General features: G+C 44.6%; 4 protein-coding genes across 5 annotated transcripts; 2 read left to right on the forward strand and 2 right to left on the reverse strand.

Annotated features, from left to right (window-relative positions):
- Positions 1-21,709: 21,709 nt before the first annotated feature.
- On the reverse strand, positions 21,710-22,416 carry LOC136481299 (uncharacterized). Its single transcript, XM_066478660.1, has 2 exons — positions 22,269-22,416; positions 21,710-22,045 (listed from the first exon to the last, which is right to left on the reverse strand). Exons 1-2 carry the CDS (start codon positions 22,327-22,329, stop codon positions 21,786-21,788), a joined length of 321 nt encoding a protein of 106 aa, XP_066334757.1. The 5' UTR covers positions 22,330-22,416; the 3' UTR covers positions 21,710-21,785.
- Positions 22,417-30,602: 8,186 nt separating this feature from the next.
- On the forward strand, positions 30,603-37,094 carry LOC136483366 (stress response protein nst1-like). Of its 2 annotated transcripts, none has more exons than XM_066480394.1 (3): positions 30,603-32,292; positions 32,414-33,339; positions 36,283-37,094. In XM_066480394.1, exons 1-3 carry the CDS (start codon positions 30,964-30,966, stop codon positions 36,434-36,436), a joined length of 2,409 nt encoding a protein of 802 aa, XP_066336491.1. In that variant the 5' UTR covers positions 30,603-30,963; the 3' UTR covers positions 36,437-37,094. The 2 variants fall into 2 exon arrangements, with proteins under 2 accessions (XP_066336491.1, XP_066336492.1); XM_066480395.1 differs by lacking the exon at positions 36,283-37,094 and adding an exon at positions 35,457-36,268.
- A 314-nt stretch (positions 37,095-37,408) lies between these two features.
- Positions 37,409-39,398, forward strand: LOC136481300 (uncharacterized). The gene is made up of 2 exons (XM_066478662.1): positions 37,409-37,879; positions 38,926-39,398. Exons 1-2 carry the CDS (start codon positions 37,727-37,729, stop codon positions 39,040-39,042), a joined length of 270 nt encoding a protein of 89 aa, XP_066334759.1. The 5' UTR covers positions 37,409-37,726; the 3' UTR covers positions 39,043-39,398.
- Positions 39,399-52,781: 13,383 nt separating this feature from the next.
- Positions 52,782-55,611, reverse strand: LOC136483367 (CBL-interacting protein kinase 15-like). The gene is made up of 2 exons (XM_066480396.1): positions 55,464-55,611; positions 52,782-54,680 (listed from the first exon to the last, which is right to left on the reverse strand). Exon 2 carries the CDS (start codon positions 54,375-54,377, stop codon positions 53,043-53,045), a length of 1,335 nt encoding a protein of 444 aa, XP_066336493.1. The 5' UTR covers positions 54,378-54,680; positions 55,464-55,611; the 3' UTR covers positions 52,782-53,042.
- Positions 55,612-66,890: the final 11,279 nt, after the last annotated feature.

Consider the following 66,890-nt stretch of genomic DNA (forward strand, 5'->3'; position numbering starts at 1 on the left):
GATGGAAGTGCTTGTCAATGATCTCAAAGCACTTGGTGAGAAGGTGAAGGACAAGAACTTCTCCCATAAGTTCTTGAGATGCTTACCTACAAGATTTAGCATGTTGGTCACCTTGCTAGTGAGGACCAGTTTGGACACAATAACACCAAACCAAATCTTTGGAGATATCATGACTGATGATGCTTATGGAGATGATGATGAGAAGGAAGAAAAGAACAAAGAGTAGAAGGATGAGAAGAAGAAGAGTGTGGCATTCAAAGCCAGTTCATCATCCAAGGACAAGGGCAAGCAATATACATCAAGTGAAGATGATGGTTCATGAGAAGATGATGATGATGATGATGAGAAGATGGCTCTCTTTGTCAAGAGATTTGGCAAGTTCATGGTGAAGAAGGGCTATCGTGCTAGATGAACTTGTGATGATGAATGTGATGAGGAACATGATAACGAAAATAAAAATAAAAGTAATAGTGATGATGATGAACCTACTAAAGATGAACTACTTGATATGTTAGATTATGCTAAGGAACATTTTGACATTAAGAGAAGGGAATGTAAAAGCTTGCGTAAGGAACTAAAATCCCTTAAGCAAGCCTTTGATGAGCTCAATGCATCTCATGAGAGGCTAGAGGAAGCCCATGAGAAGCTTGGCAAGGCTCACAAGAAGCTTGAAAATCTCATTCCTCTCTACTTAATGAGCAAAATAAGAATGAGCATGTTGTAACATGTGACAAAGGCTTAACTTGTGATATAATTGATGAATCATTCTATAACTCTATAAGCCTATCATTGTTGCTCCCACTAACCCTTCTTGTAGCACATCCACTTCTAGCTCATCTAGTAGTGATGGTTTTACTTGTGATGCCTCACTAATGGTTGAGAATGAGATACTCAAGAAGGAGGTAAAAGAGCTCAATCACACATTGGCTAAGGCCTATGGTGGTGAGGACTGCTTGCTTATGTGCTTGGGTAGCCAAAGAGCTTCTCTCTACAAAGTGGGATTGCGCTATACCCCCAAGAAAGGCAAAGCGGCCTTTGCTCCTCACAAGATAAGTTTTGTGAAGAACAATGGTCAGTTTTGCACAAATTGCAAGTAAGTTGGTCATGTAGAGTAAAAGTGCATAAAAAAGAAGTCTCAAGCCAATGTATCCTCAATTAAGCTTGATTCTTTCTATGTGCTTACCAAGGGTACTAATGGTATGAAGGCTAAGTTTATGGGTGCACCATGGATGGGCTCAAAGAAGAAAACTGTTTGGGTGTCAAAGAGCTTAGTAACTAACCTTCAAGGACCTAAGTAAGTTTGGGTACCTAAAAAGAATTGATCTTCTTTTGTAGGTCAATTACAAAGCTAGAGGAAGGCATTAGGTTCTTTATAGTGGGTGCACTCAACACATGACCGGTGATGCAAGAATGTTTAACTCAATCAATACCAATGGCAATGATGGTTATGATAGTATCACATTTGGTGACAATGGCAAAGGCAAGGTCAAAGGGCATGGTAAGATTGCAATATCCAATGACATGAGCATTTCAAATGTGTTGCTAGTTGAGAGCTTGAACTTCAATTTATTATACGTGGCTCAATTCTATGATCTTGAATTCAAATACATATTTAGGGTAGATGATGTAGAGATCATAAGTGTAGATGGCTCTAATTTGATCTTCAAAGGTTTTAGATATGAGAATCTATACTTGGTTGATTTGAATGCCAGTGGATCTTAATTGTCAACATGCTTGTTCACTAAATCTAGTATGGGTTGGTTATGACATAGAAGGCTTGGTCATGTTGGAATGAAACAATTGAATAGATTGGTTAAGCATGACTTGGTTAGAGGTTTGAAAGATGTTGTATTTGAGAAGGATAAGCTTTGTAGCTCTTGTCAAGCCAGAAAACAAGTTGGAAACTTTCATCCTAAGAAAAGCATAATGAGCACTAGCAAGGCATTTGAGTTATTGCACATGGATTTGTTTGGGCCAACACAATACACTAGCATCGGTGGAAACAAATATGGCTTTATGATAGTGGATAACTATACAAGATACATTTGGGTATTCTTTTTAGTGGACAAGAGTGATATTTTTGCAACATTCAAATCATTTGTCAAGGGCATACACAGTGAGCTTGAAACAACCATCAAGAGAGTTAAAAGTGACAATGGTAGTGAGTTTAAGAACACAAGAATTGATGAGTTGTGTGATGATTTTGGAATTAGACGTCAATTCTTGGCCAAGTACACTCCATAATCAAATGGCCTTGTTGAGAGAAAGAATAGAACACTCATTAATATGGCAAGGTCTATGCTTAGTGAGTACAATGTGAGTCAATCCTTTTGGACCGAAGCTATCAACATGGCTTGCTATTGTAGCAATCACTTATATTGTCACCCATTGAAAGAGAAGACACCATATGAGCTCTTAAATGGTAGAAAGCCCCACATTGCATACTTTTGGGTCTTTGGTTGCAAATGCTATATCTTAAAGAAAGGCACTAGATTGAATAAGTTTGACAAGAAATATGATGAAGGATTCCTACTTGGATACTCAACCACTAGCAAAGCATATAGAGTTTGAAATTTGGCAAGTGGTACTCTTGAAGAGGTGCATGATATTGAATTTGATGAAACCAAGGGTTTCCAAAATAGGAATGAGAATCTTGAAGATGTTAGAGGCATTCAACTTTCAAATGCCATCAAGAACATGGATGTTGGCGACTTGAGACCTAGGCAAGTGATTGATGATGAAGATGATCAAGTGCAAGTGCTCTCTAACTCAAATGTGCAAGTTGACACTAATCAAGCAAGTACAAGTGGCTCTCATGACAATGTGTAAGATCAAGTGGCTAGTACATCATCTCAACCCAATGATCAAGCAAGTGCAAGCAATGTTCCAATATTCCAGCCAACTCATATTGCAAGAGATCATCCATTGGACACTATAATTGGTAATATTTTTAGAGGTGTGCAAACTAGATCAAGATTGGCTTTATTTTGTGAGCATTTCTCATTTGTGTCATCCATAGAACCAAAGAAGATAGAAGAAGCATTGAAGGATGTTGATTGGGTGAATGCTATGCATAAAGAATTGAACAACTTCACAAGAAATTAAGTATAGGAGTTAGTGGAAAGACCAAAGAACCATAATGTGATTGAAACCAAATAGGTCTATAGAAACAAGCAAGATCAAGATGGGATAGTAATAAGGAACAAAGCAAGATTGGTAGCACAAGGCTATACACAAGTTGATGGTTGACTTTGGAGAAACATATACCTCGATTGCTAGATTGGAAGCAATTAGAATCTTGCTAGCCTATGCTTGTGCCCACAACATCAAACTCTATCAAATGGATGTCAAGAGTTCATTTCTCAGTGGCTACATCAATGAAAAAGTTTATGTTGAGCAATCTCCCAGTTTTGAAGATGACAAAAAGCCCGACCATATGTATAAGTTGAAGAACACATTGTATGGCTTGAAGCAAGCACCTAGAGCATGGTATGAGAGGTTGAGGAACTTTCTCCTCTCAAAGGAATTCATAATGGGCAAGATTGACACCACTCTTTTCACCAAGAAGATTGGCAAAGACTTGTTCGTGTTGCAAATCTATGTTGATGACATCATATTTGGATCAATCAATCAAGACTTTTGTGAAGAGTTTGAAAAGATGGTGGCTAATGAATTTGAGATGTCCATGATTGGAGAGTTAAGTTACTTCCTTGATCTTCAAATCAAGTAATTAAAGAATGGTACATTTATGAGTCAAGGCAAGTACATCAAAGACATGCTCAAGAAGTTTGGCATGAATGAAGCAAAGGCCATTAGTACACTTGTGGGAACAAATGACAATTGGGATAGTGATGCAAGTGGCTACATGGTGGATCAAAAGTTGTATCAGTCTATGATTGGAAGCCTACTCTATGTGACCGCATCAAGATGTCATGTTTAGTATGTGCATGTGTGCAAGATTTCAAGTCTCACCAAGAGAAAGTCACTTGAAGGCTACAAAGAGAATATTGAGGTACTTGAAGCATACACAAAATATTAGTTTGTGGTATCCCAAAGGAGCAAAGTTTGAGCTAGTTTTTACTCCAACTCGGATTATGCGGGATGCAAGATTGAAAGGAAGAGCACCTCAGGCACTTGTCAACTATTAGGAAGATCACTTGTTTCATGGTCATCAAAGAAGCAAAATAGTGTTGTATTATCAACCGCCGAAGCCAAATACGTATCCACCGGTAGTTGTGCACAAATACTTTGAATGAAGGCCACCTTGAATGACTTTAGAATCAAGTTCAAGATGACAATGAGAGTGCAATCAAGCTCACCAACAATCTGGTTCAACATGCAAGAACAAAGCACATTGATATCTGACATCATTTCATTAGAGATCACCAACAAAAGGGGACATTTGCATTGAGAGTATAGGCACCGAAGATAAACTTACCGATATATTCACCAAGCCATTGGATAAGAAAAGGTTTTGCAAGCTAAGGAATGAGTTGAACATATTGGATTTCTCAAATATGTGTTGATGCTCCCCCCACTTATATAACATGCTTCTTCTTTGAGCAACCAAGGTAAAAGTTGATTGGCATGACATACATCCTTGCTAAGGACATGTTTAGTGCATCTAGTCATTCCTCATGTCTTTTAGGCTCATTCATGAAAATCAAATGAATTTGATGCTTATATGGTACCACTATTGCTTCTATGCTTGACTTGATCTAGTGGTAGCATATAACATATTTGTGGGCTTGTGAACCTAGTGTTTGATCTAGAAAATGAGCTACAAGTGTCTAACTCAACATGGTACAAGATAACCCTTATTTGGAGGTGTGAAGAAGCTTGTCCTTAGATCAAACCGAGTTAAATACCTTTGGCAAGTGTTCTAGATTAGACCAATTAGGGGAAAATGATTCTCACCCCATTGATTGACATTGATAATCTTAACCTATCTAAAATTGAACATTTGTGGTCATTGATGATAAAGAGGGAGAAATTGGCACAAAGATAGGGTTAAATGACAAAGGGGGAGAACTTGGGGAGAACTTTGACATAGGGGGAGAAATTTGACAAAGTAAGGGGTTCAATTAAAATTTTGAGCACACAAGTAGGGAGAGCAAGCTCATAAACTTGATTGATGCATTTGAATGTGCATTTCATATGTTTGCATGCATAACACAAGTTTTTAAATTAATATTCCATGCTTGTGTGGTGGATGCTAGTTGTAGGTTTGATTGATGAAATAGAAAACTAGCATGCATAGGTTGAGTAACTAGACTTGAGTTTATTTTAACTAGACCCTTGCTTCTAATATTGATCTTATGGAGTATTCTAATTTTTATGGATGTCTAGTTACCAATGGTGCTAAGGATGGTATATTTGGTGCAATCCGATTGGTATCACGCTTCAAAGGTCCATCTCTTATACCTTAGCATCATTTGGTAGACATTACTCTCCTACAACTCAAACCCATGCATATGTGTAAGCTTTAATCCAAACTCTTAGCACATATATAGAGGGAGCCAATGCTACCAATTGGGGTTTATGAAACTTGTCCATATCCTTTTATACATGGTAAATATGCTTGGGCAAGCAACATGGATTCAATTGAATTTCAATTCATATCTTTGTGAAAGGGTTGTCATCAATTACTAAAAAGGTGGAGATTGAAAGCTCTAGTTTGGTTTTGGTGAATTGATGAAACCCTAAGTGCTAACCTAGTTTATCAAAGTGATCATGAGATAGGTAGCACATTCTAAGTGGTGAAGCAAATGGTGAAGATCATGATGATGGTGTGGACATGATGATCAAGTGCTTAGACTTGAAAAAGAAGAAAGAGAAAAACAAAAAGCTCAAGGTAGAGGTGAAACTTAATAGGAGCTTTTTGGTTTGGTGATTGGGACACTTAGCGAGTGTGATCACATTTAGGATAGATGGTCATACTATTAAGGTGGGAGCTCTTACCAGACAACTCGATCATCTAGTGCCACTAGGTGTTGGAAAACTTGCATATGCATTTTAGGCCTAGTGCACATTCGGTGAGAAAGTGATCAACCTTTGAAAAATGATTGTGAAAATGCCAACACAATGCACGTGATAGTGAAACACTTGGAGTGTTAGCATCTTTGCAAAGGTGGTGAAAAAGGTGAAGAAAAGGAGGCGTTGCCGGGCTCGGGGTGCTGCCATGGGGGCACCGCCATGCCCACTCCGGTGCACTGACACCCTTGTGGCGGTGACAGGCAGAGGAGGCTGAGAGTGGGGTGCACTGGTAGGGCACTGCCACCCTATCCAGTGGCACAGCCACCCCTAGGGCGGTGCCCACCTGGACCCAGCAGAGAAGAGGAAGAGTGAGGCGGCCACAAGAGCGACCGATGTGCATCGCCATGGGTGTCCAGTGGCACCACCATAAAAATCCAGAGAGCGGGGGAAAATAGGGAGGTCACCACCGCGGGCACCGCCGCCCTGAGGGCGGTGCACCGCCTCTTTTCTCCAGAGACTTGGTCTCTCAGGAAGATTGGCCAGGTGGTCACCACCATACTAGGGACAGTGCCACCACCACCCTGTCTGGTGTCCCAATGGCTAGTTTTTAGCCGTTGAAAACTGACCATTGGGAGGGGCACCACCATGTCTGGTGCTAGGCACCACCGTGTCCAGTGCCCTTGCAGAAAGCTGCTCTAAAGGGGTAACGGCTCTATTTGCTTATGGGCTTATAAATAGAGCTAGTGGCTGGCCTTAGCTACTCTCTTGGCACTTCTAACAGCTACATACACCCTTTGAGAGCTAAGCACACTCCTCCACTCACTTGCACACTTGATTTCATCATCTTGAGTGAGATTAGAGAGCCTCTAGTGCGTTGCTTAGTGTTCTAGCATCTTGTGGCACTAGTTAGGCGATTTGGACTGGTGGAGTTCTTGTTACTCTGGGTGTTTGCTGACACCTAGATGACCTGGTGATTGCTGGATCATTGAGCGGCTATTGGTGATTGTTGCCGGCTCCGATCGTCGACATTGTGAGGGGTTCTTGTGCCTTCCTCATGGGAGATCATGAAAGGCAACTCTAGTGGATTGCGCGTGGCTTGTGTGATCCTCATCTTGTGTTGGTTGTGCGGCTCCCTATTGAGGGTTTGGCGTGTGATGCCAATTAGCGTGTGAACCTCCAAGTGAGTGAATCGCCACAACGAGGACTAGCTTGCCAGCAAGCAAGTGAACCTCGGTAAAAAATCATTGTATCATCATTTGACTCTGAGGTGATTGGTCTTCATTCTCATGATTGATTGGCTCCTTTGGTGATTGTCTCATTCCTCTACATGGTGGTATAACACTCTATCCTTCCCGCGCATTTACATTTCTTAGTGTAGCTAATTTTGAGGGCAAGCAAGAGTCGTGTCTAGTGGTTAGTGAGGCTCTTTAGTTAGTCTTTGAGAGCTCACTAATTTAGTATAGTGACATAGCCTTTGAGTGCTTATAGACAATAGCAACTAGAATTATGATAAGTGGCTTGCATTCTTAGTAGGCTAGCGCAACATTCGCTTCGCCTTCTATTTGTCTAACCACTTTGCGTAGTGTTGTTGTAGAAATTTTTATAGGCTATTCAACCCCTCTAGCCATTAGGACCTTTCATCAAGGAACATACTCTTCGGTTCTCTCAGTACCATCTCCTGTTCTGGAAAACCAACAGTGTTTGCCAACAGGTAACAGATGACATGAGCATAGGGGATTCTCCTCTTACCCTTGAATCCGTCAGTGATCCAGTCTTCCCACTCACAAATCAACAAGTCTACCAAATCGAACAGGGTGTGCCCCAACACCAAAGATAGCAACCACTGTTGCATTATTGTGATTGCCTCACCAAATCTAGCTCTGGAGTATAGCGACTTCTTGAAGGCAAGTAGGAGCACAACTGCTAGTTGAGTGAGTTCTCTCGATGACCTCAGAGAGTTAGGATTGAATGGCTGTCTAAAAAGAATAGATACAATTTTGATGGGTGGTGGCATCCCGCCTGTAAGGGCACGACGAGGAGGTACTGCTCCTGGGTAACATAATTCATGGACATGAGTGGTGGGAACTAGATCAACACCTAGAGCTTCAGCTATTTCTTCCCTGTATAGCCGGTGGCGATCCCCTCTAAACATAAATTCAATGTATTGTTGTCCTTGTGGTATCCATAAAGTTGCAAAGAATATCTTCACCCAATCTGGCACATATTCGTGCGCTCTGGTCAACAGGTCCAGTAGTCCTAGCATGTATGCCAAATGACCCTTCATCACTTCCTCGGTGACTCCGGCTGACTTTGCTAGGCCATCAACTGTAATTCGACGATGTGCACAGAATTTGACGCCTCCTTCTTTGATGGCCATCGTAAAACTTGCTTGCATTAGAGTCTAAAATAGACCTCGTGCAATGGGTCTTGGTTCTAGGAACCAATCCTCTAACGAAACAAACCTCAGCTCCTGAATCTTGTTACCTCTCATGCATAACAACTGGTCAGCATGGGGAATAGGGGGAGTAAGATAAATCATGTGGCCTGCCTCTAGCTTGCCTTGTGTGTCCCTCGGTTCCCTATCGTCCAACCTTATTGTCGAAGCTGAATGAACATGGCAACTTTGAACATGGTGTCAAGAACTATGAAGGTGGGTGGTACGCCCTCCATTCTCAACGTCAGCTGCTCCTAGACGTCCTCGTAATTGAACCCTTTCTGGCCTTCTCAAAGGCTTGGTTATATTTTTTGAATGGATGCAAGGGACTCATAGACTTTCTTTGCCCGTGGCGATGATGTTTGTCAACATGATGTTCATGACTCCCTCTCATTGCCTGATGCACCCACGGGTCCTCCCCTAACCATAGTGATGAATAATCCTGAAGTACCAAAGATACACGGAGTGCACAATTTACAAACTGATTCATTTTTTATTTCAATATATACAGTTGTGGGCAAGGACAAGGATTGGATCTTACCTAGAACACAACCCCATCCGCATAGCTATGCCTTGCTCAGGAGGTCAAGGGGACAACAGAAGGGGGCATGTGTACACACGACGATATATGGAGGTAAGGCAACAACACTCGATGCGCCGATGCGGCAACAACTGTCATGATATAGGGTTTCCCTAGCTATGAACCTAGGGTTCCTGACTCCGATTGCAGATCGGCAGACTCAGAATGTCAGGTCCACCGTCAGTCGGATCAGAATCAGGTCTATTCCCTTGGAGGTCGAGGTCGGCGGCGACGACGGATGGTGAGAAGTAAGTAGACTGTCCTTTTAGGGTTGGTCGGTTGGGTACAAACGGATGGCTGAGATGAATCGAACAACGATGGATGAAACAGATTTGGGCCAGGGTACAATTGTATAGGAACACCGGATCATACACTGGTGTTGCCATAACATGAAGAATATTATATTGTCACCGTAGTACGATGGTACCATTTGTTACATTGGCAGTTATATCCATAGTACAAAACCTCAAGAACAACAAAATTCAGGTACAACAAATGTTTCCAAGGCACGACTATCATAGCCTCATCATGATCCACTCTCACATACGCAGGTTCCACGCCCTCTTCAAACAGAGGTAGGTCAACATTTGCTCCGACTGCAGGCATGTCCTGATATTCATTCCCTTCTTCCTCAGTTGTATTGTCGACACCGACGATCTTCCATTTACCTTGAAGAACTATATGTCTTCCCTCATTATTTCCTAGGTCTGGTGCATAGAATACTTGGACTACATCTTTTGCCCATACAAAAGGTTCTTCTCTGTAACCCATGCTGTTGAGATCCACGGTAGTAACACCATCCTTGTTCACAGATACCGCTCTGGGTCTAACCCACTTGCACCGAAAAAGTGGGACCTTAAATTCTCCATATTCTAGCACCCATATTTCTTCTATGATTCCATAGTAGGTGTCCATTTTCTTATTTTGTTCATAACAAGCATCGATCCAGACACCGCTATTTTGGTTCGCACTCTTTTTGTCTTGTTTTTTAGTGTAAAATGTGTATGCATTTATGTCATAACCTTGGTACATCACCACTGAATCGTTCGGTCCCATGGCCAACGCATCAAGGTCAGGGTCACCGGATGTAACCTCCAGCAGATGTTGCTGTAGCCATTTGGCAAACTTTTCTCTGTGCTGCTTGTTGAACCATGCCTAGGACCTAGAACTGTTAGCTATAGCTAATTCTTCCTTGTACTTTTCGACATAGGGCGAAACTACGTGTGCTTGTTGTAGGACTGTGAAATGAGCTTGCATTACAACACTGTACTCACGAGCACCAACACACTTCTCCCCGATAATCCCCTTTCCTTGTAGCCATCCCTCATGCCGTGACATAGGAACAATGAGCCCAGTGTGACCCGAATACTGAATGCAGAACTCGAGTGCTTCCTCGGTTGACCATCCTTTTGCCATGCACCCTTCAGGCCTATATCTGTTTATAGGGTCGAGATGGCGGACTAGAGGGGGGGGTGAATAGTCCTTTCTAAAATTAATCGTGTCGGCTAACCGTAACAAATGCGGAATTAAAACTATCGGTCTAGCCAAGACTACACCCCTCTAAGTTACAAGCACCTTACAAAGATCCTAATTAGGCAACAAAGGTGCTGAGCTAGCTAGAGCTCACCTAATCAATTCAAGAGCAAGGTCACACAAACCTGTGCACTAGTACTTTGGCAACCGGGAGAGCTCCTACACAAACTAGTAAGCAAAAATACAAAACCACCTAAGCTCACTAGCAAAGCTCAATAACAAGGAAACTAATGCCAAATTAGAGAGCACAAAACACTTAGCTACACCAACTAAACAATGTGACTAACAAGGTTACTAAAACCAAATTAGCCACGCAAGAGAGCTACTTCTATGCTACACAAGCAAGAAGGTAACTAGCAAGCTACACAAGCTAACTAATTATAAGAGCAACTACACAAGCTCAAAGTATATGAAAGTAAATACAAGCTTGTATAATGGGAATGTAAACCAACTGGAAGACAAAGATGACATGGCGATTTTTCTCCCGAGGATCACGTGCTTGCCAACACGCTAGTCTCTGTTGTGTCGACTGCTCACTTGGTGGTTCGGCGGCTAATTGGCATCACCCGCCAAGCCCGCACGTCGGGCACCATAAGAACCTACCCACAAGTGAGGGTAGCTCAATGACACTCTCAACTAGAGTTGCTCTTTGCGATCCCCATAGGGTGAGCACAATCCCCCTCACAAATCTTCATCCAGAGCACCGCACAATCTTCTCACGTGCTTCAATGGAGTCACAAGTCACCAAGCCGTCTAGGAGGTGGCAACTTCCAAGAGTAACAAGCACCAACGGCTTGCAACTCGATCACCTAGTGCCACTCGATGCAACCTTACGATGCAACGCACTAGAATCACACTCACTCGCAATCGGATCGTACTCTTGCAAGCACAAGTGAGTTAGAGGGATCCCAAGCACACCTACACAAGCCACCAAGGCTTAAGGGTGCTCAGTAACCAGCCCAAACCCGAGCTCCACCTCTATTTATAGCCCCCAAGCTAAATAGACCTATTGGAGCAAAGCTGCACTTTCTACGAGGGCATCGGACATGGGCGGTGCCCCCAACAGTCGAATCCATGGTCACCGGATAGGGTGGCGGTGGCACCGTCATGGGGGTGGCGGTGACCATCCGGCCAGCTGCCTAAAAACCCCCTTCTCTAGAAAATATGGCGGTGGCACCGGATAGGGTGGCGGTGCCCACGGCGGTGCACCGTCGTGCCTATGGCAGTGCACACCACCCCTTCCGCTGCCAACCTTAGCTCTAGCTCCTCTCGGCCATGTCTAGGTGGGCACTGCCCCAGGGGTGGCGGTGCCACCAGACAACCAGGGGTGGTGCCCTCGGGGCAACTCGCTGCTCTCGGCCTCCCAGCCGGTCACCAACACAGGGGTGGCGGTGCACTGTCACAAGGGTTTGGGTGTCCATATAGGTTCCTTGTTGGAGACAGTCTAAGGTTATCACTCAATTACCAAAACCAAATAAGGACCTTTCACTGTTTCGAACATACTTCCTAAGAACGCTCATCAACCGCTCAAAAGGAAACATCTGGTGCAAGAAAATGGGGCCAAGCAGTTTTATCTGGCGAACAAGATGAACAATGAGATGCATGGACATATCAAAAAATGTTGGTGGCAAATGCATCTTGAGCTGAGTCAGTGTGTGGATCAGATCGTCCTATAGCTTTTTAAGCTCCATCGGGTCAATGACCTTGTGTGAGACGGCATTGAAGAATGAGCAGAACTTGATGATCGGCTCCCGTACCTTCTCTGGAAGAACACCCTTGATTGCTACAGAAAGGAGTTGCGTCATGATAACATGGCAATCGTGGGCCTTCAAGTAGCTCATGTTGAATTTCAAATCTTTCATGTTCTCTATCCTCCTTATATTTGATGAGTATCATGTAGGCACTTTTAGTTCATGGAAGAACCATAAGAGCTTCTCTTTCTCCTTTGTTTCTAATAACCACGATGCAACTAGTAGTTTCTTTTTGCCATCAGGTAGTGTTAAGGGATGCAGCTCCGCCCTCACACCCATAGCTTCTAAGTCCATACGACATTGAAGTGAATCTTTCCCCTTGCCCTTCGATTGCATTAAGGTACCCAACAAGCTCTCCGTGACATTTTTGGTAATGTGCATCCCATCAAGTTCGTGTCGAACATGCAATGTTCTCCAATAAGGCAATTTCCAAAACACAAATTTTTTCCACATAGATTTCGCCAGAGCAGGTACGCTTCCTACGCCCTTTCCTAGGACGACCTTGAGTTTGTTTACGATTTTGATGATCTGCCTTCTAGTTTTGAACTTAGGTGGTTCTCAATTTTCTACTGTCCCATCAAAGGATTTTTTGTTCTTGCGGTAAGGGTGCGTAGATGGTAGGAACCTATGATGACCCATGTAAACCATCTTCTTGCTATGTTTTAGAAATTTAGCGGAAGTGCCATCCAAGCAAACCACGCATCCTTTGTAACCCTTTGTCACTTGTCCAGATAAAGAACCAAGGCCTGGTAGGTCGGTGATTGTTACGAACAACAACGCTTTTAATTTGAAGTGCTCTTTCTTGTACTCGTCCCACACTCTCTCACCTTCCATCCACAATTGCAGTAGCTCCTCCATCAACGGCTGCAAGAAGACGTCGATGTCGTTTCCAGGTTACCTTGGCCCTTGGATCAGTATCGTCATCATACGGTGCGTCCATTTCATACAAAGCCAAGGCAGAAGGTTGTATATGCAAAGAGTCACTGGCCAAGTGCAATGATTGCTGCAAACCATGTTATATGGGTTCATCCCATCCATGCTCAAACCAAACTTTATGTTCCTTATTTCATTGGAAAACGACCGCTTATAACTATGATTAATAGCTCTCCACTAGGTGCCATCAGCCGGGTGCCGCAACTTTCCATCATTCACTCGATCTTTCGCATGCCACCTCATCAGTTTTGCTATCTTTGCTGTGGCAAACAAACGCTTCAAGCAAGGAATGATAGGGAAATACCACATCACCTTCGCGGCCGATCTTTTCTCATGGCCAGCTTGCATCATGGCATCATTGCCAGTTTTGTATCATGAGGCATGGCACCAAGGACACAAATCCAAGTCTTTGTAATCTCCGTGAAACAATATACAGTCATTAGTACAAGCATGCATTTTCTGTACTTCGAGTTCCAATGGGTCGATCATTTGCTTGGCCTCGTACGTGTTTTGAGGCAACTCATTTGGGCTTGGAACAAACTTCTGCAGCAAGGATAAGACATTGTTGAACCCAGTGTTCGACATTCCATTCCTTGCTTTCATATCTAGAAGCAAAATATCAGCTTCCAACTTTGTCACAGTTGAACCATTGTACATCGGAGTTTTTGCATGCTTCCTCATGTCTTCCAACTTCTTTCGGTTTTTTCATCAAGGAAATCTAGCTTCCCAGCATCAATCATCTGGTCTAGAGCATCTACCACTTCATTATATGCCAAACTCTCATTCCCCGGGACGGCGATGGTTTCTTCGACACCTTCATTCACGGTCTCTAGGACCATCTCATTGTCGTTCACGTGCCGTGTTTCGCCTACATTTGTATCCCTATTGCGATTCCGTATACCCGCTGAAGCTTGTTCGTCAGGTGGGTTCTCGCCTTCTTCCCCATGTTTTGTCCCAACCATATAGTTTGGCATGAAACCCCTCCGAAGCAGATGACCCCGGATCAGCTCCGTGCTATCCCACTGCTTAAGATTTTTGTAATCCCTGCATGGGCAGTTTATGAAACCAAGAGCCTCAACATTATGCTCCATGTAAGCAATCACAGCATTGATAAACAACTCAAGGCCTTGCACGAATGCAACTAAACTGCGCTTCGTATGCATCCATCCACGATCCATCTGTGTACAGCAAAGGTAGATCTTATAGCATGAAGAAATAAAAAATGAACATGGAGGCATCGTTGAGCAACAACATCGATAACACAGTAAAAAGCACAATAGCAAGAATCAAGTAATTGAATCTGTGAAGAAAATTTTGCAGACCTCGGATCAGTTAAGTGATGACCCGGCTTCGATTTGGACACAACCTTCAATAGATATTGGGGGAAGTAGCAATGGTCGAGGAAAGGGGAACAATGGGATTCACTTTGGGTATGGCTATGGCAGCGGATGGCTTTAAGTAAGGCAACCTACGCCATTGACCCGGCGGTGGAAATCAGCCTTTATCGCCGCCTGGATATGCAGTCCGGCGGGAAAATACTCTTTACCACCGGCTTTCGGCATTGGTAAGAACGGACACCACACCAAACGCCGTTATATCAGGCATAGGGACCGTACGGAAGTGTGAGCAGCATGGCCCGTCAAGCACTGGTCCGTTACGACCCTGTTTGGACCAGTTTTGAATTCTTAAAAATTGGCTTGTTTGGATCCCACCCAGTTTACAAAGCCAGATTCTTAAAAACTAACAAAAACTAGAGGGATCCAAACAGGGCCACCAAAAACATTGGTCCAGCGACATGACATAGCACTACGAGCGATGACAGCAAAAGAAAGAAGCATTGGTTGGACTAGAATTTTTGTTTATTACTTTATAAAATATATAGATACATTTCCAACGAGTGGTTGTACTCAGCTCGTCCACAAAGATAATACACCTAAAAATAATCCTCTCAGAGCAAGGATGATGGTCGCCTTGGTCGCTTCGGAGGAGGCCCGTCATCATTCATCGACGCCATCGTCCTCGGGCTCGTTGTTGTCGTCCACCTCCTCCTCCTCGGTGTCAGAGCTCCTGTCAGGAATCAAATTAGGATCCATGTACTCCCTGGAGGCCTCCTCAGACGATGAGCACTGCTAGACCTCATCCTCGACGAAGGACGAGTCGTAGTTAGGAATCTTGAAAAAACTATCTGCCAACATGGTTCTAGCTAGTCTGATGGAAGAATGTGATGAACATGGAAGAGGGATGGTTTCAGAGGGCAGCGGCCTTGAAGAATTGTAGAGCGGGCTAGTGGGGGGTGTTGGTAGTTGGGCATTGGGATACCCTCTCATTTACTCATCTTCAAGTCACAAAAAAATTACTCACCTTCAATATTTACCGCCGGTACACCAGACGGTTGTGTAGGTGCGGCGGCCATAACGTGTATCTCAGTCGGCTCGGCGTTCCAAATGACGGTGGAATTCAACCCCACTACCACCGCCGCATTGATGGTTTTCAATTGTCTGTTTCATTCCTTCCGAGGCCTCCCTATCGGTCCAATCGACGGTGCAAGTATCACACGGACACTTATATCGCTACGACAGTGAAAGTGATGATAGTGAAAGATCAATCTGTAGTAGTGTGTGCTGTGCCTATATTGCCTCACTTTCCTCCTCACTGAGATAGTTGTCATCGGTTATGTTCATTTTTTAGTTGACCCATCAGATGTACTATTTTCTCGAAGTTTGCAGATGATAAAGAGAATTTGCTTGTGCAGTATGAACTGCAGAGTAAGTAGTAGATAGCTAGTTTTCTTCAGTTGTGTTTTAGATCTTGCTGCTCTGACATGCTGCCTTTTAACACGGAAGGAGAAGGCTACTCTATCTGAACTTGAGAAAACATTTTCAGAGAAGATAGGACTCTTATGTGTGCGTAGCAAACTCTGATTATGTGTTATAATTTCTGTTTGCCTTGAATTGTCCTGCATATTTCTTGATTATGTTTTCTAAATTTTGATCCGAGCTGCTGCGAGATGGCAGCTGGTGGTGGAGCTGCTGTGCAGCCACAAGTACAGCAAAACCATAGAAATCCTTTTGCTGATCAGAGCTGTTGCTTTTTGAATAATACTAATTGCATGTGCAAATATTTTCTACAATAGAACTCGTTGATTAAAAAATAATGTCAAAGACATTGGTTTTCTTGTTATTTCTTTGACCTGTGTCTGCTTTAGCAAATTGCATGCTTGTTAGAGGTTTCAGTGAATCTACATATTTGTGTATATATGGCTGAGCTGAGATTTTTTTTAACCTTGCTTTGTTGATTTTCTCCGGGCTTTTGTAATGTTGATGCCTGTGTTTGGATCCCTGTTCTTGGTGACCCAATTGGATCCAGTGAACCTGCATATCTTGATGCCTGTGTTTTGAAAATTGTAATGTTGTTGTTTTATTAGTAATTTGTACCAAAATTAGATGCAGATGTATGGAAGAAACAAATTTCAGATGAAGGTGCTTTTGGGGTGGACAGGTTTGATGGGTTACCTAAGTTGCATGTTGCTCTTTTGCTTCTGATCTGGGTGTTAATTTCAAGTTTGGTCTTGCTGTTGCTTTGGTCCTCATCGGCTTTCTCTGTCTTCTACGCTGCCGCCGCCGCCGCCGCGGCCATCTACGTGCGTTGCAGCAGCGAATGTGTTTTGGGCGCTAGTTTTCTATGTTTCTTGTCCGTCAAGTAGGTGCTATACCTGTGCTGTTTGTCTCCTGGTTATGTGATGTCGTACGGTTGTTTTTCTTTTTCCTGTCAATTATTTTCTAGAAGATAACAGCTCTAAAACTCTTCCAGAGGATAACCATAAATATCTTCCAGAAGCTTAGTCCTGTGACGTAACGAAAGGTCCTAAATAGTTAAATAGTTAGAGGCGATGAATAATTTATAAAAATTTCTACAACAACACCTAAGCCAAGTGGTTAGATAATTAAGTGACGAAACGAGTGTTGCGCTAGCCTACTAAAAATACAAGCCACATATCCATAATTCTAGTTGTTATGATCTCTATATCACACAAAGCTTAAGTCACTGCTCCTTAAGTTAGTGAACTCTTAAAGACTAACTAAAGAACCTCACTAACCAAACTAACAAGACACAAGCTAGCTCTCAAAACTAGTTACACTAAACACCCTGTTAGCTTGATCGCATCAGCCATGCTTATCAGTATGATACGATGTTTTTCTCTCACAATAAAACAACATCAGCCGGCTTATAAGCCACTGAAACGATCAAGCGAACATGGTGAAAGAGCTTAGCTACACTACAAAGTAAATACCAGAGAGTGAGTGAGATAATTATACCGCCGTGGCAAGAGAGATTGAACCACTCACAATATATCAATGAAGTCCAATGAATTTCTCAGAGACAAGATGACACAATATTTTTCTTTCGAGGTTCACTTGCTTACCGGCAAGCTAGTCCCCGTTATAGCAATTCATCCACTTTGAGGTTCACGTGCTAATAGGCATCACATGCTTAACCCGCAATTGGGTGTCGCACAACCAACACACGATGGGGATCCACAAGCTACGCGTAATCTAATAGAGTACCTTTTGGATCTCCGCCGGGGAAAAGGTCAAGAACCCCTCACAAATTCAATCATTGATTGGGGGCGGACACAATCACCAAATTCCCTCACCAAATCCCCTCACCAATCACTAGCTGTCTAGGTGACAGCAATCACCAAGAGTAACAAGAAATCCACAATAGCAATCACCACCTAGTGCCACCAAATATGCAACCTCAAATGCACACACTAGAGTTTCCCCAAAATCCTCTCTTAAATGAGCACCAAGCTTTGGAGGAGAGGAGAGGGAGGGGGTGCTCTTGAAGCTCTCAAGATCAACACTAGAGTTCGATCTCTCACTTGATTGGAGCACAAATCATTGGGAGTGAGAGAGAGGAGAGGAGAGAGCTTTTTCTTCTTAGGGTTCTTGCAAGAATGGGGAATGGTTGGAGGAAGAAGAAAGGGAGGGGGAGGCCCAGCCTTATCCCCTCATCAGCTAGCCTCCCGACCGTTGCATGCAAGAGCCCCTCTCTTGACCTGGAAATTCTAGGCGATGGCTTGGAAATTCCAGGGTGGATGCTCCTCTCGACCGTTGGTGCGGAGGACTCCCGCACTGGAAATTCCAACCGACGCGGCCTAGAAATTCCAGGACGGATGCTCTTCCTGACCGTTGGCCTCCCGCACTGAAAATTCCAGCTCAGGCCAACTAAAATTCCAGTTAAATACGCCAACCAAACAGAGAGCCCCTGCCAGGAATAACAACCGAGTTGAGCTAGAAATTCTTGTCCAGACTTCACAACAAGCCCAAAACAAGTGCTATCTCTTCCCAAAGTCACCAAACTAATTTTAGAACTTGAGATAGTTTTTCACAAAGAATTTTCACGGGCTTTTCTCATGCATCTCACCACGTCACTAAGCGCAATGCATATGCGAATGAGACTCACACTTAGTGGAACTAGATAACCATTATAATTAAAGATTTCCCCTCTTTATAGTACGGTTATCTATCCTAAACCCGATCACACACTCTATTGCGTCTTGACCGGTAAAACAAAATGGCCTTAGATTTTATACCTTTGCCTTGAGCCCATTTTGTTTTTTCTCTTTCTTCTTTTCCAAGTTGGAGCACTTGATCATCTCATTTGGCCATCACCATCACCATGGCAATCATCTAGCTCCATCACTTAGTGTGTACCAATCCTATCTCATATTCACTTAGAGCAATGATTAGTACACATGAGGCTTCATCAATTATCAAAACCAAACTAGGGCTTTTTCACGTACATGTGCTGTTTTTTTGTTGTGGTGTATCATGTTACGTGGCAACTGCTCATTTGTTGAAAATGTGGAAGACAACAAACAACAAAATCTTCCATGAGATGTGTAGTCAGTCCTAGGGGCGGGCTATATGAAAAGGTTAGGGGCAAGGAAGCAAGAGGGAAGGAAGTCTTTCCATTGAAAGCATGAGTTTAGAAAGTTGGAGTATGTTAAGCAAGTTCTTTTGTCAAAATGAATGAAATTCTAATTCCTTCCCAGCCGAGACACCAAAGGCGCATTTCAAAGGATGAATTTGAAACTTATACTGCCTCATTCTCTTGAATGCTTTCCTCAGATGAAGGAGATGTTGTTCCTTGGATTGAGCCATAATAACAATATCATCAATGTACACCTCCAATTCTCGGCCCACCATACCCTGGAATATGCTATTCTGAGTCCTCCGGTATGTGGCTCCTGCGTTCTTGAGACCGCATTACTCTCCTCTCATAGGCACCAACAGGACCAGGGCATCTAAATGCAGTCTTGTTAATATCTTCTTCGGCGATTGGCACCTGGTTATATCCTGAGTGGGCATCCAATCCAAGAGGCTTAGTGCAGAGTTACAAGTAGCCGAATCTACCAGTAGGTCAGCTATCGCCATTGGATACTCGTCCTTTGGAGTGGCAAGATTCAAGTTTCAGAAGTCAACACATAACCGCTGACTTGCCATTCTTTTTAATCACTAGTTTAATATTTTTATATCCCCGGATGTTCAACTTCAAGGTTAGGGCGGAGATGCTCCATTAGTAAAAGACCAATCTTCCCATATCAATCATCTTCCTCGCCCACTCATTCCCTATCTCTTTGAATTTCTGATAATACTTCTACACAGAGAAACCCTGTCTTCCCCGAGAGTCTTCCTCCATACCAATCATTACCCAGTATGGAGGGATAAAGCATCCAATTGTATTTTCCTTACTTGTGTGGGCATTAACTAGACCTGTTTTCATAGCATGATCTTTGTGCTCTCGGTATTGGTAGGATGTATCTCTGGATTATCCTTGGTATGCTCCCATTGTGGCACCTTAGCTAGGTATAGTAGAAGGTGATCCATGCTTTTTATAAGTTGAAATGCCCCATCCCATCGATAGGGTTCAATCCATTGCATACCTTTAAGATCCTAAGCTACTCCACGGCTAAATCAACTAATGTCTGGGATTCTAGCTCAAGATTGGGAAAGAGCTTCGTTCCCTCGGCCAAGGCATGAGTCACTAGCCACCTCTCTTTGTGCGTTTTCCCGCTTGACTTCAGCTGGCCATGGATGCTGAGCCCCCTAAAAGAACCGAGTAGAGTTGAGTTCTCGTACTAACCTAAGAGCAGATATGCTGAAATATTTCCACGTTCAAGCAGCTAATCGGTAAACGACTTCTCCGTAACAGTTTGAAGATTGGCTCGCAACCAAAAAAAGAAGTGTTGTAAAAAAAGAATAGAAGGAAGTGGAAAAGCATGCCTCAAGCTCTTCCAATAATTAATTACCGTAAGAGCAAGTATAATAAGGGGTTGCAATAAGGCTAAATGCTGAGGTGGAGGAGAGAGGGAAGAAGCGAGAGCAGAAGTGTGCTGTAAGCTTAAAGCCGGTTGGACATAAGAACCAAGAAACCCTGTGAGAGGTAAGTGGACCATGTATTATCAGTGAAAATGTAACTGCTATATGGATGGGCCGAGAAGTAGGCTGTAAGGATTCATACACCCAGCAGTCGGCTGTATTATTAGCCTTGCTCTAACTCAAAGGCAGGTAGTCACACACAGCACAGACAGCCGCATCACATTCACCATATTTTTTTTTCAAGAAAACAAAACATAATTATTGTTATCATCGTGACCATTCAATCATCAATAGATGAAAGGAAAAAGTCTAATTAAACCCCCACCTTTCATACATAGTCTACTTCACCCCAACTATGAAACCGTCTGTTTTACCCCCTGAACTTTCCAAAACCGTCTATTTTACCCCCCGTGGTTTTCAGCATAGTTTGCTACAGTAACAGCGAGGTTGCTACAGTGGCATCGGGTTGCTACAGTGGCGGTGGTTTTGAATTTCCTTTTTTTATTTTCGGTGAATTTTTGAAAAATCATAAAAAATCTAATTTTATTGGACTCCACATGAGTAGATCTACACAGTGAATATATAATACGGTATGCTTTAGTACAATTTTTTTTGTAGCTTTAGATTAATTGGAAAATCCATTTTTTCTGTAATTAATTAGAATTTATCTATAACTAAGTTATACATAGTCCAATGAGTACGAATTTTTTACTATAGTTCAAGCATACAATAATTAGCGTACCAAAAAAATTTCACCACAATTGAACCATAGAAGCTGCAGCTATGAATTATTCCAATTAATTACAGACAAAATTAGATTTTCTAATTAATCTAAGGCTACAGTAAAAATTTTTGCATGAAAGTGGGGTTACCCGACGCTACCATAGAAACCCGTTATTACTGTAGCAAACCGTCGCTGAAAACCGTCCGGGAGGTAAAATAGACGGTTTTGGAAAGTTCAGAGGGTAAAACAGACGGTTTTATAGTTAGGGGGTGAAGTAGACCATGTATAAAAGGTGGGGGATTAAGTAGACTTTTTTCATAGATGAAATGGTACAAGCCAGTTACTACTAGTAGTACAGGAGAAGAATCGAAGGCAATAAACAGCAGTCGGATAGCCATGGAAATCAAAGAGCGCTGCATCGTCGTTGCCGTTTCTTGTCCCAATGCAGGTGAAGTGAAAGTTACTGATACTACCAGCTCCAGAGCTCGTTCTCGTTGCCGTCGGCGTCGGTGGCCGGCGGCAGCTGGGAGTAGAAGCCGTAGTCCAGGTCCTCCTGCTGCCTCTTCTTGCTGCTGCGGGAGTTGCCGTAGTAGTGCACGAGCGCGGCTCCGCCGAGGACGGCGAGCGTGAGCGCCTGCGCGTGCATCCTGGCGTGGATGAGGCGCAGGCTCGTCGCCCGACGCCGGCTGTACGCCACCGACGCGCCCACCGCCGTCGCCCACACGGCTCCTGTACGCACAGCACAACAGCGTATCTGTGAATGATGAATCTAAGGTAGCTTTGATTTGACCGCACGATCTGATCTGATCTGAAATTCCGAACTGAACTGAGAGGGGAAGGGGATCGAAAAAACAGAGGAAAAATCCAAAAGGGGAGGGGATTGGAATGCGATCGACGGGGTTCGGAACTTCAGTGTCAGTAATTAAGTGGAGGAGGACGAGTCACGACTCACCGATGGTTGAGAGCTTGTGTTCCTCCACCCAGGACTGCACCGACGAGCTCATCCTCTCCATCTCTCTTCTTCCCTCGATCTTCGATTCGATGGACGATCTTTCCTCGAAACGGTCTGCTAGCTATCTGTGTCTTTGGATTTGGTGGAGGCGTGCTTGATTGCAATGATGGGATGGATAGATGGATTGCTGGAAGCACAGCCAGGTGACCTACTTATAGCTGAGGAGAGTGGAGTGTGTGTGTGTTCAAACACCCTGCCTGCAGCCTGCCATGGAAATGGAGAAGGGGGGAAACGGGCGGAGAGCCGGAGACGACGAAACCAGAGGCACCAAACGCAGACAAGTGGGCCGTGAGCGCTATGCTGGACCCAGTGTCAGTGACACAGACGTAGCAACAATGTCACCTGCTCCCGCTTACCCGACAAATATATATTAATATTACCTTATAACCCCGCGCGACAGAACACACCATGTCCAACAGACTTAGGTGCAGTGGCATACATGTACCAGCCAGCTATGATCCAAATATAACATAGCATGTATGAACAGATTAAAATGATGGCATATTTATACAGGGAGAATAGGACTATGAAAGTAAGAAGTTCTCGTGCTTCGATGGCAGCTGCTGATGTTGAGGAGATGCTGATCTTGCATATGCCAACTATGAAGATAGATGGTTCCGTGGAGAAGAGCGGTGAGGCCAGACCTTCGAGGGAGTGCGGTGCCAGCCAATGAGTTGTGACTCACGTATTGATCTGCAAAATGTACTGAGATTATGGTTCTCTGCAGGTGGGCATTGCAGACATTGATTAGAAAAAATGAAGAATTTTGCTATACAAACATAGCTAAATAGGTAGATGAGAAATAATAATTAGTGAAAAATCAGCATCCTATCCTAGAACTACAAGGGAATCTTCGGTGTCTTTCTGATTGGTAGACTAATATCTGGAAGGATTATATCGACAGGATGGCTCACTTTCTGCACACTATCAATTTCATGCTGAAGTCTCCAATTTAAGAAATCTACAACGCATAGAAACAAATATATTAGTGATTAAATTCAGCGATCACTTCACCCAGAGCTGAGAAACTTGTATGAAATGTTACCATTTTATGAGCCTTTGATACGTTGCAGTCTGTAGCAAGGGAACGCACCAGTGTTTCTTTGGGATAGTCTTGGTGCACAATGATGTTTTTTTCTTTTTTTGGACTGAGAACATGAAATGAGTATAGGTACGCGTGTCAGAAATAGTGAAGTGAGTATAGGCATGGTGAATAAATAAATATAAATACACATGCACTAAAATGTCGAGATGGTCATGTGCCAATACGAGGAATGTTTGGATTGACAACATATGTGGTTATGTGAAAAGGCAATTGGAAAACAATCAGTTTAAAAAAAATTAAGGACATACTTTTGGCAATAGAACCGTATGACAGGCAGAGTCAGGTTGGGATATATATGTACTCACGTCATTGAGCCTGAAGGCTTGTTGCAGCCGTAATCGATTTTGCCCCACTTTCTTGTGAATGGTATGTTCAGTGTTCTGTTTACGGTGGCATCTTGGACATTGTATTGTAGGGTATTTCTTTGGTACCTGAAAATGGGTCCAGTTCTGTCAGGTCTGGAGACATACACAGAGAACTCAATAAGAGATCAGGTATAGGTAGATTTTCAAGATGTTGGCATGGCAAGGACATTGTTAGCTGCTGGTGTGTATTATACAGCATGGAACACAGGAACAGAGGGGCTCTGTACAGCATGCATCAAACCCGAAACAGAAAGAGTTACCTTAGGGATTACATATTCATAGGTATAGTGAGAACATCTGGCCAATCTGAGGGGAGAAATTGTTACCTTCTAAGCAGGATGCCGTTCAGTACCACGGATCATAGCAAAAGGTTTAGTGCAGAGATGGCTCAGAACCTATGCAGTTCTTACATGAGGGTAGCAGACACTATAAATTAGACCTGAAACGGTAAGATTTGCATTAGAGAATAAAAAATTAGAGGCGGTTGATGTTAAAGAAAACTGAGGGCGGTAATAGACCTTGGAGGAAACTGAGTACATCAACTGCATATCTCCTCAAAAATTTCTGTCTACACAACGTTATGTGTGTTGTGTTCGTATCCAGGAGGATTATTTTCAATGAGGACCTGTAGGCCTCTTGGAGACGTAACACGTGAGAATGCAACGGATCTAGCCTGCTAATGTAAGGAAATGTAGCATTGTTTGAGTTAAACTGTTTGTGGAAGCCATTATATGAAAGGGCCATCGTCCCTCGAAGCCATAAGAGAAGGAATTTCCACATGCCGCGTAACTAAATTGGGAAATAAAATATTTTGGAAGAAGAGTCTCACATTTGTGTCGATTGAAGCACTGAGAAGTAATCCGACGGCGGCCAGGTCTTGAAGAGGATGGCATCTGAACAGTACATGATTCTTCAGTGGCAGCTGGTTGTCGGTGATCTGGAAGGATGGACATTGCAAAGAACATACACATGAATACATTTTGTTGGCAATATACGAAGTAAGCAAGGAGCTGGATGTAGGCACACATGTTTGCGGCTAACCATCATTGCGGAGAATGCCATCTGCTCTACGATTGCGACCCGTTCTAGAAGTAACAGATGGCTCCGGTGTTGGGGACGCTGGCAAAAAGGATAAGCATGCATCAGTGTAGCTGAATAACTGTAGAATACAATGTAGGTAAACATGTTTCGCATGTCGTAGATGCATAGCTGGCAAAAGGAATACGAATACCATGAGAAGAGGTGGCATTACTGGAGGTCGGCACACTGTCAGGTAGCATCACACAATGACGCCTAAGTGCCTCACGCTGTGGTATTTGGGACCGTGATGCTGTTTGTCCATGGGTCGATAAATAGTCTGGTGCTTGCTGACTCATCCTTTGGTATCAAAAGTGCCTAAAGTATGTTTTAAACACTGAATAATGGAGAATTGAAATGGAAATGCGAAAGGTAAGCATCTTTGAAGCACACTGGTGTACATGAACAAATCAATCGCAGCTCACAGCCTCGTATGAACAGCACCAAAAAGAAACTAATAAAATGGAGGGCATGGAAAAAAAGGGAAAGCAAATTAACAAATCCGGTCTGGTGTTTAATATCAGGTATGCAAACATTCATATCATGACCAAAAAGGGAACGCCGCTGCTGCGGGGCCGCGACGCGACGTCGCCGCGCCGCCGCGCGTCGGCGCGAGAGGGCGAAGGATGGTAGCTGCCATTTCGCAGAGGGGGAGGGGGCATACCGACGTCCTGCACACCGGCAGTCACCTAACTACCAGAGCTAAGAGCGACGACACGACAATGGTTATCAGCGCCGGAGAGAAGCGTTACTTGGCGGATTGAAACTGTACAAAACAGAGGGCGGCGACAGAGGAGAATAGAGGAAGAGGAAGCACGGCGCACCGAAACAAATCGAGATAGTCTCCGGAGGGAGCGCCAGGCCACACTCCACCGGCAGGTACACCATCCTACACCATGTTTGTTCATCTCCAATATCCCACAAAATTGTTGCAGGCTACACCTATTGACCATGCTTAGATATAGGTGCAGTCTTTGATATTTATAGCACTCTCATTCTCATTTCATTGGTGTAGCATACACATATGATGCATGATTGATCATTCAAAATGACTGAATAGAATTTAATAGCAACAATAAAAGTGAAAAATTGACTCAGGAAGATGTGTATTAGAGTACTCTTCTCTCATACGGTCACTCTCCAATAGCTAGCTCGTAAATGATCTATAACTCCAAATGTCCAAAGCGCATGACCAGTCCATGATCTGAGCCAAATGGCTTGGGGCAGGCAGCATGATGATGGCATGAACAAATGTAGGTGCTCAGACAACCGAGCCGCTCATCAGCCGCACTCCTAATGTCATGGGGGACATGTCTACAGCGAAACTCAATATGCTCTCTACAAATTTTCCTTCAGGATTTAATAGTGGGCTGGACTATGAGCAATAAAACACTTGGAGCAAGTACAAATAAGATCCAAATAACTCTAATTCTAGCACCAATATAATACACATTATATTTTTGGAGAAATTTGGTATTGGTTCCATATTTTTCCTTATGTGAAATAAATTAGTTATGAAGTTTTAGATAAATATATTGGAGTCACGTTATATATATGTCTTCGCATATAGGTGATTCATACATATAGTTCAAGTTCATCAGAAATAGTGCGTCGTGGGTACATGCACGTCATCAGAAATTAGGAAGTACGTGTATCATGCATCATGTATGATGCATGCAAGAGTGTTGCGTCCCCACCCTTCCCTCTTAGACCAAAAGGGAAGGGACAGGAGAGAACCCATACGTACTCCCGGATTTAGAAGAGGGTACCGCAACTTTTTTTTGTCTGTTTGTTGATGTTTCTTAGAATTCCTAATACATGGTGATTTGATCGCGTAGGCAAGATCTCTGGTTTATTGCAAGAATTTCGGATGCGTGTGAGATGTCTGGATCTAGCTAGGTCTTGTACAGCGGGCTCTTGGACAGGATAAATGCACTCAGTCATGCGGTTTCTATTTCTTCATTTAATTTGTGCTTCCATTGATTGGCCCATTGTTGCCCTTTAATTTTGCACTTTAAACTGAAGGTTAAGGCCCCGTTCGCTTGTCTTAAATTTGGCTTGTTCGACTTATTTTTTCAGCCGGAACAGTGTTTTTCTCTCACAACAATTCAGCCGGAACAGTGTTTTTCAGCCAGTTTCAGCCAAAGTTCAGACCAGCGAACGGGGCCTAAGTCTTTTCTGGCGCCAAGGTTGATCTTGGTTTCAAAAATTCTTTGGTGAAGGTGAGTCTCATTCTCTCATTAGGACGAAGGAGGCCCTTGTGGTTGTTTTTCCATAACTTATTTTCTTGCCAGGTTCCTGCTGATTGATTGATGACACGGATGTTGACTTTAAAGAGTTTGTTCGACGAGGATGCATGGATTCATCACTTTGGGTCACCAAGAAGATATTGCGCCAATCTAAGCCTCATGGTAATGAGATCATCCATTGTTCTCCGTGACTTCTTTCCTGGCAGGTTTGCATGCAACGGTTTCCATTGGAGCTTTTTTGTTTACAACGTAATTAATTAATGGAGAGCTCATCAGTTCACTCTGGTGTGCTTCACAAAGCTCTCCGAGCTTATATGCATGGGGCTGTCGGTCGATCTCAGGGTGTAGAGCCGGAGGTGATCATGCTTTCTTGAACCTACCTATGCACAACTAGGCTCGGACAGTGCATGACAGCTGAGGATGAATAATATACTAAATTATAAATTACTAATAGATGCTTGTTTGCATGCTTATTTCTCGGAATTTCAGCAGTCACTTGAACTCATTGTATGAGCTGTTTTAAGAGGTTAGTGGTACAAGATATTGAAGACCATATATATAGTCAATCCTTGGGCCACATATTATATGTCGAAAAGTGTGTCTCATCTCTACCTATGATTCACGCACCAAAAGCGAGCCAGTAAGCGTGCCCATGTCGCTCGCCATTTCTTGGCTGTTGGATCAGGCACGTGGACGCCCTAGATCGAGCCCCAGTAACGTGGTCGGGACGGGTGGGTAGCCAGCCGCCCCAGCGCGAGCGGGGTGCGGGCGCCGCCGGCCCTGCGGTCACGGTTCCCGGCCATCCCCGGTGGCCGTGCCGCAGTCGTGACTGAGCAGCGCCGCTACCGCCAGGCCTGTTCGCGCGGTCAGCAGGCCCCTGCCACCTCCCGCCGAGCCACGGCTGGCCCCGGGACCGCGAGGGCCCTGCATAGCTAGCCAGCTGCCCAGGCGCCGCCACCGAGTCCGTCCCTGGCCGGATCGACGCCGGCGTCCGCACTCTGCTGAGCACTCGTGGGTAAGGAAAGGAGAATAGAAGCTTTTCCAGTGTTCCAAATGCAAAATCTCCTGAGTTATATAAACAGTTGTTGACAGTACATCAGAGCATATTGAGAATAAGGAAATGTACAGGGGCCTAAGTGCAAAGCGTTTGTCCTATTAGGTTTTCCTTTTTCTTTTATGTTTAAATCAGTTAAAAGTTATAAAATCTATATAAAACCATAGAAAATTCATAAAATAAAAAAACAAGTTCTGTTTTGTTTCTCATAACTAGATCTATGCAATAGATATATAATATCTTACGCATTAGTGGAGCTTCAAATATTCAACATTAACGATTTAGTTTCTCCATCTATATCCATTTGACATATTGAAGTAATTTATCATTTACTTTCACATACTCATGCTCTAAGGCCCTGTTCGCTTGGAGGAATCTGAAGAAATTTGTGAGAGAAAATCAGCCATGAACAGTAACTTTCAGTCATGAACAGTGCAATTTTTGCACCAGCCGAACGGCCCGTAAATCTCAATTTGGCATCTGTACAATAATATTTGAGAAACCAAATCAACCAAAGGTTTATTGCCACCGGTTCAAATCCATGCATGTGCTTGTACTCTTGAATAACCACGTCTAGAACGTTGTTGCCCATTTACAAAAATTCAATTTTTTTTTGCAAATTCTATACTTTATATAAAAATTGCTTATATGACTAACACAATACATATCAATGACATCCATTGTTGTAGGGCTACACAGGTAATTTAAATACAAACAATAAAATTTTGTATATACTAACATATCTACTAAGGTCGCTCCATATTATTACACATAATTTCCACCTATAATCTTTCCACGTACGTTTTATTGCAAACCAGGACACCTAAGCGAAAATAACGAAGCCAAGGATTTGTCTTACCTCGTTCCTTAAAAAAAGTGTACATCTTATTATTACTCCATACGTGAAATAAATTTTATATCAACTATAATACTTAGACAGAATACGGGCACTGCACGGCAAGGCCGCGCGCTTTTCTAGTATGCAAGAAATTAAAGGCAAGATAAGTCTTTAAAACTTGTACTCCCTCTATACTTAAAAATGAAGTTGTTTTGGACAGCGATACGGTCTCCAAAGCATAACTTTGACTACTTATTTTTATAAAGATATTTATCAAAAAGTGATATATGTAAATTTTTGTGAAAGCATTTTTCAAGACAAATCTATACATATAGTTTTCACATTTCCAAACTCAACAACTTAAAAGTTATTCATGATTTATATTCCCAATGTTTGACCCAAGCCTTGACTAAAACGACTTTATTTTTGAGTATGAAGGGAGTATAGCTTTACTAATTGTTGAAGTTCTATGATAATCAATGAATAAAAAAAATTGTTGAACTTCTGCTAGCTAGCTCTTGTGTGGATGATTAGTGGATAGTGAGTTCAAGGGACAGCTTTAAGTAGTTATGTTATGTGGGCTTCTTTTTTTTTTTTGGAACATGCTATGTGGGCTTCTGTCCTTGATACTTATACACAAAGTGGCCAAAATGTCAGCCCTGAACACTTCAGAAGGCTCATTTGCATCTGTAGTCACTGCTATTTATGTCATGGGATGAAATCAATCTTAAGACCCTGCAAGTGCAAGTGCTTCTCTTTACTATATATTTTATTAACTTTACTAATATAATTCTTCTCTTTTTTCATATAAAGTGTAAGTGCTATAGGAAGGGGAAGAGGAAGAAAGGAGAAGAGGAGCAATTTCTTAGAGGCTTGCTATTTTATTAGGTTTCGATGCTTGATATGTAGCTCACTACTAATTGCCTAGAGAACTCACTAGTAGCTTCTACTTTTATTTGACATGTCATTTAGACTTATATGTTAGTATTTGATATGTCATTTGGACCTATATGTTGGCTTCTATTATGGTACTTTGATGACATGTTATATGGATCTGGTTTATATGTACTAGTTATGTGATATTAAATTGTGTTTATGTGGATTGTCAGCCGAAATGTTGTCGAATCTTTCTGAAAATTCTGTATAAAAAATATCAACTTACTGTTTGAAAATAGGGGTAAAACACAAATAACATAATAAAACAGGGGTAAAAACGCATGGATAAAGTTATCCTTTTGTCTAAAAGTTAACACCGTTAGAGGGATTTTCATAGGCCAGGGGTAATGTCCTCCTTCATTTAGAAATTGTAGGGGTAGAATCACAGAGTAAAAAAAAACGAGGATATAAATGCACTTTAAAATAAGGGTACAAACGCTTAAGCCCGGTAAAGTTAAGCTACCATTCATGCTAAGTAGTAGTCATGTTTATCGTTTTCAGTCACTTTAATGTCAAAGCTAAAATTCTATAACTGTAGCTTTAATCTCAAACTGCTTAACAATTAATTAAGAAGATAAAGGCTTTTCCCGGAAGGAAGGAAAAAAGAAAAGAAATTAGAAAGAAATGGCGTGGTGGCTTTACCTGGTTTTCTCACGGTCACGGCTTGCTGCTTCGTCTCCCTTCCGTCGCCGACCGAGAAGGAGAGGGAAGAAAGGGATTGGAAAAAGCTAGGGTTTTCGCCATGGCCATCGCCCACCTCCAGCTCCCCGTTCTCGAATCCATTCTCCCCACGCTCTCCTCCTAGCTGCCGCATCTCGCATCGCCGCAAAAAAAGGGACTGCCCGCTTCGATTCCGCTCCCCCATTCGAGGCTTTCCCTCCCCTTCCCCCAAATCGAATCGCAGCATTACCCGCCGAGCAAGCAACCCACCGACCCACTCGCCCTTCAAGGCTCCGACGGCGCTGGCGATCCAGCAGCGGGCTTGCGCAGCGGAGGCGGCCGGATAACCCAATGTGTATGCTCTGCGCCGTGCAGCGCTGGTCGCGGCGCGTCGCCACCATGCTCCCGTGGCTCGTCGTCCCGCTCATCGCCATCTGGGCCGCCACCCAGCTGCTCCTCCCGGCCGCCTACCGCTTCGAGGTCACCTCCCCGCGCCTCGCCTGCGTCTCCGTGCTCCTCCTCACCCTCTTCTGGTACGAGATCCTCCTCCCGCGGCTCTCCCTCTGGCGCGCCCGCCGCTCCGCGCGCCTCCGCGAGGAGCGACGCGCCCAAGCCCTCGAGCTCCACAAGCTCCGCAAGACCGCCACCCGCCGCTGCCGCAACTGCAGCAACCCCTACAGGGACCAGAACCCCGGCGGCGGCAAGTTCATGTGCTCCTACTGCGGCCACGTCTCCAAGCGCCCCGTGCTCGACCTTATTTCGGCCGGGAAGGCCCCCTCCAGGTGGCCTTGCGCTCAGGATTGCGGAGACTGGCTCGACCTGCGCTGCTCGGCCGGCGCCAGTACCTCCTTCTGGGGTTTCTCATGGCACCTGCTGTTGTCATTTTTCACAGCAACAGTGAGGTGTCCCTTGAGGAAGATATTCAGATTTACATCGTCAGGGGACGGTGAGGGCTTGGGCCCAGATGGTAAGAGGTTGGCAAAGGGAGGGGAGAATGGGGGAAAAGCTGAGGAGAGCAGGGTCGAGAAGGCGAGGAGGAAGGCAGAGGAGAAGAGGCTAGCGAGGCTGGAGAGGGAAATGCTGGAGGAGGAAGAAAGGAAGCAGCGGGAAGAGATGGCAAAGCTGGTGGAGGAACGCAGGAGGCTGAGGGATGAGAAAGCTGAGGCCGAGGAGCGGTCCAAAAGCGTTACCCCTGTTGGGGAGAAGGATGCTAGGAGGGAGGCAGAGAGGCGGCGCCAGGAGAGGAGGAAGAAAGAGGACAAGGGTTCAAGCAAGAGTAACTCAGATTGTGAGGATATTGATAGGCGATTGGGCAGAGAAGGTGACAGGAAAAGAGCCTTCGACAGAAAGATTGACTCTGACAGACGTGAGGGTTACAAGCCTCATTACTTTGAAGCTAACAATCATAGTAATAAGACAGTGGAGAGCAGAGCGAAGTACTTCGGCCGTATGACAGGTGGTTTCTTATCTTCTTCAAGAGGGTTTGGCGGTGGTTCCTTCTTTGGCAGAAGTGCTCAGGCCCCTGTCCCTCAAGTTAACAAGGTTAGCAGACCCGTAGTTCCTGCAACTGACCAGGGTAATGCAGCCAAAAGAGATGTCGAGCATGCAGCCATGCAAGCTGCAGCCAAATCTGCTTCAGCTGGGGAAACCAGAAATTCATGGACGAATTTTAATCGACCTGTGAGTAACAAGGGCATTACTACTTCAGTGTCAAATCTTGTTGTTAGAACCAGTTGCATTAGCTGTTTTTACCTGAATTTCCATCTTAAATCTTCCACTTTTTGTATTTTGCTCTATGCAGGTTAGTCCAAATGTGCAGCCAGCCCCTACCAGCTTTAAAAAGTCATGGCACCAGCTGTTTAGTCGTTCAGCATCAGTCTCCCCTTGTCCTGATGCTACAACTTCAGCTCGTGATATGAACCGGAAGCCAGAACCAAATGGAGTGCAAATAAGCAATGCTCATACATTTCTATCTCAGTATCCTCCTCTGGACAGCAAGCCAAATTCAAAACAGTCCATGCAATTTCCAGGTTTTCCACCGCTTAATGGAGCACCTCCCAATAAGCCACTACCTCATTTTCCTGCTGGACATATGCCTTTCTATGATGATGCAGAATCTGTGGTATTTGAAGATTCAGAACAGTTTGAGGACCCATGCTATGATCCAGATGCAATCGCATTGCTTGGGCCAGTTTCAGAGTCTTTAGATAACTTCCCTCCAGACTTGGATTGTGTATTCATCTCGAGTTATGTCGCCAAGAAATCACATGGGAGGCCTTCACCAATTGAGTCTCCTCTCTCTAGATCTCGTATGGTTGAAGAAAAGCCTATCAAGCCCCTGCACTTATTAGTTGCAAAAAGGCCTGGTGGTCCTATTCAGCCTGAGGCTAGCAGTGAGCAAGGCACATGGCAAATGTGGAGCACACCATTGGTTCATGAAAGTTTAGGTCTCCAAGGCCCTCAGAGTCAGTGGCCTCGACAGACAAATCAATTAAACTATAGTGGCAATCTTTTCAATGGTGGAACAAAAGGCCCCCTGGGTACTGGTTTGAATGACAGTGATCCATGGCTGCAGAAAGCACCTTTCCAGCAATTGCCACCTGATACACCAAGCCTGTTCCTTCCACATGAAATACCAGGGAAATTACGCAATGACTTGGTTTTTGGGTCTCCAAACAAATCAGCACATGAACACCCCTTTGGACCACCTGGTCCTTCTTGGCCCAAGTAAGTAGTTTCCTATCCCTCTTTTCTTTTTAGAAAATTTGCTGCAACAAAGGCTTTCTTGACCACTGAACATCATATAATTTGCACTTGAGCTAGAAATCTGGTATAGTAACTCATTATTGAATAGTTGTTGTCCTTTCCCCAGATGTTGACAACGCTAGTTTCATGCTATTGTGTGTGTCATTCGAGTTTTGCAGTTAACTGCTTAGTATAGTTCCATGTATCAATACATTTAAGCACCAAATTATTGACATTTTTTTAATGATAATCATTTGATGACATCTGCTTAAATTTGCATGTACATAGTTAAACACGAGTGAAATCTCCATGTGTGATTGTGGATTACTCCTTACTTCAACCAGGACATTTATATGTACAGAAATTAGAAACCTTTGAAAAGCAGAATGAATTATCTTGGTATTTAGCATAGCTGAGTTTTTAATTGATACTCGTCTTTATTGTTGAACCCATTGTGTGTGATGCTGAGTGTGTATGGATGATCCTTTCTTCTTTGAAAGATTTAAGGCAGCAGTGCTCTTTATTCTCCAATCATTAGGTGGGAGTTCTCTGTGGATCTTATTTATGAGAAAGACGTGTAATCAGGGGCAGGGCAGTGGTGCTTCAAGATTTTTTTTATATGTTTCATGAGTTAGTCACACCAATTTTGGTCTTTGCAGTCACTATTAAATGTGTCCACCTAGATGTTAGGCACCACCATCCTGCTTACTGCTTAATTGCCACATACTCTACCCAGAGTGTCTGCCTAATCCTAGCTAGTCTCTAGGCACTCCCCTGTTTTCTGTCTAGTGACTAAAGCTTTTTGGAACACTTAACCGGACATGTGCGTATCTGATATTTCTCACTTTCATGGATCATGGTCCATTGATGTTATTATGGCGTTAACTGTTCTACTCTGCTCGTGAATTAGGATGATGATGAATTGACAAACTGCCATAATGAATAAGCTAGCTTGGAATATGTCTGGTCATTTTGAATGATTCGTTCCACTGTTTGTGATTGTTGAACCTTAACACTAAATGTGTCTGTCAGTCAAGATTATGTTACAACAATGGCACGGTTGACCAATGAGTTGGCCATGGGTTTCTTTCAGCCCAGCTAGAAATTATGTGCTAAGTGAATACCTTTTTCTTAAGGCAGTTCAGAGGCACATTCATTGCTAGGTCTAAATTGATTAGAAAGAAGGGTACAGAAACCGAGGAGATGGGTAGTTGTCACCATGAATTATCAGATTATTAACCAATGTTTTTGTCCCTGGTCCTGATGATGTGCTCCTCTAACATTTAGTGTATTATATTCGGATTTAGTGGTCTGGTCAAGATTTGCTTTCCAGCAGTAACTCAGGGGTACTCAAGCGTCTGATAACTGCCCAGGTTCTGTGTTTACAACGAGATGTTTTGGAGGGGATAAGCAGACTAAACACTTGATTTTATAGGATGCTTCCTGCAACATCATGGTCTTCTACGTTCATATCATCCATTGGTTGCATTGATTTTTTGTATTTTTAAATAGTGTGGGCTGCTTCTTTTGAGACATAATTAGAGGCTAGACTTAGATGGTGCAAAATCAGAACTTGCTGCAGGGTAAGCTGTTCTGTTGCATGCAGTTTGATGAGATACGTATAGGTTGATAGCGAGTGTTCTAGTTTCATTTGTATGTCTAAGGTTGGGATGGTCTTATGTCCAAGAAATGTGATTATATGAGATGGAGATTGAATGAAACTCGGCTGGCGCCAAATGTCCAAAATGATTGAATGAAACTCGGCTGGTGCCAAAAGTCCCAAATGGATGATTAAATATTTGCTATAGGTTGTGCAAGGCCACAACCCTTGAACATATGAATGCATGGCTTTATTTATGGAGAGCAACTGTTGAGCCAACGTTTTATGTTCTCTGAAAGATGTAGTTTGATAGCGTTGAACTTCTGCACTGTAGGTGATTGGTATGCTGTTCATCAGTGGTGTTTGGTTACTGCATCCTGTTTGACCTTGCTATTAATTATTGGGCATAGTTTTAATTGTTACTTTATTAGACATACGATGAAGATTTTTTTAAAGGTGGTAACTGTTACCTTTTTTTTTGTTTGCATGGTTGGGGCAGGCTCCTTCATACTTAAAAAGCATATGTAAAGGTGCTGTGATGCAAGAGCAGGCAGCCTAGTCCATGTGAGATGAAAGTTTTAGTCCAGTTAGGATACAACTAGAGTTCCAGGAGGATCAAAAGACAAAGGCCCAATGGGGTGTTCAGTCTTATCCCATGGTGATGTCTCTAGGAGGAGAGACAACCACACAATTTACGCAAGTGGGCTGCCACCCACAGAAATTTGGCTCAAGGGAACATGGAAATTGGGTTATCAGTTTTCTTAGCATGACTAGGTTCATTTGAGTCATTTTTGAATACTCAAGTAGTATGACAGACCATCCGGTTCCTACTTCCTACAGGCCAGAAGCACTTGACCTATCAACAGGCTCCAAGCTGATGGAAACTTAGCATAACTAGTTCAACACATGGGCCAGCGCCATCCCATTTGTGAAGTTTAAAATTTTCATATCTATGGTTTTAAGATACAAGATTCGATTGTTTTTGCGTTGGACTTGGTCTATTGCCGTTTGAATTTGCTTGTTTCAAGTTTACGACTTGTACCCTGGAAGCTGTTGGCTTGGAATTGAGTTCATTTGGTCTGGATGGCACTGGGTGCCTGAAATCTTTTACTTTTACCATGGGTTGTGCCTTTTGGGTGGTTGTCTGCATCACACTGCTTGGTTTCTGTTTTAGTGACAAAACATTTCAACTATCCATATCTTATCTTACTTCATTTTTTTTTCCTGGTAGTAATATCATCATACATACATTCATACTGGCATCGTTTGTTGATAAAGTGAAAACGCTGGATCTGACGATTTTGTTGGGGTTATTATGTATGCAGGGAGGAGCTGATACTGAATGGAGCCCAGGAAGGTGGCGGCCAATTTTCATTGCCATCCAGCGCACCTGTTGGAGGCGGAGGAGGCTTATTTTGCTCGGCAAGTCCCGATGTACAGTCCTCCGTGTGGTCTTTCAACGAAAAAGAGACAGCATAGCAGGGACGAACCTAGTTGTAGAAGGAAATGGAGGATGTATGAGCCAGGACTTCCTTGCCTCCTTTGAGTGTTGCAGGGGGGTTACTTAGCGAGGAGATAAGGCTCCCTGTGTTCCTTGACGCGAAAAAAGATATGGGGTCATTTTGTTTAGTAGCACTCTCATCACCTGACCTGTTAACACGCGGCACCTGATGCATTGCCTCATGTGAAACTTACTTTCACCTGATGTGTTGGCGCTTCTCGTCGTATGAACTCTAGATTCAATGAAAAATGGGCGTGGGGACTTGTCCTGCACAGGTGGAGTTTTGGGTCGCCGCTAACACTGACACAGCTCCCTTTGGCAATGCGCAATGGCGTGTGCCTATATTGAGTATTGACTGATTTGTTTGAAGGTGGTTGTTCGGCTGTACTTAGGTATATAATATGTAGGTCGTCTTGTGCAAGTGGTAGTGGATAGCATAACCATGAAGGGCTTGCTCTTATACATACACCCTTGAGGATTGGGTGGGGATTCCAATCCGAACAAACCTGTATGTAGGTGGAAGAAATTTGGTACACAATGCATGGGAGAAGACAAGAGGTGCTGGCATTAATGCTTATTAGTATCCAAGTAGTAGTATTTAGGAATCATCTTGTATTGGTGATGCTGGGATCGGCATATGTTAGCCCCTTTTTTATTTTTCTGAGAGCAAGGCAAGGCAGAATGATGTGATCTGCTGGGTGCAGCGGCCATGGAAGTAGTTTGGTTCAGCGGTCTGTGCTGTACTGGCCAGTGTGGCCACTGCCCATTTGGTTCAGCGCCTCGTTCGTTTGAACTTATCAGCATATGTACAATTTTTCTCTCGTAACAAAACAGTGTCAGTCAGCTGATCAGTTGCAGAAACCCACCCGAGACGGCGTCAACCACCGCGTCTCGACGCGCCTTAATCACTGGCAAGTGTGCCCCGCCAGCCTCGCGCAAGACTCTGACTCGTTCGTCTTCCTCTCACCTTCTTCGTCTCCGCCTCTCCCTCGCCGCAAGGAGCAGATCAGCAGTCAGCACAAACGAATCCGTCCCCCCTCCTCCGGCTGCTTCCTCCCGCCCACTCCTGTCTCTGCCGGGACCCCATTGCAGCCTCACCCGCTTCCCTTTCTCTCTTTCTTTCGACCCACCTACCCCGCGTGCCACAATTCTTCCGCTTCCGGTCCGGATCATTTTAGTTTAGGGAAGAAAGGGGAGGGAGGGAGGGAGGGACGGACGGACAGGTCAAAAGAAATTCCCCCCTTCTTTGGTTCCCCGGAGAAGAGAGAATGTGCCCGCTGCGGGTCATCCTCATCTTCCTCTCCGCCACCGTCGCCGGCTTCTTCCTCGTCCGGGGGCGCAACGCCGACCCCACCGACCAGTTCGACGCGGACGCGGACGGCAAGGCCTCCCCCAGGGCACCCGTGCCCCTCCATTCCAAGGTAACGCGTGTCACCCGCCTGCTTGTCTGCCTGTCTCCTCCACCCCCGCTATTCTTAGCTTTTCTTCTTCCCTGCTGCGCCACCACTCACAAATTCCTGCTTGGGCCATAATCTAGATGAATTTCAGGCTTATTTCAACCACTCCTCTAGATGAATTTCAGGGTTATTTGAACCACTCAGTTAGCACTGATATGCTAATGATATACAATATGCGAGGCCGGCAATTTCTTTTTCTTGCATAAAAGTTCGTACCTTGTTAGCAGTTAGCACGGTTGCATTTGCCCACCTTTAAAAAAATAACACAATCCTACTATACTACGGGACATGTATAATAGCTTACACTGACAAGAGAAATTGCAAACTGGGGGAGGAGGGGAGGGGGGTGTACCACTTGATTGAGCAGGGCTTGGTTGCCTTGAAACTCACTAGAGCTCCAAAACATCTGCCATCTTGTTACCGTTCATAAAGTACCTTATTAGCACAGATACATTTGGTCAACTTTTTTGTTCAAAAGAAGTAAAGATGACAGTTTCTCAACTTAAAACAAGCAAACAAACAAATAATGGTACAGTTATCACAAATTCAGGGAGAAAAACGGTATGCCACTTGATTTAGCACGCTTGGTAGCCTTGAAACCGACTAGAGCTTCAAACATTTGGCATCTTGCCCAACGCTCCGACTGTTCTTTCGAACTCATACGATCTTCAAACATTTGGCATCCGGTCCTCTGCCCCGTCAAAAATATCATGCTATAAACTTTCTGGATCTTGCATCTCATTTTGTTTACAAAATTAACTGCATAGAAACATGAGCTGACTGGACTTAAGTGCTTAAACAGCCACATCGTGCACATGAAAAAACATATGTAGTTAAGCAACATATAACAGTGAACCCCTGCACGATCGATGATCAAACTAATTCTTGGTTCAAATTTTAGACCATCAGCTCTTTGTTTCCCTTGTGTGCACATCTGAAAGATACAATATTGTGCCTTTAGTAACAATTGGTTCAGAATCTTAAAGACTGCTTTCTGCATGAATCTATAGGTTGGATCAGCAGTGAAAACCGGATTTTGGACTATGGTGGACATGGCAAGTGGGCAGTACCTCTGGCGCACCTTTGTTGCACAACCGGAAAAATCTGAATCTGATAAGGCCCGGTGACGAATGTTCATAATTTATTTTGTATTTTGTTGATTGAGTGCCAACAGAGGCGGCGAAGATTGGCACAATCCTGTTGTCCTTACATGTGGGTGCTAATGTATACTACGGTGGCAAATGTAACATAGATGGGGATTGATGATTATATATGCTAAAGTAACTGTGCAGAAGTGTTGGTGTTTCAGCCTTGTGTACTGTGGTAACTGTAAGTGGGTGTCAATGCTGGGAGTAGGGAATTTGGACATGACATTGTTGCTAAAGTTTGCACGATTTTAATTTTCATCTTAAGCCATTCCCATGCTTGTGCTTAAATGAGACCCTGAGCATGTAAATCTGAAAACTTCATCGGCTGTGTTTGCTTGTGCTGGCTGATATTGTTGGACTGCAAGTCTGCAACTTTCTTTTGTTCAAGTCATAATCTGTTGGCGGTTTCTTACTTTCAACAAGCGTTCAGCTTTCTTACCATTCTGGCGATCTTCCTGTTGGGCTTCTGGTATTTTTGATGCTGCTTGAAAAGGAGTAAGCAGGCTCGTCATGATGGCATGTTAACGGAGAGTTGCACCAATACATTGCTTTGGTACTCTCAGATGTTTTCTTGATGACAAGACATGGAATTAGCCTGATTGCCTGAAGATGGTATTCAACATTCAGTAGCATCTCTGTTAACCCTTGATAGAGGAAAGATTTTCTCAGTATACTAACCTGGACAAAATCACAAACAAAAGCTACACTGTAGTAATTAACCTGGATATAATCAGAACTATCACGGTTTGAGGCAACTTGTACAATGAAATGAAGCAACTTTGCACATTATGTTTCACCTTGTTTAGTTGGGTGAATTTGGATTTTGGGGCTACTGTAGCACGTTCGTATTTATTTGGCAAATAGTGTTTAAACATGGACTAATTATACTCAAAACGTTCGTCTCGCAATTTCCCACCAAACTGTGCAATTAGTTTTTATTTTCGTCTACCTTTAATGCTTCATGCATGGGCCGCAAACATTCGATGTGACAGGTACTGTAGCAACTTTTTGGACTTTGAGGTCCAACTAAACAAGACGTTTCTCTCTGAAGACTCATGATCATGCATCCAAAGTCCCATGTTTAATAATAGTATATGTTTACAAATACCTGCATAAATATTAAATAGCGCAAGTAATAATGAAGGGGGCTGAAGAAAACTGTAAGCTACAGCAGCAACACAGGATGCAGACGCAGAGCAGAATAACGGAAGTAAAAATGAAATGTTTGGCACAACAGACCGAGTTGGACTTGAGTTGGGTTCAACAGAACAGAACAGACTGAAGCAGCAGTTCTGCAACCACCGCTACTGAAGCCTGCTACATTCATTCCCTTTGAAATAACATGAGTAGAAGAAAATTGTAATTGTCAGCGATTGTCTTTCCTGGTGAACCCCCCACTGCGACTCCACTCCACGCCATCTTGATGGGATCCAATATAGATTTTTGAGTCTTTCCTGGTGATCTCCCAGTGGACCAGCTCCAACTTCTGAAGATTGTGTTGCGCTAACATGCTCTCTACTCAATGATAATTTGGTTTCAATCAGCCTGTTCTCTTAGCATTCAAGATACGTATGTATCAAGCTAGTGAGCGGATATATTCTTTGGTTGCATCATAAACCTATTAGAAAATTCCTTTGCTGGTCTGTTACGGATGCGGTAAATGGGCCATTTAACGAAACGTTTTTTTTTTTGAAACGAAAATGGGCCATTAACATTTGGCAGATCCAACGTCTCATGCACATACTGGGAGTCTGGGACACATTGTGGTTGATTAGGTCTCTATTCCTCTGTTTTAGGGCTCTTGTCAGTATAGCCTGTCTGACTCTGACAATACATAGCTCTGAAGTCTGAAACTAGAGTCTTGTCTGTTCGGGAGGCCGTATCGTATCGTGGATTATTTACTGCTGGCTGGTTTGGTGTGAGAGAAAAACACTGTTCCCGGCTGGAAATTTACGATCGTTTACGAGCAAGCGAACAGGCTATTGGGATGGGGGGTAGATGCAAAGGTTTTCAGTTAGTTTCACCGTCACATACAATCTCTGAAAACTCCAGTTTCACCTTTTGCTAGATTTTAGTACAAAGTTCAACACAAGAAGGCCGTGCAAGTAGTAGTAACTAAGAATTGTATTTGATAATTATCTGCTCATAGAAAATTTTCAACTGCACTTGGTGCCTCATGTTTGCCAGCTGTCAGATGCTGTCAATCGGTTTGATTTCTTTGCCTGTTGCCGACAGATACAACAGCTGTGCAGATAAGCGAGCAAAGCCATAGAAAAAGGAAAAACGATGAACAACTAAATTTGTATGCTGAAAGCAGGAAAGATTTATCTATATCATCACTTTTGTCTCTTATTTATGGAGACACATGATACATCGCATCAGCAGACAACAGTAAAAGCGCAAATGTTGAAAATCACGAACCTGCACGCCAACAGTTAATGGTGGATTGGATATCATTGAGCTCGACAAATTCAGTAGGGCGCTGCGGCTGCGTTGGCTGTGGTATTCCTGAGACGACAGAGGAAGACCGTGGAGGGGGATGCAACTACCACTAGATGATGAGGACAGAGCGCTATTCAATGCCGCAACAAGACTTGATTTAGGAAATGGCAAGAGGGCTTCATTCTGGTGCTCCCGCTGGTTACAAGGAGACGCACCTGCAACTCTTTTCCCAGCCCTGTTCCAGCACAGTAAAAGGAAAAATAGAACAGTCAAGGATGCATTGACAGACAGCAAATGGGTGAGGGATGTGGATCACAACATGAGCGCGCAGATCATTGGAGAATTCGTGGACTTATGGGTGCGCATACAAGACACGCAGCTGCTCCGAGCACAGGAAGATAGAATAACTTGCTTCATACATCTGATGGTCAGTATACAGCAAAGTCCGCATATAAATTGCAATTCCTGGGAATGACTACTTCCATGACGGCTGAGGTCACCTGGAGAACGAAGGCGCCACCAAAATGTCGTTTCTTCACTTGGCTGATGCTCCAAAACAGAATATGGACGGCTGCACGTCTGCAACTGCGGGGTTGGCCTAATGAATATTTCTGTCAACTGTGCGTAAGGAACCTAGAGACAGTCTCACACTTGTTCCAGGAACGCTGGTTCTCTAGAATGGTTTGGGTCAAGGTTGGTACATGGATTGCGGCAGCAGCCTTGAGGCCGGATAATTGGGGTCGGACGGACGACTTGGGCCAATGGTTCATCGACATGTGCAACAGTGCCAGGATGCCAGAAGACATGGAGTAAGATCAATGGTCATGCTAACCATTTGGGAAATCTGGAAAGAGAGAAATCACCGTGTTTTCAGCAAGGTGAACAGGACACCTGCTCAAGTCTTCAGTGCAATACAGGATGAGGTAAGAGTCTGGATCCGCGCCGGGAACAAGGGCCTCGAAATGATTCTACAAACGCCGGTGCAGCCGTCACAGATTGCGCCAAATGGGCTGCTAGTATAGATGATGATCTTATTAGTTGTTATAAACATCATGTAAATCAAGCTCTTGTACCGTAGGGGTGGCATGGTTTTCACTTAATTGTGAAACCGTGCAAAAAGGGGCGCGGCTTGCGCCACGGAAACCTCGTAAATTGCTTCCTTCTTATCAATGAAAGCCAGCAACGGATCTTTCCAAAAAAAAAAAAATTCACGAGCCCACACAGTTTATCCCATAATTATGCACAACTTGGCATAGCGGTGATTAGTTAGCTAGAACTAATCGGATTGGATCGACTCTTGACCCACTTGGGAAGTCATTCCGGTGGTTGATTAGGAATGTGAAAAACGAGCTAGTGGATCTAAGACGGATTCTTTGTTTGATTAGGAATGTGAAAAACGAGCTAGTGGATCTATCCTTAGTCCCATTTGATGGAGACGAGTTCTTTTTTAGTGCAAGTTGTTAGCAAACCTCACTCTGGGGATCCGTTGGCGGCACCAAGGCCCAAGAGGAAGAGAGTCAGCAACGTCAAATTGGCTGGGCCGGAATGGGCTTGCACATCTTGCAACGAGAAGCCCGAGTCGGCCTAAAGACCACTCCGTCGGCCCACTGGCTTGAGGCTGAGAAGAGTGAAGCGAAGCTGGTATATCTGTGCCGCAGGGAGAGGGAGAGGGCATGAAAGGAATTCTGTATTTTCTTCCCTGTAGCGAACAAGTTCTTCTATCAATACATATCGTAGGTTCTGTAATCTCCTTCCTGAGTCCGGCCGCCTGCTACCGGCGACACTGACATTGGTATCAGAGCCGTCGACCTCCGACCACCGCGCGTGCTGGAGATCCTCCCACCCGCCCATCCCCACTTCACCCGCCTTCAACGCTCCCACGGCGCCATGGATCCCGTCGTCCGCCAGATGTTCGACGATTTGATTCACCGCTTCGACACCTTCCGCTCCGAGTTCGATGGCCTCGGTGCCCGTCTGGACCGACACTTCACCGAGTCGGAGGCCTTCCGCTCCGAGCACGACTCCGCTGTCGACAGCCGCCTCGACTCCTTGGAGCAGTTCGCCTCCGCCCAGTACACCGCCGCCATCGTCGCTGACAACTGGGGCGGCCACTTCTCCGATCGCGTCAGCGAGCTGGAGGGGCGTGTCCATGATCTGGAGATGGTGCGCTACGTCGAGATCCAGGACGAGCGCGACGAACGGGTTGCCGCCCTGGAATCCGCCTCGGAAGCATTCACCGCCTGGCGTCCCCGGATCGAGAGCTCCCTCTTCACCATTCGTTCAGAGGTGGATCGGCTGTCCAAGCTCTGGGATCGATCCAGCGTTGCTCCTAATGGTGGATCTCCCGAGCACAAGGGTATTCTAGAGTTGGTCGCCGGGCGCGCATCTGCCGGATCAACGACCGACTGGCCCAGTGGGCACGGTGTTGCCTCACCACCACGGGATGCGGGGTATGGCTCGGTCACGACCATAGCCCCGTGCCCGGCCAATGGTATGTTACCCGCACCTAATCCTCCTCCGCCGCCGTTACAGTTCCATCCTCCTCCTCCTCCACCACCATATCCTCCCCCTCCACCCCTGCTGCCGTACCCTTCCTAGCCCCCTCCACCACCGCCGAACCCATACCCATCACCATACTACCAGTCGTCTCCGTTTCCACCTACGCAATATGCTCCTCCCAACAGCCTAATTATTTTCCCCATCAAGCCAATCCCACTTTAGGCCAACTCCCTAAGATGTTGTTTCCTCAATTCGATGGGGATAATCCTAAGCTGTGGCTCTCCCATGCTCGTGCCCACTTCGAAATGTACTCAGTTCATCCAGCGCTCTGGGTTCGCGTCGCCACTCACCATTTCACCCATGCCGCAGCCCGTTGGCTTCAGTCTGTCGAGTCTGAAGTTCAGAACATATCCTGGGAATCTTTCTCTAACCTCATCCATGAGCGATTTAGCCGTGATCAGCACGAGCTGCTCTTACGACAGCTTTTCCACATTAAACACACTTCCACCGTGTCTGATTATATCGAAAAATTCACTGATCTTTTTGAACAACTCAAAGCCTACAATCCTCACCCTGATAAACTCTAATGATATTCGCTCTGTTGTTATGGTTGCTCGACCCCAAAACCTCGATACTGCTTGTACTCTCGCCTTGTTACAGGAAGAGGCGCTGGACCAAGGTGTCCGCAAGGAATTCAAGTGCTCGAAAGCGTCCCCGTTCGCTCGTACGGCAACCATCAAGGGTGCTCTTCCCCTGCCTCTTCCACCCCGGCGTCCCCAAGCTGTGCCAGATCCAGTCCCTAAGAAGCGAGTTCCAACCAAGGCTACTTCTATCGACGACAAGCTGTCCACTCTAAGAAATTACCGGAGAGCACGTGGCCTCTGTGTTCTTTTTTAGTGCAAGTGGACTAGTGGAGTCCAAACATTGCCTGAAGAATAAACTTACCAACATGTGATGTACGTTTCATCTTTTTTATATGTTCTTTTGTACCTCGATCTCTTTGTCAGACTGTTTCTTTTAGCTACTTTACAATGAAAGTGGTACCTCTACTTCATTTTCTTTGTCTAATTCAGTTTTTTTCCAAGTTATGTCTATTTATGAATATATGCAGACTGACCAAGTGGTCAAGTGTGTTCGGCGCGGGAGCGACCGGGTCCTTCTCCGGCGACTCCCCGCTCGCCGACCAGCATACCGGTGAGCAAGGGCAAGGACTCAGATGCAGAGGAGGGATCTCCGACGGGGCCGCAGCTTTTGGCCCGTCGGGATCGATGGCGTAAGGAGAACATTGGAGGAGGGGCGGGGCCATCATCCAAGGGAGGGGCAACCCTAACTTCGGCGATTCCCCCGTCATCTTCGGCAACGACGGCCAGCTTGAGGAGTTACACGGAGGAGTTTCCGTCAATTGCCGACAGCAATCGACGGCGAGCTAAGGCGAGAGGTTTTGGAGTCCCGATTGATAAAGATGTTCGCGGTTTCAAATCAACAGCTGCTGCAAGCTTTTTTCCATTTGAGGAGGTGAAGTCAGAGAAGATCAAACCCAAATCAATACCAATTGAGCTGTGTTGGTCTAGTAAGGATACGGCGAAGCCACAGATGGGGAAGGTGGAAGCAGAGATGAAGACGGCGGGAGAGAGATTCCAGATGGTGTCAAAAAAGAAGGGTCAATTTGTCAGCGACCCTGGTTCAGATTACCACCGAAGGTGAGGATAGTGCCTGGGATCCTCGGTCGGATGCCTGCATCAGAGACACGCGTCACCAATAGACAGGGTGGTGAGCGAGAGGTAGACGAAAGCACCAGGTCATGTTACCGGTCATCCTTTGACTCTACTCCTATCACGCCCCCAAAACAAATCAAATCGGGGGAGGTGCCGATTCCACAAATCCAGTCACCAAATCCACAAATCTAAAACGTTTCGTTGGCCATCTGTGGAAGGGATCACCAGTGAAATCCTTTGCCGCGGCTGTGCGAGTTGAACTCGCTACCACAAGCCGTGCCACCATGAGTCAAGGTGGTGGCCGGAGGAACTTCAATGGTCCAGGCGGAGGAGGCCGTGGACCTGGTGGCGGGGGTTATGGAGCCGGTGGTGGAAGGTATGGACCCGGTGGTGGAAGGTATGGAGCTGGTGGCGGAGGCTATAGTGCGGGTGGTGGTGGATATGGTGCTGGTGGGTACGGTGCTGGCGGATACGAGCGTGCTCAAGCAGGGCGCCCAGGGAGGGGAAGAGGTCGAAATGTCTGGGATAGGCGGGCGCAACAAGGAAATGAAGAACAACCGATTGAAGCTACTGAGTCTCAGCTCGAACAGGAGAATTCTGAGGCCAAGGGAGATGAGCGACAAGATAAGAAGGTAGATGATGAGATACCCAAAGAAGCTGGATCCGAACAGGAGGCGCCAGAGATGCAAGGTAACGACCAAACAGCTGCTATTCCGGGTGCTCAGAATGCTGATGCACATGCTCAACTTAGAACTGCCTGTGAAGTATGTGGTTTGTTCAATCATGCTACCAAGGACTGTAGGAGATTGTTTTGTGAAATATGTGGATTGCATAATCATGTGACTTATGAGTGTAAGAGGTGTGTTCCTTGGAATACTGGCCCCGAGCTGTGTGCTGCTCAAGTCGAAGATCAGAGTTTTTTCTTCATAGAAGAGTCTATTGATCCTTGAGTTGCAAGGGAGAAAGATAGTGTTGCTATCCTGACAGTTCTGAGTGGCAATGTATCTGGTAAACAGATTGAAGTAGAGTTCATGAATTTGGTGGGTTCTGCATCTTGGAAATGGAATGGAATGCTAGGCAAGTCAGTGACCACAAATATGTTATGAGGTTTCCAAATGCTAAAATGGTCAAGGAATGGAGTTATTTTGGGAAAACAGTTAAGGCTCAGTTGCAAATTGATCCTTGGACAGCAAGTGTGGGTGCTAAAGGTGTCCTGCAGCAAGCTTGGTTTAGAGTGAAAGAAATACCCCCTGATCAGAGATCCATCAGAACTGTTTCTAAGGTAGGAGGATTGGTTGGAAAGGTGGTTGAAATTGATGAGAAAACCAGATTCAGATCAGACTTTGTGAGGATGAAGATAGCTTGTAGAGATGTGCTCAGAGTTCCAAAGAAAGCAGAAGGTAATCTTGGGATGTATATTCATGACTTCATCTTTGAGAGGGAAATTCCAGAAGAGGAGTCTGTTAGTGTTATCCAGTGGCATCAAGGTTAGTGAAGGTGAATCCCATCCAACCAAGAGATATAAGACTGATAGCCATAATCAGAAAGGTCACCAATCTGGATTCAGAGACAATCAAGATAGCAAAGTTGGTGGGACAAGTACTGGGAATTATGAGGGCAAGCAGAAGGCATTATCTGTTACTGCATCTGCTCCTCCAAAGATCACTCTCAAAAGTCAGGAAAACAGCAAGAAAGTTCAGACTATGGATCTCAAAAAATCAGTAGTCCCTTCAAATGATGAACAGGTAGAAAAGGTGCACATACCTGAAACTTTTGAAGACTGATGCAGAAAGTGAATCTTTAAGTGAAAAGATCAGGAAGCTTGAAGGCTATAGTGATGTGGGTCAGACCTCATCCAAGCAAGGGGGAGATGAAAACAATCATCAGATCTGGTGCATGGATGAAGTGTATGAAGATGGTACTGTGGAATCTATTCGGCAGCAAAAAATACAGAAACAATCAAAATCCAAGAGGAAACAGTTAAGAACAATGAGACCAATGAGGTGATGATAGTCTCCCAAGATCAGGAAGATGGCATGGAAATGGAAGGGATCATAAATATGCAGGAAAGTACCATTACTGAAGTTCACCAAGAAGACCAATCTGGTATCTTGAAAGGCAAGCAGGTAATGCAAGTAGAAGCTGTGGATGTCAACAAGAAGAAAAAAACAGATCAACAAGAAAGAAGAAGGTGTGAAAGGCTTAAGAGGGATATACATATCACCACTCAGGAGAAGATAGATGCCGCTGCCAAGAAGAGATGCTTAGAAGGTAACCCAAGCAAACCTACTGTCTTAGCTGATGTTAGTAATGAGCACCTGATTGATTTAGCTAAAAACATGGGTATTATTGTTAATGATGAAAATTTTGCTACCTTTGATATGATTAAAGAAATCGAAACTGCTAGACACTGTTTGTATGATAAACAATTAAAAGCAAATGCAACTAATGTGTGTGAAAGTAATTCTGAGCCAGTTGATAATGCTTAAACTCTCTTTCTTGAATGGCATGACGAGGATTCCTCGGAAATTGAAGATTTTATGATTATTCATTCAAAAGAAAAAAAAAAGAAAGTCAAATTCTCCCCAGGGGGGAGGAAGCAAGACCAGGAAGATCCTGGCTTGCAAATTCAGGTATCAGGGGATATTAGAATTCCTCTGAACCTGAAAAAAAGAAAAAAAGAAAAAAATCGATGACAATGCAAGGACTTATTTGGAATTGTAGAGGCCTTCGAAAAAAAGGAGTCTCTACATATCTCAAAATCCTGATTCTAGAACACAAATTCCATTTTATTGGTTTACAGGAAACAATGGTTGAATGGTGTGATGATTCTTTGTTAAGGAAATTTGATGTCAATCAGGATTATTTATGGAAATGCAATCCTTCTCGAGGCAAATCTGGTGGCATTTTGGTAGGAATAAAAGTTGAGTTGTTTGATGTAGGTTTTTTTAGACAAGGTGAATATATGTTGCAAATGAATCTGTGGGATAAAACAAACAAGGTAAAATGGAATTTGTTAGTAGTGTATGGGATGGCTCAGGAAGAAAACAAAAATGCCTTTTTAGCTGAGTTGTCCAGTTTCTGTTCTACAAACAATGAGCCAATTTTGATAGGTGGTGATTTCAACATCACCAGATTTGCTAAAGAAAGAAACACCATGACTGGGGTTCATAGACACACCCCTCTGTTTAATTCTTTGATCCAGTTTTATGAGCTTAAAGAGTTGGTTATGTGTGGAGGCTTGTATACATGGACAAATAATCAGGAAAATCCTACTTTGGAGAAACTTGATAGAATCTTAGTGACTAGAGACTGGGAAGATATCTTTCCACAAGCTGTTATCAACAGGCTTCCTAGGGAAATTTCAGGTCACAATCCCCTGTTGGTGACAGTTGGTAAAAATGAAAACCTTTCTTTTATACAGTTTCAATTCGACCTCAATTGGCTCAATAATCCTGATTTTTTTAAGGAAGTGGAAAGAATTTGGTTGAAACCTTGCAGGGCCAAATCAGCCCTAGACAAGATTCAACAGAAACTCAAATTGATCAAACAGTTTTTTAAAGGATGGGGTTTTAATCTACAGTGAGTTGAGAAAGCAAAGGAAAGCTAATCAGAGTGAATTAGCCCCGACTTGGAAAAGATTGAGGAAGAGATAGATTTAAGTGTTTCCCAATTAGAATGGAAAACTTGGTTGATGTGTGAAAATCTCAAAAGTTTAGAACAAGAAGAATTATATTGGTTTGAAAGAAGTCATGAAAATTGGTTAATCAAAGGAGATTTAAACACTGATTTTTTTTCATAAATGTGCTAGTGGCAGGAAGAAAAAGAATACAATTCTAAATCTTGAAAAAGATGGTGTTATTATAGAAGGTGAAGAAAATTTGTTAAAACATGCTACTGAGTACTATGCTGAGTTATTTGGTCCTGCACAAAAATATGACATACAGATGGATTCTTCTGTTTGGGATAATTTACCACAGCTAACTGAGATTGAAAATGACATGTTATGTAGACCTTTTTCTGAAAATGAAATAAAAAATGCTCTTTTCCAGATGGGGAAAAACAAGGCAGCTGGGCCTGATAAAATACCTATTGAGTTTTATCAAAGTTGTTGGCACATAATAAAAAATGGTGTTATTCAATTTTTTGAAGATTTTCACAAACATCAGGTGGACATTAGTAGGATCAACTATGGTATCATTACTCTGTTACCAAAAATCAAAGAAGCCAGCAAAATTCAGCAGTTTAGACCCATCTGTCTTTTAAATTGCCTTTATAAGCTGGTAACCAAAACGCTCACAATTAGAATGGAAATGATTGCTGATAAGTTGATTCACAATACTCAAACAGCGTTTATGAAGGGGAGGAATATCATGACTGGTATTATGTGTCTACACGAAATCTTGCATGAGACTAAAAGAAGGAAAGAAATTGGGGTGATTTTAAAATTAGACTTTGAAAAAGCTTACGACAAAGTAAATTGGAAACTTTTGTTTGAGTGCCTTGAGAAAAGGGGTTTCAAAGATAAATGGTGTCAATGGATAAAACAAGTTGTAACTGGGGGTACAGTTAGTGTTAAGCTTAATAGGAGCATTGGACCATACATCAAGAGTTCTAAGGGGGTCAGACAGGGTGACCCCCTGTCGCCCATACTGTTTAACCAGAATGGTCCATGAAGCACAACAGAATGGATTAATTACTGGATTGATTGATCACATTATTCCTAACGGAGTGGTAATTTTACAATATGCAGATGATACTATTGTTTGTTTGAAACACAGTCTAGAGGGTGCTACTCGCCTACTCGTATGAAATTCTTGTTATATTTGTATGAAATGATGGCTGGCTTGAAAATAAACTTTAATAAGAGTGAGGTAATAATGATCAATGATGAGGATTGTTGGGGACAGACTTATGCAGAGATTTTTAATTGCCAAATAGGATCTTTTCCCATCAAATATCTTGGAGTCCCTGTTAGCCCAAGTAGGCTGCATGTTTGTGACTGGTTACCTTTAATTGAAAAAAGCAGTAAAAGGTTAGATATTTGGAAGGGATGGACAATGTCTATTGCGGGAAGAGCTACCCTCATTGGGGCTAGTCTCAACAATTCCCCCATTTATCACATGTCAGTTTATTTGTTACCCAAATCTACCATCAATACTTTGGATAGCATTAGAAGGAAGTTTTTTTTGGCAAGGGGGTGGTATTAAAAAGAAATATCATTTAATCAAGTGGGAAAAGATTTGCAAAAATAAAAAGAAGGGAGGTGTAGGAATTAAGAATTTAAGGAAAATGAATTTGAGCTTGTTATGCAAATGGTGGTGGAGATTAGAAACTGAAAATGGTCTTTGGCAAGAGATCATCAGATATAAATACTTAAAGACTAAATCTATTCATGAGGTTAGTCATTGCCTTTATGACTCCCAAATGTGGTATGATTTACTCAAAATCAAAGACATTTACTTACAAGGTAGAAATGTTATTATCAAAAATGGGGAGAAAGTGAGATTCTGGCTTGATGTTTGGCTATATGATGAACCTTTGAATAAGCTTGTTCCTATACTTTTTGAATTATGTGTCAATAAAAATGTTACTGTAGCACATGTTAAAAAGGGAGAGGTTATCATTCAGTTTAGAAGATGGTTATATGTGGATCTTGCTAACTGTTGGTCACAAATATGGGGGGATGTCCAGAATTTTACTTTGGTGAAGAACCTGACAAAGTTTGTTGGAAACTTGAAAAAAATAATCAATTCTCAGTCAAATCCGTTTACAATGGTTTAACGTGAAACGATGCAGGTCCTTATCACAAAAGAATTTGGAAAGGTAAAATTCCTCCTAAAATTAAGTTTTTCATGTGGCTGTTAACCAATGATGCAATTCTGACTAGAGATAATCTATTAAAGAGAAAATGGATGGGTGATGCTTGCTGCTTATTCTGTGACTCTGATGAAAACATCGCTCACTTATTTTTTCAATGTCCCATTGCAAAAGTTATATGGTCTATTGTGGCGAAATGCTTTGGAGCTAATAACATCCCTAGCAATTTACAGCAATGCTGGAAATGGTGTGAAATCTGGATCCCATATGGAGAGAAGTACCATCCCTGGGGGATTGCTGCAATCTGTTGGGCTATATGGAAGAACAGGAACAGAGCTTGTTTCGAAAAGAAAATCATTAGAAATCCTTTAGAAATAATCTGTCATGCGTGTGCTTTAATGAATTATTGGGCAGGATTGTTTGCCGAAAATGACAAGGAACAGCTGGAAGAAGGTGTGGCTACCATGCTAAGGATAGCGAAAGAACTGCTGGCTACTCAACAGAAGATGGGAGAAGGACAGCAACCGAGCTACAAGGATCAACAAGAAGACGAAGACGACTCTGCTTGATGTATCGTGTCTTCTGCAAGTCCGTCTGTTGGTTGAAGAAATCTTTTAGTCTTGATGCACTTCCATAAATGTTTTTTGTAATCCCCAGTTGCGTGGGTGATGATATGCTAGACTTGATAGATGTACTTCTGATGGCGGGTTTGCCACTCTAGTTTTCTGAAAAGTTTCTTCTTCTTAGCTCTGTCTAGCTGGTCTGGGTCCTGTATCTTTATCTTTCTGCATCTTCAAACATTTGTATTTCCGTTAGTCATTAATGGAAATGGGGGATCCTCGCGTTGAAAAAAAAAGTGGTCAAGAGTTACTTGCTGATTCCCCACTTGAAAAGCTAATCTATGCACAGGTAAGTTGAGATACAGAGCACAGCAGTTATCCGGTTTACATGCAAAAGATTTTCTTCAAAATTTTGGTTGACAAACTCTGAGAGAAGAAATGAGACCCCAATAAGACGAAAGATCAGTTCTTCAGATGTAGTGGGTTCAATCAATTTTAATCTCAAGCATAAAAAAAATAAAAGAGAACATATTAAGTATTCTTGAAGCAATGGCAAATCACTATTTGGAAGTTCTTTCTGCTGTTATTATGTGCTGGAGTGACTAAAATCAAGTGATGAGGTGCATATCTCTTGCAAATGTTTGGCACATTTCACCAAAAGAAGCTATTAGAGAAGTACATGAAACCTCAACCTTTTTTAAAGGATCAAACGCAATTATTTCATTATTGATAGGGACAACCATTACACATTACAGGACAGAAACAGGTTTCAGAATGGAACGACTGGACAACTCAGCCTCTCAACAATTATTGCGCAACGGTATGGTTCACAGAAAGAGAGAGAATGCAATTACTAAAAAAGAACATACACATGTCGAACAGAATCACTCTGAGCTGAAAAATCTAACAAATTTTGGGAACAAAACTGAGACATCCAAAGGGACTACTCCTTTTGCTGTTGATCATCTCCATGCCAGGCCCAGACTATGTCCTTCAGTGCTGGCCGGATGTCCTGTTCCAACAGTTTCTGGTACTCAAGTGAATCACCGCCTGTTTGTTTCATCTCAATGAGATGGTAGGATGCCGTGATCTCAAATATTTCTGTGTCAAACTGAAGGACACCATTCCTTCCCTCCTTCCTCCCTTGAATCTTGACAACACCATTATCCTTCTTCCTTATCCTGAGATTCAGTGCTTTTGCAACATCTTCAAGCTTCGAGATGATGGCCGCGGCAGACTTATCAGAAGTGAATATTGTCTCCTTTTTGCACTCCTTTTTGATAAATAGACCAGAGAGGTCAAATCCTGTGGAGAAAGATATGATTTCAAAGGCATTTAAGTTTGTGACAGCCAGGGACTTCACATCTTCATGAACATTCTTCTTGCGCCTCATAGCAAGTGCTGGAGCAGCATTTGTGGTGGCATTCTCACTTGGAATTTTCTCCTTTACTGTACGGGTCTCCCCAGGACCTTTTCGGAACCAGGTAGACTCTTTTATCTTCTGCACTGAAATTCTTGTGTTTGGGTTGGGGTCCAGGATCTTGTACAACAGCTTCTTGAGTTTGTGTGAAAACCAACTGGGGCACCTGAAATCACCATTCTGTATCTTACGATACATCTCCATCAAGTTTGGGCCTTGGAAAGGAAGATAACCAGCAACAAGTACAAATAGAACAACCCCACAAGACCAGATGTCTGACTTTGCACCATCATAGCCTGTCTTGCTGATCACCTCTGGAGCTACATATGCTGGAGTTCCACAGGTGGTGTGGAGCAAGCCATCTTGCCTCTTTGACTCCGAAAGTGCGCTCAGTCCGAAATCTGAGACCTTCAGGTTCTCATTCTCATCCAACAGCAGGTTCTCAGGCTTCAAGTCCCGGTGATACACACCTCGGCTGTGGCAGTAATCCACTGCACTAATGAGCTGCTGGAAGTACTTGTGTGCAACAGCCTCTGTGAGCTTGCCACTCTTCTCAATCTTGTCAAAGAGCTCGCCACCTTTCACATACTCCATGACGAAGTAGATCTTGTTTCGTGTTGCCATCACCTCATGAAGCTCAACAATGTTCTTATGAGCCACCAGCCGCATCGTTGTGATCTCCCGCCTTATCTGCTCTGAAAGCCCGACCTTGAGCACTTTGTCCTTATCCATCATCTTAATAGCAACACTCTGGTTGGACTCAAGGTTCCTTGCATAGTGCACCTTGCCAAATGTGCCTTTCCCCAGCAACCTCCCCAGCTCATACCGCTCCATCAAAATCTTTCCTCTCGATTCCATATCTTTTCTTTTTTTCAAGAGTATGAATCACAGGGCTACAATTTTGGCTGACAATCAGGTGGACTGCAAAGAGTTAGCCCTCCTCCCCCATGTCATGATCCATGATGGTGAACAGTATTCTTATGGCTTGGTCGTGTCGCAGTCTGAATGGCGTAGAATTGATGCAGGTCAGGTCATCAAGAGTTGAGTAGCTCAGCAGCCCTTGTGGAGCAGCAAGGCCCTTGATGTCGCAACAGGAATCTCTTCTATGAAAGCACATCTTTCAGCATTCCCTGAGGCTTTAACTTGTTGTAATTTCTGTATCTGCTCAAGAGAAAAGAAACATTAGATTCAGCAATGAATGCATCAGGATATGCACAAAAGCTAACACCTTTTTGCTACCTAGGTACTGTAAGTAAGGACTAACCGACTAAGAACCAAATAAATGCTTTCACACAGAATGAAAAAAGGGACCTACTGTAGTAAAGCAAACACGCTATGTGTGTATTAGTAATACAATATACAATGTTCCCTGCTGGAATGAGTTAGAAAATTCCAAATAGTGGGGAACAAAGAAGATGAAACAGTGGTACTCTGCTTAATAAGAAACAAGGCCACCATAGTGAGGCATATCACCAGCACATCTGCATATGGCATTCTAAAAAGAGTAAAGCCATCATGGCAACCGTGACAAGATGCCAACTTTCTGAGTTCAACTATTCCGCATCTGACAAGGACTTTGCTCAGACTTCAGGGGACGCAAGTGGCGACGAAATTCTTCATCAGGGGGCAATAGGCCAGCAAAAATCTCGCCTTTACAAACCACGCCTAGACGCCATAGGACTGCACTGCACGGCCGTATACCTACCGGTGTCCAGACGAAATTGACGGCACAGGACTACAGGAGACCAAGAACAGGCGCCTGAATTTTCCTAAACCTACACGGATTACCAGGGGGAGCGCTAGATTCCTTGGACAACCAATTCCCTTCGCCTGCAATCTACACCGATTGCTAGCATACAGAGCGGCGGCGTGGAACTAGTACTGAAATCTGAAACTGCAATGGGAGGCAGGGCAGGGAGACGGATGGACGGTTGCTCTGCTCACCTTGCGATGGCGCGGCCGCTGACGGACGACGGACGGAGACGGAGAGGAGATTGCGGGGGAGGCGACAAGATCAGAGCTTTGCACTTTTTGGTAGACTACGCTGCTGGTGGTGGTGCCTGAGTTCCTCTGGGCAGGGAGGGGAGGGGAGGGGAGGGGAGGCGAGGGATGCGATGCGGGGACAATGAGGAGGCGGCTCGTCTTATACAACCAGGCGGAACAGGGGTGAACAGGGTTCTCCGCCGCCGCGTTTCCGGCGCACCGCATCACAACATTACACGACCGGATATGCTTGCTAGCGCATCGCCCTGCCGCTGCCGTGATTGAGTTGGGATTGGCAGGTGGGACCAAGACCAACTAACCAACTTGGCTGAGGCAGCTTTACAGGTAGGGATGAAAACGGCACGGATATTTTCCGACTGTATTCGAGATCGAATTCGTTTAGAGGGGTTGAGATGTGTTTGTATCTGAGTCCGGATATTCAACATCTGATACCGTATCCGTATCCAAATACTCAAATCACATATTTATGATGTCGATATCCAATCGTATCATAACGGCAAAGTTGACCCTATTCGTATTCGAATCCGAATTCGGACAGAAATATAAAAATAAATATAATATTAATGATATCCGTCTATCCGATCCGTTTTCATTCCTATTCACAGGTGCTGCAATGCAACAGCTGCTGCTAGCCACCCCCATCTGACCATCTCTCCAATTCCATTTTTCCTTCTCCGTCCGACGTTAAGGAAGTTGTTAAGCTGCTTTTTCCATGGCTATGATGATGTGTGATTTTTCAAGTACTCGTTCACTTTCTTTGTTAAGTGGTGTTCTCGCATATCGAGAAGTTAAATATACCCAACTTTAACCAAATATATATAAGTGATTATTAATATTTATGGTGCGTAATAAATATTATTAGAGATTAATGATCAAATATATTTTTATAATATATTTATTTAGAGATTATAAATGTTACTAGTAGTTTTTACAAATGTAGTTAAACTTAACAAATATTTGTTTAACATAAAAATCTAGACACTTATGAAGGGACGGATGGAGTATAATAAGCCAGTGGCTGATGTGAGGATCTCATCCTTTTGCTGAGTCAGGTAGGGAGCACTAGGGCAGCCTGTTCCATGGACCATGGACCTTGGGATTGATTGGATCACTCTCCAGATGATTCATACCTACGTGGCGCATGGATCTTGTGTGGTGGCGATTCAATAACCTTGTTTGTTTGGAGTACTAGTTAGTAGGCATTGTGGGATCCTCATTTCTTTTTTTTGACAATTAACGTAATTTTATTTCAACAGCATCTAGCTGATAGTATCAGTACAGAGTCAATTGTTACATAGTGCAACAAATCCACTATGGGACAGTGCTGAATATGAGCTGCATTTTGAACAAGTACAGAAAATATTTGTCTAGGCAGTTGGCACGGAGACAAAAGATGCTGCATGTATAAAGCTCACATATTTGTCTGCTCATTTTGCTGGGATAACCTTGGTTAACTATGTGCTCACTCCATTTCAAATTTTAAATCGTTCTTGTCTTTTTAGATGTACAATTTTTACAACACCCTATATTCCAAATTATAAGTTATTCTAGCTTTTCCTAGATTTATAGCAAAAGATGTTATGATTTAAAGATATCTAAGAGATATTAATGTTCATTGAGTTACTTCTAAATTAAAACTTCAAAACCTGAAAAGCATATCTTTTATTTCTGTTTGCATATATCAAGAATCCAACGTTTTTCCTCTAAAGAACGGCAAGAGCACAAAAAATGTAACATAAACTTCCTTTATCACAAATTAGGGGGTGTTTGGTTATACGGACTAAATTTTAGTCCATGTCACATCGGACGTTCGGATGCTAATTAGGAGGACTAAACATGAGTTAATTATAAAACTAATTACACAGATGGAGACTAATTTACGAGATGAATCTATGAAGCCTAATTAATCCATCATTAGCACATATTTACTGTAGCACAACATTGTCAAATCGTGGACTAATTAGGCTTAAAAAATTCATCTCGCAAATTAGTCGTGGTCTGTGCAATTAGTTATTTTTTAGTCTATATTTAATACTCTAAATTAATGTCAAACATCTGATATAACAGAGACTAAAATTTTGTCCGTGGAACCAAACACCCCTTATACGACGAGGACAGACTCTAACACGCTGTTATATGAGTAGACAGTAGTGTGTGTGAGAGAGACGAAAATAAAAATGGAACTCAATAATAGAGGCATGAGCTAGACAGATAAATGTACACGTTACTAGATATGCCAGCAGCGTCGTGTCGCCACATGCAGTAGCAATCATTCCATATTTTAATTTTTCTAAAACGAAGAAAAGAGAGAGAGAGAGACGCCGAGTCGCCGACTACGCTGAGTCAGATTGAAGTGACCTGATGATGAAAGAAAAGATAAGTAACTTTGTTACCATTTTATATATGGCATGTGTTATGCGTGGTGGAGTGAGAAATTAAACACGTTTGACCCTTGGTTACAGCATGATGACTTTTCATATCATGTCATCCATCCGTTCATCTATTGTATCTATAGAAACTAAAATGAAAAGTCCTAAAGGTACTAAAAGTATATCTAGTATGCTCAAAAACTTTGAAATGTGTATAACATAGCTTCTGCATCTGTATCGTGTAATTTGCAAAAAAAAAAAAAAACAACAACAACATGATGTATGCTCGCATTAACTAGATATACAATAATAATAACTACTCCCTCCGTTCTAAACTAAAATATATTTTGATTTTTTACGTATATTTCTTTTATTATATATCTAGATATAATGTATATTTAAGTGCATAGTAAAAGATTTGTATCTAGAAAAGTCAAAACGTCTTGGAAAATAGAAGGAGTACTAAGTACTGTCTTTTCCTCAGGTGATTTTAAATTTTAGTACGTACTTCATGAGTTGCAATTTTTATATATAGCAAGAGAAATGGAGAGGAACCCTTTTTTTTTGTTCTTTTTATAATAAATAGAAAACCTTTGTTAACATCAAAACCATGTATTTTGGTGTAAATTTTGATTTTGTCCCTCTAATAGTTCATTTGTTAGTAGTTTGTCCCCTTATGAATATTTCCTGATTCCGTCCCACGAACTTGAACAATACAAGAGGAACTTCGACTAATAATCTATTTTTAATATTAAAATGATAAATTTAAATTTCTTTCTTCTGTCCCTTACTGTCTCCCCGCTCATCCGTCGCCCCTCTTTAGTCTCTCAGTCCGACTCACCTTATCGCTTTTATACATGGCAAATGTAGACCCATTACATGAGTTTTGAGCTACAAAAAGCTTCATTAGCACCACTCATGTCTTGGCCAGGCCGCCCGACCCCACACACGTCGCAGCACGCATGTGGGTGTGTAGCTCGTCTTTTGTCCTTTTTCTGGACCCACAACATGTGACATAATGACACCGCTTTAAACTAAGTTAGACTCCTACCAATTTTGAATACGAGATTAATCCTTTATTGGGCTAGCATTTACTATGAGCCTTATAATTTATTTGATTTAAGATTTGGTTAAGTGCAACATACGGGCATCTTGCTATTAGTGAATATATATCAATAAGAAATATGACTTATCTGATCCAGGGGTACATTTAAATTCTTAGTTCCTAAAACAAAACAGAGTTATCATATTGTGCCATGGATAAAGGAGACCTTGTTTGTCTTCTACTTTCGATGCTACCCTTATTTTCTGTCGCTTAGACTCAGTTATGTTTCCTTCACTTGAATTTAGTACCACAATGAATCTTGTCTAGAATGGTGGCTACGTTCATTTTCAGGATGCATGTGGTATATTTCCTTCACACAATAACACCTCATCTAACCCAAAGTCGTGGCTTCATTCATCTATTGGATGCATCAAACTTTGCAAAGATCAATCATGGAACAACATGTGGCAATACTTATTCATTGATAAGAAATCAATACTTGAAGAATGAATGGTCTCAGAGTCCAAATTCATCCCAAACGTGGCAGTAGTGCATTTCGAGAGAAACTCACGCATTCGAATCAGGCCTATTCAAAGCAACTACTTGGTAAAACAGGGACATGCTAATAATAACCAGGCAATGTGAATATATAATTTACCTATATATTTCTCTGAACAATATTAGGGATGTTGAGTAGCATTTATTTTCCTCCAAAAATTTTTAGGATTAAGGAATTATTGAAGCGAGGGGGCTATCTTCCCTATAGCTCACAAAGCATTATTCCTTTTAATGAACATTTTCTACTTATTATTGTAAGGCCTGATCATAAAGTGTTTTGGGTCCTACTTAATTATGGATAAATAATAAATAATTATTTCAATAATTAGGAATGTTCCTTGCAAAAGTAAAAAAATATTTAGAGATGTAAAATGCCAATGCTGGTCCATTCAAAATAAGTTTCAGGAGAAATCATGTTTAAAGTTTTAAAAAGGAGTAAAATACACTATTGATCACTGAACTTATCTCGAGGTGTCGGTGTTTCGTACGAGCACCGGCAAGTAAATTTATAGTAATGCGCGTTAGGCTCGGATGGTGCGCTAAAGGACATAAGATTTATACTGGTTCGGGCCGAATGTCCCTACGTCCAGTTTGTTGCTGCTCGTGTTATCAGCACCGTGAACGGTCTGTAGTAAGGGGTACAAACAATCGAGAGAGGGACTGGTCCCAAGTCTCTGATGGAAGGGTTGAAGGTAGGTCAAGAGGTTCGAAGCAACTTGACTGTGTGTATCTGTGTGTCGTATTGTTCGGTCTCAAGAGTCCGTCCCTCTGATGGAGGAAGCACATCCCCTTTTATAGATGAAGGGGCCGGCTGTACAAGGATGAGGGCTCTACCTTATTCTTGTGGCTCACGTCTACCCAATCCTCCTTCATTCTGATGAGTGCGAAGGAAGATAAGTGCCTACAATACTGTTGATGTCTCTGTAGAATGTCAGGTTGATCACAGAACGTTGCCCTGCGCAGGGTATGGGCTGTAGTACAGTAGTTTTGACTTATTAGTCTCCCCTAGCCTTGCTCTGCACGCCTTCTGGTTCTTGTGAGTCTTCGTCGGAGGGACGAGGGGTCGGGATCCGGCATAATGCCGTGGTCAATGCCTTCTGACTTGGCGGACCTGAGGGGTCGGGAAGCGGGTGCCGCTCCCTTGGGTCCATAGCGTGGTGACGAAAAATCCGTCGTTCGTGGGGATAGCAAATCCTTTTCTGGAGCGTAGCGGTTGTCGTATATTTTCGTCGGGTTATGTGTCCCAGGGCTGAAGGCGGCGCCTACAACTCTACAGGGCGAGGAGCACGCACCTGTCCAACCTTTCGGGCTCTGCGGCGCCCGAAAGGGTCTAAAGCACATGTCCTGTCATCCCCTGGCAGTACTTTTCCTGCCAGGGCGCAGGGTATGGTCCTTGGAGCCATGGTTGACCCGAACGTCTTGTCTTGCCCTGTACTTATCATCTTGAGGGAATGGGGAGAAGTTGTCAGGTAAGATGAATCCAATCTTTAGATATGGAGCAGGGTGAGACTCGTTCCTTGCCGTCGGGCGAAACGGAGACCAATTCCTATCTCTCGGGCGAGACCGACCTCGCCCCTCCGGGGTCGAGCGAGGCGGAATCTATCCCTCAGCCCTCGGGCGAGACCGAGCCCGCCCTAAAGGCGTCGGGCGAGACGGAGTTTATCCCTCGGCCCTCGGGCGAGACCGAGCCTGTCCCAAAGGCGTCGGGCGAGACAGAGATTAACCCTGAGCCCTCGGGCGAGGCATAGTTATCTCACAAAGGCATCGGGCGAGGCAGAACCAAACTCCTGTTACTCGAACAAGGGATGAAACAGAGCCCTTATGCGTCCAGAAGTTTTTCACGTTCGGTGGTTATTGGTTCCACCTTCTGGGGTACCCCGGTATTAGGTCCCCGACAGTAGCCCCCGAGCCTCTAGGTGATTCGAGTAGAACCGCCTGGAGGGTGTTTTTTTGACTTCGTCGAAGTTACTTTGCCAGAGGGTGCGAGCGAGCGCACCCGATGGGTGTAGCCCCCGAGCCCCCGGGTGATTCGAGTAGAGTCGCCCTGGGGGTTGTATCGGTCCCTTCACGGGTAAGGCTGAAGGACTTAGTTTTTCATCAACTGGATGTTTTTCCGAGTGGGTCGTGGCATCCCGTTCGCTGGGAACTGATTCAGGGCTGACCTAACTGGTGCTTCTGCCCTTGATTTCGGATCGTTCGCGGATCCTTCCTTAGTTGGGCCAGCCGCCGAGCTTCTGGGCCCTAGGGGGGCCAAAGAGAAAAGAAAAGGCCTTCGTGGCTTGCGTTTCCCAGGTGGGTAGAGTCCGGATTCGCCTGGGGAAGGCGAACCATCCGCCAAGATTTTTGGGGTGAGAGGATAGGGACTGCGGGCGTGTGTCCCGCGACATGACGCGGTGGCGCGCGTGGCAGGCCCAGAGATCGAGGCGAACGGTTGCCCTTCTTGCGTCCGTCGCCCCCTATAAAACCATGGGGTTCGCCCCCAAGGTTCCGTATTTCGCTCCCCTGCCTTTGCGTTCTGAAACATCCGCCGCCAATCGCCCCAGCCTCCTGCGCCCGTATCGCCACCACCGACCAACTTGCGTTCGTGTTGCAGCCGCCGTCAAGCTCGCGCCTGCCCTCCTCCCCTATTGCTTTAATGGAGTTGTGGGGTAGATCTAACATCACCTCACGGCGTCTGGAGGGCCTCGTCCGCCGTGGCCTTCTCCGCCCACTGTCCGCCGTCCAGGAGTGGCTGCTACCTGGCGACGAGGGTGAGCCGGTGCCGCCCGAAGGGTATGTTGTCTCTTTCGCCATCTTTCATGAGCGGGGATTCGCAGTACCCGCGCATAGATTTCTTCGGGGGTTGCTGGATTATTACGAGGTGGAGCTGCAGCATCTAACTCCCAATGTGATTCAACACATGGCAGCGTTTGTTGCCCTGTGCGAGGGTTTCCTGGGGATCGATCCCCATTTTGATCTGTGGCAATATTTCTTTAACATTAGTTTATCGAAGAGGAAGATTGGGGGAAAAGATATGAACGCACCGATGGGATGTGCCAGCATCCATCTGCGCCATACCTGGTCGAGGGGTTACCCATACATGCATCTAGCGACATCCAACAAGGGATGTCATTCGCAGTGGTTTTATGTTAGGGATGATGTGAGTGCCACCCTACCGAGGTACACTGGACGCCTTATTGTGGATGCTCCGGAGTCGTGGAGCTGGGGCGTCCAGTCCAAAGACAAGAAACACATCTCCGACCTTCTTTCCGCCCTCCAAGCCCTGAAGGATCGGGGTGTAAAGGGGACGGGGATTATCGGCGCCTACCATGCGAGGAGGGTGGCGCCACTGATGGCGCGCGTGCTTCCCCTGCATCGGATGATGCCTGGGATGTCGTTTGAAGGGATGGTGCTCGTTGATGAGGCGCTCCCTTACTCGGAAGTGGCGCAGCGCATCAAGGAGGCGACGGAGCCGACGAAGGATTCCGTCGGCAGGATCCTCGACATCGTGTATCCGGTGCCCGGACATCCCCCAATGCGGCCGGAGCCTGGGTTCTTTGAATTCGTAAGCCCTCTTCTCCCGTGCTCTTTTCTTTCTCCTGAATCTCCCTTTTTTAATACTTGCTTTTGTGACGTTGGGATCAGCCGAGGGGGCTAGTCTTCAAGGATAGTCCGGTTCCGCTGCCGAAGGACAAGGCCGTGGCGGCGGCGAATCGACTCGCGGTCGAGCGGGACAGGAAAGCAAGGGAGGAGATGAAGAAGGCGAAACGATTGAAGCAGGAGGCACAGGATCGGGGGGAGGACATGAGCAGTGAGGATGAAGACGATGACGATGATGATGATGACAAGGTAGCCGTCGGTGTGGATTGGGACGTCCTGGAGGACGAGGACACGCTGACGAGTGGCCACCCATCCGTGCAGGGATCCGTCCCTTTCCACGCGGAGGGAAGTGAATCGATGAGGTCAGTGGAGGCCGGTGAGTCCATCGCTTCGCACGGCGTGCCAGTCGAGGACCGGTGGGTGGAGGAAAGCGGGCCTGCCGCTGCCGACCCCGAAGCGACGGGGGAGGGGAGTGGCTCTGGTGCCGCGCCCCGTGAGACGATGGAGGGGAGCGGCTCTGGTGCCGCGCCCCATGAGATGATGGAGGGGAGCGGCTCTAGTGCCGCGCCCCATGAGACGATGGAGGGGAGTGGCTTTGGTGCCGTGCCCCATGAGACGATGGAGGGAAGCGGGTCTGGAGCTACGCCCCCCAAGGTAAGCCTCCCTGCCCCGGAGCAGGGAGTAGGCTCGAAACGGTCCCGCCCAGATGAGTTAGGGCAGGGATCTGGGGATCCGTCCTCAAAACGCTTCCGCCGGCCAAGGACGTCAACGTGAGCTGCTGATTCCCCTGTTTTCATCCTTTTTTCATTTCTATTTTGGTCTAATGATTAATACCTTTGTGCAGGTTCTTGCGGACGGGTCACCCCCTGGGGCTGGCGCCGAAGAAGAGTCTCGCCATTCAAGTGGGACAGACGGCATCGCCTGGCGTCACCCCTGTTTCGGGCGGTAGTGATGCCGACGTCGGGGCCGAGTTGGCTGACCCAATGGTGTCCGTGGTGGCTCCTATGCCCACGGAGGTTACTGAGCGGGCGGCCTCCTCCATGGTAGACATGGAACAGCCGGTCGAGGGCCACATACCTCTGGTGGAGGTGGTCGTGACCGCGCCAAGTCAGGATCAACCGGGCGCGGTCGTGGTGGCGCTCGAGGGCGTAGTGCAATCCGCGCCACCAGGGGCCCAGGTGGATCTGCCCGTGGCGCTCGAAGCGACCCAGAGAGAGGAGGGTCCAGCCGGAGGGTCCTCGAGTGCGGCGGTGGTGCCACACAGGGTTAGGAGGGAGCCACCCCCGGCCCCTTTGTCGGGTGGAAGCTGCTCCCCCGCGCGGGGGGAGCCGCCGCTTCAGTGGATGGCCGCCCAGGACCCGACGTCAGCTCTATTCTCGCTCGATGATCATTCTGAGAGCATGGAGCGGGAGGGTCTTGACATCGGAATTTCGACCATGCTGGAGGCCCTGGACTAGGCCAGAGGAGCCCTATGTGAAATTGTCGTTCCTACTACCCAGGTACTTGCCTGATTTTCTTCTTTCTCCGCATGTTTTTGTGTTTTCGCATTTCTAATTCCAGTCTTCTTCCTCTTCAGGTTCTTGTTGCTCATAGCCGGAATAAATCCCGCTTCCTCCGCGAGCAGAAGGCGGAGTGGGATTGCCTCTCTGAGGAGGCCCGACTGTGAGCAGACATGGCCGCATAGCTTGCTACCGCCCAGGAGCGAGAGGCCTAGGCACGTCAAGACGCGGAGGAGGCCCATGGGATGTTCGAGGATTTGTCGGCGAGGTCCAAGCTGGACGGGGAGGAGATCACCAAGCTCCAAAAGGAGCGAGACGAGCTGCTGCAGAGGAATGCCGCGGCTAATGAGAAGGCCAGCGAAGTCCTGAAGGAGCTGGAGATGGAGCGGGACCTCCGGCGGAAGGCCGAGAGTAGGGCCACGGCCCTCCAGCAGAAGGTGGATGAGGACATCGAGGTGGTCCGCTCTCTCCGGGCGGAGCTCGGTGACGCGGTGAACTGAAGGTTGAGCGCTGAAAATGTCTCCGTCAAGCTGGAAAAAGAGGCTACCCATGCACGAAGGGCCCTTCAGGTTGAGAGCGATGAGCACGATCTTCTGCAAGCTGCGGTCGGGGTGGTCCTTAATGCCCTGAATGTGATGGAGCTGGTGGAGACCAGCCCGCTCGTGGCTCGTGTCGTAGGTATCACGGCTCGGGTGGGCCAGCTTGAGGAGAGTGCCTTTCACACCGGGATCACCCAGGCCTTCACCGTCGCCCATGCTCATTATGAGAAGGAAATCAACCTGAAGGTGATGAGCGATGGCTTCCCGTCCACCTATGAGGATGAAGAGCTGGAGGAAATGGAGGAGATGGTTGCTCCCCTTGCGAAAAACCTGGCAGACAATCTGAAAGAGATGGTTCTCCCTCCGCGGGAGTAATTAGTCGAACAATTTTGAGAACAACTTATATGTAATATGTGGACAAGTGTCGGTATTTTTCGAGTCTGGACGCGGTTTCATGATTTTGCGTCGTAATTTCGTTTTGTTTGATTTTTTGCGATCTTAACAATCTGTTCCCCTGAATTATGCCGCTGGTCATGATGTGAGGAGATTGTTTCGAAAGAAAGAAAGGAGGTAGCCGTACCTTAACCAGCCCCCGAGTAAGGTCCGACCCCCTGCATTTGCTGGGGTCAGGGGTTACTAGAGATCGGAACTGTGGCTTTGGTGACAGGGTCGACGAAGCCCATGGATGACATCGCAATATTCCCCGCCCTGTCTTCCAACAGAAATCCCCAACTGGGGATTCTATGGGCTCGACAAGGTGGGGCCTTCGAACCTGTGTCCCTATATTGATTGGCTCGAGCCCCTGAGCCTTGTTAGGGTCTGATAGGGGTCGGCCGTTATTTGCGTGTTACCCTGTCCTCGGTTTTTGCAATCGGAGGGGCTGAGTGAACGACACTTGCCTCGATGGCTCGAGTATCGCGCTCAACGAGCTCACTAACGGGTACGTTCATGTGGAATCTGGGTCCATCATTTGCTGATGGGGTCGGCAGAGCCCTCTGGTGGCACTCCACAACTTCTTAACCCGCCTCCCGGCAGATGCCCGAGCCGTTCGATAGGCTCCGGCGGCCCGATGGCCTCTCCTCGATGGAGATTCTGTAGGTTTGGCTCGGGGTTAGAATCGAACGAGAAAAGGTCGAGACGTCCCTATCCGCTTCTAAGCGGAGTCGGACAGGGCTGCTGGGGCTTGTCTTGGTTATTTCTCCCTGGCTCTGTTTGGCATGAGGCGGCCTCGAGCCCTTCGCGGACCGACCTTCGAACCTCGGCCTGTGGACGCCTATATCGAATGAGGCTACGGCTGTTTCGTGATGCAACACGAAGCGTTGTGATGTTTTGCATATGTATAATATAATCGAAATGAAGGCGGGGTCAGTAACGTTACCATGGCGGTATGAGTGATGAAAAAGCTGCTACCAAATGTGTCCGTGCGGGGTTCGGACCCTGATGTTCGCGATGAGGTCGGAGTAACCTGCATAAGAATTGCTATTCTTTGTTTTTTGTATCTCGGTGGCGATCTAAGCCGTTTAATTAACTTGGGCAGCCTAACAGCTTCTCCTTTGGGAGAGACTCTGTAGTTGGATCCCTCCGGACCTTCTTGAGAAGGTAGACGTTGAAGCCGGAGATGCGAAGGGCGTTGAGCATAGTTTTTCTGGTGAACAGAAACTCCGTAGCTATCGAGGCGTAGGATCTGCTAGTTCGTCTAGTTTTTACTCAAAGTTTTATGCCCGTATTTCACATCCTTAGTTTCAAGTGTACGGAGGGGGTCAGGTGGGGAGATGTCT

The sequence above is a fragment of the Miscanthus floridulus genome, chromosome 9, assembly GCF_019320115.1.
Source record: "Miscanthus floridulus cultivar M001 chromosome 9, ASM1932011v1, whole genome shotgun sequence".
NCBI lineage: Eukaryota > Viridiplantae > Streptophyta > Magnoliopsida > Poales > Poaceae > Miscanthus > Miscanthus floridulus.

Bases quoted from the DNA above. Each gene is read 5' to 3' on its own strand.
- LOC136481299 (XM_066478660.1), bottom strand. From the start codon at position 22,329: ATGGAGAGGATGAGCTCGTCGGTGCAGTCCTGGGTGGAGGAACACAAG. The intron at 22,046-22,268 runs GTGAGTCGTGAC...CTGTGCGTACAG, and splicing joins ACACAAGCTCTCAACCATCG to GAGCCGTGTGGGCGACGGCG.
- LOC136483366 (XM_066480394.1), top strand. From the start codon at position 30,964: ATGTGTATGCTCTGCGCCGTGCAGCGCTGGTCGCGGCGCGTCGCCACC. The intron at 32,293-32,413 runs GTGAGTAACAAG...TGCTCTATGCAG, and splicing joins GGACGAATTTTAATCGACCT to GTTAGTCCAAATGTGCAGCC. The intron at 33,340-36,282 runs GTAAGTAGTTTC...TTATGTATGCAG, and splicing joins CCTGGTCCTTCTTGGCCCAA to GGAGGAGCTGATACTGAATG.
- LOC136481300 (XM_066478662.1), top strand. From the start codon at position 37,727: ATGTGCCCGCTGCGGGTCATCCTCATCTTCCTCTCCGCCACCGTCGCC. The intron at 37,880-38,925 runs GTAACGCGTGTC...ATGAATCTATAG, and splicing joins CCGTGCCCCTCCATTCCAAG to GTTGGATCAGCAGTGAAAAC.
- LOC136483367 (XM_066480396.1), bottom strand. From the start codon at position 54,377: ATGGAATCGAGAGGAAAGATTTTGATGGAGCGGTATGAGCTGGGGAGG.